Source organism: Podarcis bocagei, assembly GCF_964188305.1.
Source record: "Podarcis bocagei genome assembly, chromosome: 3".
NCBI lineage: Eukaryota > Metazoa > Chordata > Lepidosauria > Squamata > Lacertidae > Podarcis > Podarcis bocagei.
This window is the reverse complement of record NC_138127.1, coordinates 40,145,073-40,206,020: the sequence shown is the minus strand read 5'-3', so window position 1 is coordinate 40,206,020 and position 60,948 is coordinate 40,145,073. Positions and strand designations below refer to the sequence as shown.

Sequence of the window (60,948 nt, the reverse complement as noted above, 5' to 3'; positions counted from 1 at the left end):
GACAACAAACTGGCCTACAATAGTGATTCTGGATTAACTGAAGTGCCATAAATGAGCCCATTATTGTGTGTGCAAACTTGCATTTAAAACGTTTGCAATCACACTTTATCCTAATTTGTTGGCATCTGTCTGTCTCAGGAGACAATGGAGGAGTGCGCCTTTGGGGGGGGGGTGAAGTCAAGCGATTGCTTTTGGAGAGTTACAGCGCCTGCTATGGGAGAGACATGTTTTATTGCAGCTGCGGCACGTGAAGAAGTCCAGATGCACCATGGCGTTTCTTCTCTTCCAGCGGTCATTCCTCCTCCTCATGTCGCTGCTATGGATACACAACCTGATGGTCACTTTGGGGCTGCCAAGGCAGCAAAAACAATGCAGGTAGCAGCAGTTATCCTGTGTCAACAGCTACTGTAGCTTCACACTGGAATATTCCAGACATTTGGTTCATCCTCATAAAAATAGACAAACCAGTGTTACTGCTGCTGAAAGTACTGGTTGTAAAATGATGGGAACACAGGAAGCAGCTTCACACTGAGTCATACCCTTGGCTGATCTAGTTCAGTATTGCTTTACATTCACTGGCAATGGCTCTCCAAGGTTTCAGGCCAGGTTGTCTCCATCCCAGTCCTACCTGGAAACAGAGGAGAATGAACCTGGAACCTTATGCATGCAAAACAGTTGCCCTACCATTGAGCAATGGCACTTGGAGAGACTGGGAGGGATCATAATTAAAGGTACACAATCCTGATGTGCCTTCTAAGGAACTCACCCATGTGCACTTCTATCCTTGAGAGGCAAATCTGCTACCAATGTCAGGGCCGGCCCAATACATTTTGATTCCAAGGCGAACCACAAAATGGCATTGCCCTCCCTGTCAGGGAAGAAGGGGTGACTGAAGATATACATCAGGGAAGGAAAGGGGGAGTGGAATAATCTACATTGGGATTTGCTGCCCCTGTGTAGGCAGTTGCCTCATCTTGCCTCATGGCTGGGCCGGCACTGACCAACTTTTCTCCTTTTGTCTTGTCCACTTCAGTCTGTTTCCTTGGGGACTGTGTAAGTTGCTCATAATTTATTGTGGGACTTCAAAATGAAACCAATGCAGAAAAGGAACAGCAATATACTTGTCAGCCAGCTAAAAACTATGAGAAGCTTGCAAGCTGAATTTGCATGGCTTATCTTGCCAAGGTCATGCCATGCCTCTTCTCACAGCCAGTTAAGTGAGGTGCACTCAAGTGCTCTTCAGCTTTGGAAATCTAACCTGCCCCCAGTGGAGCAAACAACAAAAGTGCATTGCTTTTGCAAAAATAACAAGCTTTGAAATCTAGGCTGCAGGGGGGTAAATTAAAAGGAGCAGAATTGATGCCCTGGTTCTATGCATTTAGAATGTGCTGGCCTCTTTTTTCATACGCCATGCTAAAGATGTGTGATTTCCTACCCTGCCATAATACTATGATCACCATGTTCTGTAGCCAGTCAGTTTCACAGATGTGGAATGGCACTGAGTGGAGGTTGTGTATGCAACTGGAGACTTAAAGGGTAGACCATGGAACTGAGATGATGTATGGGAGAAGCTGTAAATAACACACACTTCACTAGGCAATGTGTCTCCATTTCGTGTGTCCTCTTCAGGAATGAGTCCCATAACTCATACCAATTAAGGGCCATTGTGGATAATGCTTTAATGCTTTATTGTTGTTTTGCTATTTTATTGAAGGCAGGATCCAGCCACAAATAAGTGCTTTTCAGGTCCATTATTTCCACAGGCAAGAGTAAACATGTGATGGGTGGACTGTATCTCTGAATGAAGGCAAGCAGCTAGCTCTGTTTTGGACTGCCAGTTCCTTGTGCATTGGATTAGCTGAAACCTCTTACTCTGTGAAGCATGTAAGTAAGATATATGATCCTCTCTGAGGACAACTTGAATGTATAGTACCCTTTGAAATTAACAAAAAGGTGTGAGTGTCCACCATCTCCTAGGATTGGGCCTGATGCCTGGAAAAGATGAGTCATCTTTCACAGACACAGAGGGTTAGGTTTTCAGGAGTTCAGCTTTCAGTCTGGCACTTCAATAAAGGACAGATTTTTTTTTAATGTGTGCTGAGAAACCAGGAGCTTTGACTTTAAAATGCAAGGGCAAAACCTCTTAAGGTTCAGGACCACATGAGTTACAACAGTTCTGCCAGGAATCATGGGACTGGAAAAAACGAGAAATTTCATTATATCGAATCCAAAATATTCCCCCTCCTCAATAATTCACACCTTGAAGTCAGCTGTCTAGAAATTTGCACCCTTACAACTTTCATAGATACTGCTGCGATCCATTGAAAACATGGCAACAGTACAGCTAGTATAATTATAACAGCACGGTTGTTGCTAAATTTGCATGGGATTAAGATGATTAGAAAACTGCAGGCACAACTGGACCTATGTGCCACTGATTTCAACGCAGACTGTGCAGTGTGATCCAAAGTATGTTTAAAAGTCAGTCCTCCTGAATTCGGCAGAACTTACTCTCTACTTCAGTGTTTCCAAACTTGGGTCTCCAGCTGTTTTGGGGCTACAGTTCCCATCATCCCTGACCACTGGTCTTGCTAGCTAGGGTGATGGGAGTTGTAGTCCAAAAACAGCTGGAGACCCAAGTTTGGGAAACACTGCTCTAGTTGATGTGTTAGGCTTGCATATGCCACAAGCAACACTTTTCATTAAAACCATAAGGGACTTTGAAGTGTTGGGGTGTATGTGTGCGAGGACTGGCAAAGAAAGATAAATCGTTAAGAGATACAAAGCAGTTTGAAATGTTTTATTCTACCAAACCATCTATTGTCATTGCTGACTCCATATCCTAAATAATGTCGGTTTAACCATGCCCTGTGTCTTACAAATTTCACTCCCAGAGGGGGACTTCTGTACCTTGTCCTCACAGGAGCAGAAGAATTCCTATACATCTACTGGATTGGATCCTAAGATTAACTTACTGAAGGGAGACCTTCCTAAGGAAAGTCTCTGCTACACCCCAGCAGCGCTCATCACCCCACCCACATTGTTCGAAGCCTTTTCAGGGGTTCAGGGGGCTCAGAACCTTTCCTTTGATGAACTTCCTTAAGTTAGCTTCTCTGAGGATCCAAGCCATTGTAACCTGTGGGGTCAGGATGTGATATCGATAACACCGGATTAAGATTCAAAGGTCTGAATGAGCTCTTTTGACTCTTGAACCATCTTTTATTTCAGCCATGGAACACTCAGCACCTGTGCGCAGGATTCCGTCAGCAAAGTAAACAGCTTATTGCTACTTTTCTCTGTCATTAATGGAATACTTGGATTCTTGAGATTCTTCTCTCCTCCTATATTATCTTGAACCTGCACTGGACAGTGGCAGTAATTAATCACACCTCCGCTGCATTTGAGCTTTCTCATAGTCATTTTACAAAACAAGCAATCAAGAAGAGGAAAGGAGTTCAAAGGCCAAACTCCTTCCACTAAGAAGTGTTTTGGAGTTTGTGGTAGGCTTATAGCATAAGGGGAGTGAAGAACTGACATGAAGCTGTCAGACATAAAATACCTTAAGTCGGTGGGAATTTGTGAGGGTGGGTGCACGTGAGCAAAGGAAAATAGGCAGATTGCATTTTGATTTTTGTGTGTGGAAGGGGAATGCTTATGGAAGTTCATTACTGATCCCCAAAGAAGAGATGGCACATTATTTATACATTTGTTTTACACCAGCAAAGTGCCCATCACTTTGTATGATGTATCAGGTATGGTGCAAAGGGGCCTATATATTAAAGGCTCCCTTGAGGGAGCACACACCCTGGGCTGGGGTCCTCTTCAGGGCCAGCCCCCCCCAATGTCCATCCAGTGCCAGCTCTAGCTACCACCAAAATGATGCTCAGAGAGGTGAGCAGGTGTTATTAACTTACATCTGTGGTGTTTAGATTTTAATTGCACATTAGAGCACTTTGGGGGCATTGCATAGTAATGGCAAGAGTAACAAATAATATTACAATTTATTTAGTCCATGAAATGTATGAGCTGCTTGATTGTAAAAAGAAAAAGCCACAAAGCAGTTTACAGAAGAACAGACGAAGGAATTATCAGTAAAAACAATTTTAAACAAGAATTATATGGGAGAAAACACTCAAGGGCAGACTGGAGGGGGAGCTAAATCTGATCATTGATTCTGGTGGCCCAGGTGAGGGGACAGAACAGATTTTGGGGTATGTGGGAGATTGGAGGACAAAGAAGAGAATGGAAAAGCCAGTTTCTCTGGAGTCTAGTGGATTTCCTAGAAGGAAAGGAGGAGGAAATGCATCATCAAAGGAGGAGGAGGAGGAGGAGGAGGAGGAGGAGGAGGAGGAGAAGAAGAAGAAGAAGAAGACGACGACAAAAGGGAGCATGTATTTGCATACAATTTGCACATGCTAATTTTTATAATAGATGCAAATTTTAGAAGTAATTACTGCAACTTAAATAGGGGATAAAATACATCTCAGCAGACTGTGGCTAGGTGACCTATGTGCCTGCTCAGTCTGCTGCCAAGGTGATGGGCAGCTGTGGTCTCCTTACCCAGGGTTCTTCATGTTTTGAACTGTAGTTGGGCTAGACAGCCCTTCAAACAGAATACTGCCCTCTGTAACGGAGGGCACCGGGGCAGCAATAGCATTTCCATTGCAAAAGTGGATGGACACCAATGATTGTCACCCAGTAACAATAAAAAAGACCGCAGCCTACAGGTACTGCAAAAAGTGAGTCCAAAAAGCAGCAGTATTTGTATTTATTATCTGAGCTATAGACTTCCTTTTAGGACAGACTTGCCCCTTCAAGGTCATGTGCAAAATTTCATTAAATAAACAAAGATAATACATTAAGTATTAATCATCCAGTTAAAAACTCCTTGCACTCCCTTTAACATTGAACAACAAGAGTTAAAACATCAACGATAGTTATTAATAGCAACAGCAATTAATAAAACCAGCTGTTTATTCCCCAAATGGTGTGTGTGTGTGTATGTGTGTGTGTAGAAGGGGTCATTCATATTTCTCAGGGTAGAAAGTGTTTGGCCACTTCTGAATAGGTCCTGTAGTATTATGATTTGATTAATGATAACAATATTCAAATTTCACAAGAGTCTTTTGATACCTGATATTATTTTAGTTCTAGAAATGATCCTAACATCCTGGCTGGTAGTGAAGTTCTCACAGTCCATATTGCAGATATTTGAGGAGCAATCCGTCAGACCATCACCACTGACAAAGCATAGTGTGAGTCAGTTCTGCTTGATGCCACCACAGGAAGCTCAAAGAAATTGAATTTATCTGTCTTTAGGATGAGTTAGAACCATTGGTACTGTCAGTTCAGATGCGCAGGTGATGGTTTCCAGTTCTATCCGTGAAGCGCTTGCACAAAGCTGTTTGGAGGGGCAGTAGGAAACAACAGATAAGTGAGCCAGATTCTCCCACTTATGCTGAATGCTTTTCAGACCTGTGGATGCCCAGCTGGAATCTTTGCATGAGGCCTTTGCCATATAAATACAAGGTTAGTTTTATTATTTGCATAGTAGGCAAGGAAACTCGTACTTTGTGGCAACTTGGGATATGGACTGCATGTTGTGACTATCTTGCAAGCGTAGTTTGAACCGATTTGTAGTATTTTCTCATGGCTACGGCAGGGGGTGGTGATGGTCTGCGCCAAATGCTCCTTTAGTACCTTTCAGCACTCTGCTTCCATGTGTGCTCCATGGTGACCAGCCATCAGTGAGCACAGAGGCCACTTGGAAGCTCTCCATGGGACCATTTTATTAGCTGAATCCTGCTTTGCTTGTGAAACCTGAGGGGATGAGAACACTGTGTTTAGAGATGCATCAACACATGAAGACCTCAGGCCTGGATAGGCATAAATCAGTTGCCTAATTTTAGCAAAGCTGGAACTGAGTAAAAAAACAAGCCCTTCTACACCAGAGTAGTGGTGACGCTGCCTTGAGCACTTGTTCTTTCTTTGGCCTCCAAATGGTCACTATGAGATCAGGTCAACTGGCAACTTCTCTGCTTCACACAATACCTATTTAGGTTGTTCTTTAATGTTGTGAAGTTGTGGGGCTAAAAAAGCTTGGCATATTGGGCATGTCAGAAGTTGTTGTCAGCTGAAAGGAATAAAAGTATTCCCTGGAGCCCATGCGCAGCATCCCTCAGAATTGTGCTAGCAGGGCTAGCATAAGATATTTTAATGTCGGAGGTGAAGGACAAGATGCCCTGCCCTATGCCTCACAAAAAAGCTAGTTGAACCAGCAGTTGAATCTTGCTCCAACACTGGTGGAGATTTCAGTTTCTCTCTGTTTCTCAGTTCCCCACTCTTAAGATTAGTTCTCCACATCAGTTTGCAATTTGAAAAAAAGGTTTCATGAAAATTATCCAATATTTTAGAACGGATTTCTCCAAACCACACTCACAGAATCATAGAATTGGAAGAGATTACGAGGGTCATCTTGCCCAACCCCGTGCAATGCAGGAATCTCCCCCCCCAAAGTGGGGCTTGAACCCACAACCCTGAGATTAGGAGTTTCATGCTCTACCAACTGAACTTTGCCCATTGAGCACATTTTTGGAAAGCATTTCATCCCTCACAGGAGGCATTTTGTTGTTGTGATTTTCCACTACTCCATGCATTTTTCACACACATAACTTGGATGGAGAACTGAAATGCAAAATTCAGAAAAGTGTGGATTTCAATGGATGGCTGCATTTGGGTTCTTGTATTGTTTCAGAAAGTGTGAGTAAGGTCGGTTCTTCCTTAAATGCAAACTGAATTGCATTTCTCCGCCATCCCTCAACCGAGGTGAATGGACAGTGCTCTCCAAGGCACTTGAGTGCAGCAGGCTAGGTTAGAGGTCCAGGGCAAGTTGTGTGGTACACACCGCTCTGTTTTTGAACACTGCCTGCTTCCCAGCATCTGCCACCTGAGGCAGCTGCCTAAGGGCAGGGTTGGCCCTGCCACCTACATCCGTACTCCTTTTTCAAAAAGGTCCACTCTCCACATTAAGAATCGCATTGTATCCCACTCCTAGGACTATACAATTTCAGCACGAAGCTGCCTGTCTCTGATGTGCTGATTTTCTGTGATAGACAGTAAGGTGCCTTTTGATTGGTCATATCAGGTAGAAATAATAGAAGTGTCTTTTTGCTTGGGGAACAGCCTGCTGCTGCCAGGTTCTGATTCCATCCATCTGCACAGTCTGAAAGGGCCTGCCCTATCACTAGACGAAGTGAGGCAGCTGCTTCAGACAGCTGGTTTTGGGCATCATGAAAAGGCAACAAATTCCTATTTAATGTATTGCTGTATTTTTCTTGCCAGTGAGAGATGCTTGCAGGATGCTCTGCCTCAACTGACAAAATAATGTGGCCAACCTTGGGTACTTAAACACCTTGACTGGGAGGTGGGATCATTTGGTGATCAACATTGGGCAGAAAAATGTCTTGGACTTCCCCTGCTGATCCACATTCCCATCATGTCAATCTGATTGTGTGAACTGACCTTTAATCTGCTACTGACATAACATGCTAGGCCTGGATCCTGATGAATGCCATATTGTGATGCCAAACAATGTAGGGTATTTTTTAAAGAGCTTTGATTATTGAAAAACAGAGAAAAAAATGAAATGGATAGATTTTCCCATCCCTACTGGAGCGTCACAGATTACTGTATACACTTATCTGGCAGTAAGACTTATTATCCTCGATAGGGAAAATACTTCTGAGTATACATACATAGGATTTTTCTGTTAATGTGCATCTTGGTCAGGAGAACATGGGAATTCATTTTAAACTGTGCAAACCTTTGAATGTTTAAGATCATGCAATAGCAACAGGCATAATTTTTTTTAAAAAAATTATTCTTCTCTGCTTTAGTAAACACATGCAACACCATTCTTCTTTGAATTTATATCTGAAGTGTAGAGTTTAATAAAATAAAATAAGTCACTTGCAATATATATGGCCCCTCCTCTCTGATAGTGGCACATTGGTTTAAAGGGAATAACAATATTTTTTGTTAATTGTGGGATTGTTTTGTTCATTTAAGGAAACAATCAGCAAGCTATCTATATATCTGGCTTAAAAAATATTGCAGTGACATCATATTTCCATTTATACGGAGATCACCTCATCAGCTCTAGATAATTATAAAGAAAAGTAATGTGAATGCTTCTCCAGTGGTCTATACTTAGCCAGGTCAACCATCATGTGTCTGCTCTGTAAATACTCAGTTTGACTTAGAAGTCATTATTTTAACTTTTCCTTCTGTACCGCAAAAATACCCTGAGTGTTTTGCCAGCACAGTGGGTCTAAGATAGTTTGCCCTTTAAGTCTCCATGAAATGCTTTGTTAATCAAGGAATCTGAATACCAAGACGGCGCAACGTGTTTCATGAAAAGTAAGTGAGGATTGAAAGGCTAAATATTGCTTTAATACTCCTGAACTAACAGTGAGTATCAAGTGATTTTTCTAAGCTGTTTGTCATCATGGCTGGGGAATGTGTTTTTGTCTCCAAACCTGCTTCCACCCCCACCCCACGCCAAGCTTGGTGCCTAAATTTATCTTTCCAACTTTTACTTTTAACTAGAGATCTTTTCAAGATTATCTGGTCATGTGAAATTAACGCAAGCATTCATTGCTTATGCCTCCTAAGCGACAGTGAGCGTGGATGTCAGTCACGTGCTTCCTTTCCTAGTAGCGAAGAAAACTAAGCAGAGGCTGTAATAAAAAAAGGAATGGGTTACTAAGAATATGTACAGAGAATAGCAACAATAATAACTCAAACCCATTTAGCTGTTTATTTTTGTGTCTGTGTTCAGATGCACAAATAAGGCTGCATATGTTGACACAAGTCAGGACTAAGGAACGCAATGTTTGGTTGGCAATCGTAATTTTGGGAGAATTGAAAAAGAACAGAAAATGAAAATGGGGCAAGACCTGTCCTCTATTGGGCACAGCTGCATGTGCAAGAGGGGGTTGCAGAAGCCTGCAGTAAGGACCAAGGACCCTAAAAAGACACACAGAGGGAAGAATTAAAAGCCAAGGCAAAACCACCTTTATAGTCCCTGTCTCTGTACATCTCCACCATTTGGTGGGCTTCTTTCTTACAAAAAGTTCCTGTATTACACCCTGTATAATTGTTTGTGCTTTATCATATGAAACATTCATTGCTGTTATCTATAGTGTCCCCAAAATAAGTGTATTTCAAAATACATTGGGCCAATAACATTTTATTTCTGTGCATCCTTGCAATGTCATCTCTCTCTCTCTCCCACCTCCCCTATTTTTCTGCCCTTTTCCTTGATAAGGCTTTAGTGTGTCTTCATGAGAACTCAAAAGGCTATTTTTATGGAGGGACTTATGGAGGTGTAAAGGAACTACCTTTCATCAATACTATATTTTTTGAAGAAACAAATATCTGCAGCTGTTCCTGCATAATCCAAAAAGCAGTTTTCTAACAGCCAATGTTTAAGGAGAAATTTTGTCGTGTGTAGTGATATATTCTAATGCAATACATCTGCATTATAAATATGAACCTGCTAGCATTTTGTTTCTACGATCAGGGAAGATCAACTGCGGTTTCACTGTGCTAAATGCCAGTTTAATATGGCACGTTGAAGCTGGTCCCCTTTCAGCTAGAATTTATAGACAAGGAAGGAACATTTCTGCCAATACCATGCTACTAACATTTGCAGATCTAGAGCCTGTTCCTGTTGGATGTTGAATCTCAAATATTTTCTTCTTAAATCAAATTTAAAGAAGAAATTTTAATACTGAGCATTAATAATTAACACATTTGTGTTTGTATGTATTTATGCTGAGTTCCATGCAAACAAATAAAATCACTTTACCAGTAAATGCTCTTTATCCATTTTGAATCAAATTAAAAATCCAATCACCTGGTGGCCTTTTCAAATCTGGGAAAATGTCAAATGTCATGCAAGGGTTCTTTTCAAGAAGGTGCCCGTATATGCAGATCTGCTCCGTATTTGTGGGGGAGGTCATGATTACAGGACTCAGTGAATCCCTCTTCCCTCTGCATCTTTTGTTCACTTTCTGATGATCTGTGTAGTGAACATTCATCCTGATTCATTTGCACTAAGTTTGCAAGGATGTGTGACTCTCTTGGCTATTTTTTTTAAAAAAGCATTTATTCTCATTTGCATGTGAGGAGTGTCTGAAACGCACTTGAAAATAGCAGTAGCCCAGATATGCTATTCCCCAGCACTTTGAACAATTCCTACTGTAGTTAATCTTCAGCTTCATTCTCTCTTTTTTAAAAAAATTATTATTCTTTCAGCACTTTGGCCTGCTTAAAGATTATAATTGTTGGGGGGAAATAGACCAAATAATATACATTCTACTGTGTGTGTATTTTGATGTCTCCTTATATATAATTTATACTTCAGCACAGTAGCTTGTAACATTCCCAAAGCTGAAAAAGTACCAACAATCATTTGGATGAACTTGCATTGAATTGTAAACCAAACCAGTTCAGTTTGTAAAGAGATGAGAGTGAATTGGAATCAGTTCCTTTTCGGACGTGAGACTAGAACAAGTTACTTTTTACTTTCCAAGCTCTGGTTTTGTGGCCATTGAAATAAAACCTGACACCAACGGGTGGGTTGAACAATAGGCCACTTTATTAAAATTGAACACAAGCAGAACCTGCAAGGGGAAGTTATCGGTGTGGGAGCTAAATAAAATTTTAAGCAAAAGCTTGCCTGGGTAGGGGAAGGCAATTCCACCTCCCCACACCTCCAGCCTCACCAAAGGTGAACAGAGCGGCCTTTCTGCATCACTTCTACTGGTGCCTAAAACTCTGAGTGGATGAGGCAGGTTCTGCTCAAATGTGGCCCTTATTCTGCGTCCAGGCTGTAAAACTTAAAGGTGCAGGGCTTGGGAGCCATCCATCACCCCTAAAGATGCCTAAGGGGATACACCATACAATAAAAGCATATGGCCTCCTGCAAAGAATCCTGGGAACCATAGTTTACCCCTCACAGAGCTATAATTCCCAGCACCCTTAACAAGCTCCAGTTCCCAGGATACTTTGGGGAAAGTCATGTGCTTGAAATGTATGTTGTGTAGGCAGCCTGAGTTGCAGAGTGGGAATATAGTATCTTTGTGACATTGACAGCTATCATATCAGGGCTGTGAACCTTTCCTCAGGGTTAATCTATCAGGGACTGCTTGCTGCTGGTAGGTGGGGCCAGACCCCAAAGCGCTCTTTCTTTTTCCCTTTCAATAACCTCACCCATTTCCTTGCCATCCACATAAAATTAGGCTGAGGGCCACAGGCTGCCCACTGTTGCATTGTCCCAATCAGTGTGTCAGTCAGAGCCATGGGTTCAGATTTAAATTGATGGCCGCCAGACACGGGGTGGAGAGAAGCAAGCACGATGCAGGTGTGTGCGCCAGCACATTGCTCATTTGTGTAAAACCACAGTTTGTTTTTTAGCCAAGTCAGAGACTACCTCATAGTATGCAACTCATATGCGTCTCAGTATGTGTCAGTGCCGTCTCCATTGCTTCTGACAAATTCCTCACACAAAATCTGCAGACTTTCATGTGATGTAAATGGAGAACTTGTTTCTCTTGTGCAACCCACAGGTTTCACCTTGTGCGTTAGCGAAGGGGGCTAAAAATGGTAGCTGGTCTAAAATCACATGCATCTTTTGCAGTTGAACACGAAGGTCAGGTGTTGATATTTGCCATTCTCTGCGGCACCACCCCTTCTCATTTGGGCAAGTGCATTGGTGAACTCTTGATCATTTTTATCAAACGATGTTTTAGGGTGCCAGTCACTTTCTATTTCCTGCAACAGGTTTGAATTCAGCGATTCCCAATTATGCAAAGCTGCATTCCTCTCAACAAAGAAATGATTTGCCACTCCACTAAAACACTTTGAGGTGTTGCATGAAGATTTCTCCAGGGTCTCCCTCTGCTCACATTCTTAAAGAAACCTGCAAGCCCCACTTCTTGCCCCATAGCCTTCTAACAACAGCTAAGGAAGACAAAAGGTAAGAGACCAAATCCTTTCCGTTCCCCTGTAACTTAGGGTTTCGCCTGCTCTTTTCTTGCTTGACTCAGTCTAGAGCCATCATTAGTGGGCAATAAAGACCATTCCACAAACCTGGAGTCATTTCCACATTATAACAATAAGTGTATGCAGAAGATGTCAACCTTCATATTTATATAGTATTTTTCACAGTGGTCAGAGTATTTGCATATATTATCTCAGTGATCCTTAGAACCCTGTAAAGTAGGCAGGTATTGCTTACTCCATATTACGTAGGCCATTTAGTGATTTCATGGGCAAGCTGATATTTGAACTGGGGACATCAAGCTAGCACATGCTCTTTCCACTGTGCTACTGCCATTTAAATGTTTTGCCTGTGAAATACATTGGTGGTGGGAAAATAAGCAGGTCATAGTTGCTAATGCAGATTTAAGCAGTGGCGCCATGTTGCCTAGTATATCTGGATGATAACAAGGGGCATCTTTATTAATTGTGCTGTATGGCAAATGAACACCATTTGGCTTCTGCTGTAAGCAGCTGTCTGTAATAGACATATGTGCATAAATGGAGAGTCTTGTGCGGGTGGCACTGTGGTCTAAACCACTGAGCCTCTTGGGCTTTCTGATCAGAAGGTCAGTGGTTCAAATCTGCGCGACAGGGTGAGCTCCCATTGGTCTGTTCCAGTTTGAAAGCACACCAGTGCAAGTAGATAAATAGGTACTGCTGCAGCGGGAAGCTAAATGGTGTTTCCGTGCACTCTGGCTTCCGTTACGGTGTTCCGTTGCACCAGAAGTGGTTTAGTCATGCTGACCACATGACCCAGAAAGCTGTGTGTGAACAAAGCTAGCTCCCTTGGCCTGAAAAGCGAAATGAGTGCTGCAACCCCATAATTGCCTTTGACTGGACTTAACTGTCCAGGGGTCCTATATGTAATTGTTTCAAAAGTGCCAGAAAAGGAATAACAGTAATCAAAATGCATTTCTACAAAACCAACCTTCCATTTTCTACAGAACTGTGGGAACTTGGGAGATACAGGAGTTTCAAAGCAATTTGTTGTTGTTGCTGCTGCTGCTGCTACATACATAAGATGTTTCAATAAAGAAAGTTGTCCCCACTGGCTGATACAGAAATACCTGCAATATCTTTTCAGCTTTAAAGCAAGCCTGATCTTAATTATGTCTTCTTACGCCTATGGTATTCTGAAAGAAGCACCGCTGAGTTCAATGGGGCTTAGTCCCAAGAAAGTATGTATAGGATTGCAGCTTAAAATCTTTAAGCACTGTCTGCCTTGACAGCCGATGCTCTTGTTGAGATGGATGTCATGGCCGGTGACAACTGGGAGCTGTTCTTGGAGGCTCTCTTGCCTTTTTAGGCTATGAGGGTCTCCGTGTGTTTAGGATAATGTGATTGACGGCTCCACTCCGGCCCCAATTAGCACCCTATAATTTATTAGCTTCTGCTTTCAGATTATGCGTTAACTTCACAAATATTTCAACCACGGAAACAGCAGCTATCAAGTGTCTCCTGCTTGATCCAACTTGTGGGGGCTGCAGTTAAATACAGAGAGTGCTCTGCGGCTCTGTCAGGAGAGAATAATCATTTGCATCTTTGCTGTCAGACTAGCAGCATCGCAGCAACAGGGGAAAAGGGAGGGGAGGCAGAGATCAAATTAAGGTTCAGATCATATTTTGGGGTCTCCGTTTGCAGGGGAGAGGTTGAACCTGTTGACTCGGCTAAGGGAGGCTTTTGTTTGTCTAACGGCTGCCGCTTGCATAAATATCGTCGCTTCAGTTGCACGCAAACAGCAACTGTGAGAATGACAGGAGTCACCACTAGTGCCATTCCATTGCCCCTGACTGCTGAAAAGGAAAGCAAACATAAAAATAAACTGCATTTGAAAAAGCTGAGGGTAGCATGTGCAGAAGAACATGGAGCCCAGACTCTGAAAAGGGGATAATAAAAACTGTGTAAAAGAGATATTCGTAGCCTCTGATTGCTTGTGTTGTCCTTATTAGATGGGATCCAGAGAAATGATGATGAAGGGCTGGCTCATGTGTGCATGCACATCAGTGGATATGTTTCACCACTCAATGGATTGCAGCTTAATGTGTGATCGGCCTCCATCAAAATAGTGTGCTTGATGTAATGCAAGGTGGTTCACCAGTGATGATTGCCACACCTATGCAGATCATTAGAAGATGAGCAGACATATATGGATTCACCCTAAGCAGTTTGTACTGGTGAGGTGTGAACACATCCAATCAGGAGGAATTTGCACTTAAGGCCATTCTGGCTAGATGCCCTGCTGTGTTGACCTCTGCAATTGCAAGCCATGTAGCACCAGAATAGGGAAACTGGCCCATTAGATGTTGCTTGACTACAACCCCCATTTGTCTCTGAACACTAGCTTTGCTGGCTTGGACTAATGGGATTTGGAGTCAAAGTCTAGAGGGTCACAGGTTCCCCATCTCAGATGTAGAATCCATATAAGGAGCTGGGAATCTTTGACCCTCCAGCTATTGCTGAACTACAACTCCCACCATCCCTAGCAAACATGGCCAGTAGCCAGGGAAGATGGGAGTTGTAGTTCAGCAACATCCAGGGGGCCAAATTTTCTCCACACCACCTAATGCATCCATAAAGACCTATTGCATTCTGACTATATTTCCTTTCCAAATATGCTTAAAGATGTCTTCAAATTAGATTACCTAGGTGAACACAGCCCACCAGATTTATGATAAAGCTAAAGCAGCAACATAAGAGCTAATGTAGGACATAGAAACCTGGTTATAATATTTGCTAATGTTTATTAGCAAATCTCTTCCAACTAGGAGCAGCTCTGCAGAGGGCTAGGCATGTTAGTCTCAACAAACAGTCTTGTGCATCTTAAGGACTAACAAATTTATTCTGGCATAACCTTTGATGGTCTGTAGTTGGGCATCATCTGCATCTTTTTAAAATAGAGATTGTCAGGATTGAACTTGGGACTGTTTGCATGGAAAGCATGTGCTCTATGGTCCCTCATCAATAGTATAGTGGCCAACCAACTCAACTCCAAATCAGGAAGCTTTGAATCTCATATCAACCCCAAACACCCTAGAATATCTCAGTCAAGCCCCTGTCACTCTGTTTCAGACCATCCTCTGTTTCAGACCATCCTCCGTCATCAAAATAGGAATAAGAGCAATGGCTTACCTTGCAGGGGTTAGGGCTGGTAACAATTGCAAGTGTATGAAATCCATAGTAGGACAATAACTTTATTAGGCCAACCAAAAGGTCACACATGGAGCCATAACTTTTCATCAGGTTAAATGGTCCAAATAACAAGGGGTGGGAAAGGAAGAAAGGTTAGCTGATAGTGAAGCCAAGGAGTTGAAGTGTCTGCTCACAGTCTCCCAGCATGGCACGTGGGAGGAGGGGGCAGACATTCACACGAGGCTCTCTGTGATGTGTTATTCAGGTTAATCCATGTAAAGGATTGTGAACATTTGGAAGTGTTCATCATCATTGCCTTAGAAAGCTCCCAAGTTTGGTGCTTGCTTGGGTCTTCAAAAGCAAGAGGTGCTGGCCTAGGAGCCTAGTAGGCCACTTTCTGGTGAACTGCATTCAGTGTAATAGGTCACATGCTGTGCATGCCTGCTTTAAACCCTTACCAGATATTAGCACAGATCCAAACAGAATTGCAAGGGGAAAGCAAGAGAGCAAGGCACATGGGCATAGCCAGGATTTTTTTTGGGGGGGGGGGCCCAGAACCTCAGTTTGCTATGTACAGTGGTTAAGAACTTAATTCGTTCTGGAGGTCCGTTCTTAACCTGAAACTGTTCTTAACCTGAGGCACCACTTTAGCTAATGGGGCCTCCCGCTGCCACCACGCCGCCGCTGTGTGATTTCCGTTCTCATTCTGAAGCAATGTTCTTAACCTGAGGTTAGCAGAGTCTGTAACCTGAAGTGTCTGTAACCTGAGGTACCATTGTATTTTTATTTATTGGGGGGGGCGGAGCTGCCCCTTTCTTCCCCTCCTGGCTACGTCCATGGCAAGGCAACTCCTCTGCCATGTAAGATGATGGCAGTGCAGACAAGGTTCCCCAGGAACAGGCAACTCTCACTCCTAGGGGATGATGTTTGTGCGCACAAGGATTGCTAGGAAACAGCTTCACCCTGCAGCAAAAGCTCATCTGAACAACCCTGTGGCAAAAAGAAATGAGGATCTGGTGCTAAAAGAGGTAGTTTAAACAGTTCCAGCAGCAGAGGGACCCAAATGCAAACTGAAGTAGTCATCTGTTATATTCTTTCAGCCGCATCAGTGCTAAGAAAGATTCTTGGGAAGCAAACTCTTGTTAAAATTCCACCTCCAAAAATAAAACAGGGACTGGGAGCTGCTTCCCTGCCTCAAATGGAGATTTCCTTCTGTCTGTCCCACCATATTTTCCCGAGAGAGAACACTGGATCTTCCAGTGCAATGCACTTAAACTCAAAGGTGGTGGTTTTTTGTTTTGTTTCAACAACACATATTTATAGTGAATACAGTGATGTATCGCACAGTGGCTGGGAACTAAGGAGCCCCTGATTCAAACCACAGCTCAACTAAGTGGCTTGAAGCAAGCCATCTTCCTCCCAGCCTCTCTCCTCCCTTCTGCAATATAGGGATGTTGATGTTAGTCAGGCACCTTCATTGTACTGTTTTTGGCAACTTTTAAAAACACTCTTGTTTAGATGTGTCAACCCAGACATGCAATTTTATTATGTATGTTTGGTTTTATCTATATTTTGATAATTTTATTATGTCTACTGTTTTTAAATTATGCTTTTATTGCTATTTTTTTTAATTAATAATTTAAATTAATATTTGTAAACTGGTTAGAAATGGGTTTTTAATTGTGAAGTATATAAAACTTTCTAAAGAATAATGCTAGCCTCCCCCCCCCCCCGGACTACTGCAACCATTACTGACTTGTTTTGAGCACTTGAAATGCACTATATAAATATTATTCATTCATTTGTTCGTTCATTCATTCATTCATTCATTCATTCATTCTTTTCAATTAAAAAGTTGGATGGAGAAATTTTGTCAAGGAAACCTGAGCCTCAGGCATTTTAACAACAGATTCAGAATATTTTGTGGCGTACCTCTCATTGTGCATATACCGCATGAGCACATAGCACAATTTTCATGCACAGTTGAGATGTCATGCTCTACACTCAAGCTGGCACACTTTCCCGTTACACTGAAGTGTAACCTAGAGGAATATTTGTGACATTTAAAGTGACTCTTAACTGACGTTAGCTAAGAAGGAGCATCAAACACTTATCTAGATAAAATGATTAGGCCATATATCATTTCCTACACTTGCAAAGCTCTAAATGGCCGTCCTCTCTCGATAAGCAGAATCCCCTGCCAAGTCTGCCTGAAACATTAGCAACCAGGGCTGCCCCCAATTTTGATAGGACTTGTTTCATGTCCATAAATCTGGCTGAATTATAGCCCTAAGGGAAAGCTAAAGATAAGATCCAAACTTTAGTGGCCTGGGGGGGAAACTTTTCCTGACCTTTCTGTATTGCTGGCAGTGCCCTCTGTTCTAATGAGAAGCCACCATATAGACGTGCTGCTATAAACACTGACCTTGGAACAGCTGCAGCATTTACAATTAGATGTAGAAAGATCTGAAGCAAACTGGAGCACAATCTTCCCCTCAGCTGTTGCTCCTTGCGAGAGAAGACAGGCGATGGGAGAGCAGAGTGGGAAGGCCATTCTCTGGGGGTGACTGGCAGGCTAAGAGGTCAAGCCATCCTCCATCCTCACAAGAGAATGCAAACGTGGGGAGAAAAGGAAGCCTCCTCCTGCCAAGTTCACTACCCCCTTTGATCCTAAGAGTAACACGCAATATGCAAAAGTAACTAGCCAGCCAGAATAGAGCTCAGCACCCCTGACTCTCTGGGATAGCCACACATGATGCAGACGGAAAGCAGGCTGGTGGAATAGGTTTGGCAGAATCTTGCCCACTGACAGTGCAGTCCAGCACATGTTTTCAGTGGGGACGCGGGTGGTGCTGTGGTGTGAACCACTGAGCCTCTTGGGCTTGCTGACTGGAAGGTCAGCGGTTTGAATCCCCGCAATGAAGTGAGCTCCCGTTGCTCTGTCCCAGGTCCTGCCAACCTGGCAGTTCAAAAGCACGCCAGTGCAAGTAGATAAATAGGTACTGCTGTGGCAGGAAGGTAAATGGTGTTTCCATGCACTCCTGTTTCTGTCACATTGTTCCATTGCACCAGAAGTGGTTTAGTCATGCTGGCCACATGACCCAGAAAGCTGTCTGTGGACAAACACTGGCTCCCTTGGCCTGAAAGTGAGATGAGCGCCACAACCCCGTAGTCGCCTTTGACTGGACTTAACTGTCCAGGGGTCCTTTACCTTTTACTCTTTAGTAAATTTGTTTAGTTTGTAGCCCAATCTCATTTCTTTCTAAATATGGTTAGGGCTTGGAAGCAGACAACAGCTGGAAATTTTTCATTGTCATCTACCATAGCGAGCTGCCCCAGAATTTATTTGTTTTACCGCTTGCCTGGGGTGAATATTTTGACCCACTCCAGCAAAACATATTGGCTGTGCAAATCTATGCATATTTACTTGAAGTTAAGTCCCACTGTGTACAGGGAGACCTAGTAGCAGGTAAGTGTGTATAGGATTGCAGCTTAAGTGATGGATATTGCCCCCCCCAAATCCTAATTTCACATACACACTGCTGGGGGGGCTCAGCTGGTGATGACCGACCAGGAAAGAGATCTTGGCGTTGTGGGAGACAGTCAAATGAAATGCTGACCCTGTGTGTCACAGCTGTGAAAAGGTTGAATTCCATGCTAAGGATCATTGGAAAAGGAATCAAAACTGCCAATATCGTAACTCCTTTTCCAAGTAAGTTTGGGAAAGATTTCTGCCTGAAACCCTGCAGAGCTGCTGCTAGTCAGTGTGCAGACAATATTGAGTGAGATGGACCAGTGGCCTGAAGTGGTATAAGGCAGTTCCCCATCTTTGGGGCATTTGAACTTAGAGGGGAGAAGATGAGTGAGAGAGGACATGATAGAGGTTTGCAAAACTACACATGATGTGGAGAGAGTGGTGCTTTTCTCCTCTGCAGGTATCTGGGGTCATCCAAGGAAACTGATCAGTTGAAAATTCAGAGCAGACACTTTAAATACTTCTTTTACACACTGTATAGTTAAATTGTGGAATTTGCTGCGACAGGGTCTGTCAAGCACCTCCACTTTAGCTGCCTTCAAATAAAACATGGAGGTTAAGCATATCACTGGCTACTGACCATAGTAGCTATAGGCAACATCTAGGATTGGAGACAGCATACCTGCATGACAGCAGAATAATGTTTCTGGACCACAGCAGGAGAACACTAATGCCCTCATGCCCTGCTCTTGGATTTTCTATGCTTGCCCACTATGCAAAAACAGGATGCTGGGCTAGATAAGCCTTTGATCTGATCCAGCCGGGCTCTTGTATTTTTAACATTGCCCACACCAACAAAACCCTTGTAAAACATTAACCTCGGGGATGTTTCTTCTCAGTTGAACATGGAGAATGTTGACTGTTGAACACATTCAGGTTCTGGGCACACCAAATCTCCAGTCTGTTTTGCTTGCAAAACTCATGCAATCAGATGGTGAAAGGAGACATCTTTAATTCAACTTTCCTACAAATAAACATCTCATATATGTCCCTTCAAAAAAGAAGAGAAGAGAGACCCAGTCACTGACCACTAGAAAGATACATACAGTGAGCATTCATATTAAATGGGGCCCTTTGTCTATCCAATTACTCCCCCACCCCAATTTTCTCCAGTTGTTACTTGTGGAGCCTTTTCTTTTCTTTTTTGAAGGGTCTCTTCTTTCAACATAAAACGTTCCTTGTATAAAAACCTTATATATACACATATGGATGGATGCATTATCCAATGCAATTGTTGTGCCAAACTCAGAGAAGTGCCACCTTAGTTGTCAAGTTTCTAGAATTCGAACAGTTGTCTCTTGAACAGCTGCATTTGTGTAAGCCGGGAGGGCAGGTGGCCTGTGCTAGTCACTTGCCACTCATCACCATGCTGAAGACTGAAAGGTCTCTCCATTTAAAAAAATGAAAAAAAATCCCAAACGTGCCTAGGAGTTTAGAATTCCTTTCTTTGTTTCTACAGTGGAAAGGACAACAATCCCATTTACAACGTCTGAATATCTTCTCATGCTGCTTTGAAAAAGGACTGTGGAGGTGTTTTTTTTTAAAAAATGTCAGTCAAAAAGAAAAGCCCATGCCATCGTGCCGGCAGCAAACACTTTTTGCTTCCTAAAGTCAGCAATTTCAACGTCCTTCTTTGTTTATCTTGATTCTTTAGAATGGCCTGGCCACTGTTCATGGATGAGGGTGCCAAACCCCATCATCACCCCATCATCATCTTAGGTCCTGTTGGTTGAAAGTTGAAGTCTAAGCAGCTTTTAACTCCCACTGAATTGCCTGTGTTCTTGTCCTTGAAATGTGACACGAGATACTGAAAGATGGAGGGGGACAAAGAAGATGGAGTTTTGGGGTGGTTGGGAACGCTTTAGAATCAGCAGTTCAGCTCAGGAGGGATCCACCACAGAAGGAATAACGGCGAGCTGTAAACCAAGATCAGAAGCTGTTACAAATCGACTCGATTCAGCTCTGTCACCACCAGTCCTACTTAGGCAGAGATCTGACTAGAGGGGAAGAAGAAAAGGTGGAAGGGCAGGTCTAAAACCAATAGAGGTCCTTGCTTTTATCCTGAGGCTGTAAACCTGAGAACAGAGAAAAGAGAGAGAGAAAGAGAAAGAGAAAATGGAAATAAAATAAAACAGAAAAGGGGGAGGGGTATAAATATATAAGGATGTGGCACGGGTGGGAAAAGACAACCACCACCATTTTCTTGAAAGGGTAGGCAACCTATCTAAAAGCATAGCAACGCACTCTCGAAATAAAAGGAAAACCCAAGTTCAAATGGATAGCTTCACAAGAGAATTTAGGGAATCCTGGTGGAAATCCGCTTTTGGCACTGTCCCTCACCTTTAGTTCCACATCTGTAAAAATGGGCACTTGGAATTGAATCAAACATTTTCTAAACAGAGAGGTGACTTGACTATAAACTAGGCATTAACAATGGGTTGCCATGATGAGCCCTCACAAACACAAAGAGCTCATCCTACAGGCTTATTAAGAGGATGGTGACAATTTAGAAAATTATACTACAGAGCTCAAGGACAGGAGCAACTCCATAAAAATACACATTAGGGGAGCAAAGGGGGAAGTGGGAAACATTTGGAGGGGGAGCACCTGGATCCATTGTTGCTACCCCTTGGAGTCATCCCTGCTTGGGGAATAAATGCAACAGAGACTCACAAGAGATGTGACCAGTTTTATTTACAACTAGGTCCCTACAGGGATAATTGGTTTCACCCTTAGTCTTTTGAATTGTAGAATCCAGAATTCTTTCCTTAGAGAGGGAAAGAAAGAGAGAGACAAACACAGAGAAAGAGAGAGAGAGATGTTACCTAAGTTTGCACACCCACTAAACTAAAAATTAAAATAGTAATATCTGTATTTCATGGAAAACACATAGTAGACATCTCCTCTAATAAGAAAACATATTCTCTATCAAGAATTTGTTAAAAACTGAAAGTTTCTTGAGGAAAGGTTATGTTCATTTTGTGAACATACTCCCTAAGATAGTTGTGGATAACTTGTGGACACTGAGGGCTGAATAATAAGTTGCATCAAGGAATACTTGAACTTGGGCTCTCCGGTGTGTTTCCTAATATCACAATCATATTACCTATTTTTCTCAGTTTGCCTGTATCCGTGGCTTCAAGTGAGCCCACCTATGATGTGTTGAAGCAGCTACAGAACTATCACCATTCAGCTACGGGGCAAGAGTGTTTGCATGGATACACTACACTTAATATCATTGTACGAAAGCTAGATTTTTTTTCTTGATAATTACAGCATTATTATTATTATTATTATTATTATTTACAGAAAGGCAAGAAAAGCACCTGTTAAGTTTAGAAATAAATAACTCAGTTTTATGTCTCACTCTGTTTCTGTTTGGTGCCTTACTTTGTTTTCATGTGTCGCCATTTAATTTTTTTTTATTATGGCTAAGGACCTCAAAAGCTGGAAGTGGCCCCTGCCTCTCTGGACCTCTGAGAAAGGCTGAGGGCAGGAATTGTATTCTATTACTGTTTATTCTGCTATTTGCATTTATTTGGGGTAGAGCAAGGGGACCTTACTGATGATGAACACACACACACACAGTATTCAGGATGTGAGAAAAGGGTGGGTGGACAGAAACAGAAAGCTACACCTGCCAGGCCTTACCTGTGTCCACATTGAGGCCTAAACTCTGTGCCATTTCCCCTGCAGGACTGGCGAAAGGTGCTGGCGTTGTCCACGCTGAAGTGGCAGGCTCACTCTTGCCCAGCTCGCATGGAGGGCTGACGGGCGTGGGCACTGAGGCGGGCGTGAGGCGGTGGGGGCGCACAGAAGCGGCGGGCACCAGGAGGGAGCCGTAGCGAGGGTCAAAGTGAGGGCCGTAGACCTCGTGCACAGCGGTGGGTCGAGGGTAGGCTGAGCTCTGTGTTCCAATGTAAGGGTGGTGGTGGTGGTGATGGTGGTGATGGGCAGGGTGCCAGGGCTCCGGGGGCCCCTGGTGGAGGTGACTGTGCAGCGAGCCTGGAGAGTAAGGGTCCGCTGTGGCAAAGGGCAGTTCGCTGTGGGCAGTGGCTGACAGTGGGCTGCCCAGAGACGCAGGCACTGAAGAGGGCTGGTACGTGCTGTTCCAGAAGGAAGGTGGGAAGCTGCGTTGGCTCATGGGGAATGATCCATCTGAACAAAGGAAGGTGGAGAAGGACATCAGAGCCGCATCAGAAAGGTGTGATGTCCATCCATTCCGTTAACCACAAGGACTCCTACTAATAATGCATGTGCTTTCTAGATAAGCATCCTTCCCTGTATCCTTTTTCCAAGGCAAATTGTTTCGCCAAAAGGGTCTTCAGATTAGCCCCTCTCCTGGACTTTCACCCTGGCCATCAACCTCTTTTTCTGATTCACATCAAGAATAGAAGGGTGCTCTCCCCAAAAAAGAGTCCCTTGAATTATAAAGGCCAATGCCATTTTTACCAGTGATGCTTTTAATAGGTCAGCTGTAACCATGACTAAGGGCTCATCCACACTCATCCTTTTGCTCCACACTTTCTAGGAACAGGTCCTCATTTTAAAGCTCTGTGTTCAAGTGCTCCCTCCTCCCACTACTTACCTTGGGGAAACCTGCTCTTTAATGCTGAATTGGGACAAACAGCAATTCAGGTTTTCTGTGGATTGCTGTTTGGTCCAATTCAGCGGGAAAGAACATGTTTTTGTGGGGAAAGCGCTGGGGAGGGACAAGAAGCTTTAAAGCATGGACCTGTGTCTAGAAACGTGGCACAAAAAGAAGTCTGGATGAGCTTCCAGATGACCTGATTAACCAGCATTCAACCTGATTTGTTTGTGGAGAGATTAGGCCACATCTGCTGCTTGATGAGCTGCCTTGACTTTTCTGTGGTGAGATTGGATGATGTTGCATCAAGCCACTGTTATCTCACAGAGTGCATTTCCCTGCCCATTTCCTTAGTGTAAAAAGTCAGATATTGTGGGGAAGTGGGTTTGTTTCACAAAAGCTCAGAATCAGCTTTAATTGCACAACCTGAATTTGCTGGTATGCGATTGAAAGTCTTAGAAGGAACCCTAATGTTGATTTTTACCCTTGCATCATGTAAAGCCTATGTCAAAATACAAAATAAGCATTAAAATCCACATTGGCTAGAATGTCCAACCAAGACCCTAGAAGCACGTTAAAAACTAACCAATTTATTATGGCAAAAGTTTGTGTGGATCTTAGTCCATGTTGTCAGGTACATGAAATGCAGTTCTATTTGGCAGATACACATAGGAGTAACGGGACGGGGAGAGTAAAGTTTGGCATTAAATTGCAGTGAAATGCAAGACGCAAGCTGACAATCTATTGATTTAAGTTAGTAATCATGTCCATTGATCTCAATGGGTCTACAGTGATTAGGACTGAGGATGGATACATCCCATTTTCTGTGGCAATTCATTCAGAACTGAAATGGAATGATCATAGCTTGCTTTTTATGTTCCATTGTTACTTAACTCCATCCTTTACATCCATGTATATATCTTTATTGAAACTGGCTGAATTGTAACATGAGTTTACTTTTGTATTCTGTCCGGCAATAAGAAGATTGGTTGAATAATATGACATGAGCACAGATGAGTTGTTTGGTGTCTGGTGTCAAAAGGAAATATATTCTGCACTTTCCTAACTAAGAAGTATTATTGGCATCTTTCAAAAAATAAAATAAAAATGTCTCTAGTCCTCCAGAAACTTAACTCCACCCTGGTGAATCTTTTTAGAGAGAGAGTGCACTGAACCCTTGATTCCAGAAGAGATCCACACCGTGAGCAACCCATGATTCTCCAGAGCTCATAAGCAATTTGATTCCCACGGAGCAACAGACAATCTCAGCTGTCAATGAACCTTGAGGCAGATAACAGAACCCTAACAACATCTGATCTCAAGAGATTATCCTTGGGATTATTCTCACAGAATCCCATAGTGATAAAATCTAAATTACATTCTACACACACTTTTTTTATGTGTTAAGTATACCATGGGGGGGGGGCGCATCTCATGCAGCCACCACAAGGATCCCATCAGGTTGCAGGATAACCGCTGGCTTTAACCAAGGACACCTTGAGAGCTAAGAGAGTAAGCGGGGGTTTAGATTTCTCATGATCAAGTCTCAACATGGAAGATCTGCATTCAGTGGCGTAGCGTGGGTTGTCAGCACCCGGGGCAAGGCAAGTAATTTGCGCCCCCTAACCCGTGGATTTGCGCCCCCTAACCCTAACCCCCAGATGTTGCGCCCGGTGCGGCCGGCCCCCCCTGCACCCCCCACGCTACGCCACTGTCTGCATTCACACTAAGGTCATGAGGGAGCTTGCAGATTTCTCTCAAATAATACTCTTGCAGCTTAATATGCTTCATTATAGGCATGGTTCTCATCTATTTTATTTTTAAACAGGGCGGGAAGACGCTTTGCGCCTGCAATCCTGCGCGCGCTTCCTCGGAAGCAAGCCCCGTGGAAATGTTTCTGAAGAAGCATGGCTAAGATCAGGCTGCAGCTCGAGACAACGGCATCCTGTGTGTATCCAAAACAACCCTTAGTGGCTTCTCGGGCGTTCAAATCGCGACCAAAGCAATCGCTGATCAAAGCAAGTGCTTTCCTACCAGGGCTACCCTGCAAAATATTCGAGTACGCGGGAAAGTCGCGGAACTTCTTTAAGAAAAAACGTACATCGGATCGTGTCCCTTAACTGCTGGCTTCAAGTCTGGGGCCGAGGTGACACGCTGCGTCCTGTAAGCCCCTGATTTTGGAGGGCTGCTGCGGTCCCACGGAAGCGCCCTTTAGAGTCACAGAGTCTGCCATGGACTCCTTTCTCTCTGTCAGCCCTTCAAGTCGCCAGGAGGCATTTGAGTGGGGATCGGGGCCGAGCGGAAAGGATTAAACTGTCTCTGGGATTGGGTTCCCAGGTGGTGCTGGACTACAACTCCCATCATCCCTTGGCCACCGGTCCTTCTAACTAGGGATGATGGGAGTTGTAGTCCAGCAACAGCATGGGACCCAAGCTGGACTTAATGGCGGTGGAGCTCTTCCTGTCTATCACTTCGCTAAACTTACTTCCCAAAGTGGGGAAAGCAGACCTGCTGCGTCCGCGGACCCGTCTGCTCATCCCGCTGACCGGGACCCCTTGCTGGATCTCTGCCCCGAAGTCTTGCCCTTGACCGCACCGCTGCTCCCCATAAGGCTAAGGTTCGAGATTTTGCAAGTTTTCCAAGGGCGATTTCTGCCCCAGTTTTTGCGCATTGCTGAAGGGCGATGCAGAAGCGCACTAAAGAAGCGAATTTGCACTTCCTATCTGGAAAACCCTCGAGGAAAGTGGGGTGGGAGCATGAGAGTCTCGGGATCGTGGGTTCGAGCTCCACGTTGGGCAAAAGAGTCATACATTGCAGGGGGTGAATTAGATGACCCTCGTGGCCCCTTCCAACTGTACAGCTCCTTCCTGATTCTAACTAGCCGGGGAAACAGAAGTTGGAACCCAGTGGAAGCATGTTTACTTCGAGAAAGTGATGTCTGCAAAGAATGGCTACTCGGAAGTAATTCAGTGAGGGTCGCTCCCAGGTATGGGGCTGCGGCCTGACTTTGGGACTTCTGCGAAAACATCTCTGGAATGGTGATGTCCGCGTTTAGACAAATATTGCTGAATTTCGAGATTTCTCCTTTTCAGTAGCTTGTTTCCTGGCTGCTGTGACTGTGCTTTGATATCCAAGTGTGTCATACATGGACGTAGCCAGGATTTTTGTTAGGGGGCAGGCTTTTGTTACGGGGGGCAGAACTTCAGGTTTGTATTGATTGGGGGGTAGCTGCCCCCCCCAGGCTACGCCCATGGTGTCATACTCCGTATTGATTTTTAGAGAGCATCACCCAGTGTATCCAGAAATACCCCAGCCATCTCTTTCTTCACTATTTCAGAATACAGGCACCATTTTTTTAAAAGAAAAGAAAAATAAAAAAGGTGATGGTAGTTGAGAATTAATTGCCAATTTTAAAGATTTGCCTCTTTCTAAAAAGAAAGCAATTAGTTATCACACTAATTAGTAATAACTAAGATAGCAATTAGTTATTACTGTTCATTACCCTGTCCGCTTATAAAAATGATTAAAAACCCAGCAAGAGCCATGAATCGAGAGTGAATGCGTGGTCTAAAATCCAACTTTTTCTCTCTCCCAGAAGTCGTTGCTTGGCATCATCCGGCCTAGCCAAAAAAGTGAAAAAAGGCGAGGGGAGGCCCCATTATCCATATTAAACCAAACACCTTGGAATCAAATGGAGAGGGAATGAGACCCCCAGTCTGTGACTCCGGCTTGTTAAGTACTTGAATTTAAGGGGGCTGTCCTAAGCGCACATTTTATGGGGTACATTTCATTGCTGAACAATTCCTTCAGAGTGAAAGTACACATAATTGTGCCGTTAGCCCGTGCAATTCTACACTTGCATTTACTCCAGAGTCTGCGAATTCGATGGGATTTCTCCTCCGGTAAGCTACGTGCCATAATTCCAGAGGATTCCAGACAGGAACACCCGTTGCTGCAAAAGCATTCCTACAACTATTTAAAATCACTTACTCACTATATTTTTGCTTCAGGGTCGCCTTATTTCTACAACGCCAGGAACCCGGACTTAAAAAGCATTAAGTAATATTTGGGGGGACAAAAAAAATATTTGCTCTCTCCAAGTAGCCTAACAGGTTTGGCGATGAGGCGGCTACATTTTGCATCCCACGTCCTTTTATTCAGAAGTAAATAGTATTGCATCCCATTGAGTTTCTTCTCAAAAGTGTTGTTTGGGGGCTTTTCCTTTTCCTTTATCGGGCAGATTGGATTTTTCGTTTCTTAGAGCCTTGGAAAGAAAACCCCGTTCTTAAATGTGCGATTAGCGCACCTGGAAAACCCCAGCCTCTCTCCCCACCCGGCCTCTCCCTCGCCTTCTGCGTTGCCGGATTCGTTTCCTTTCCCCATTGAATTAAGACGCTCTTCCCTATTTGCCTCCATGCGTTTTCCCGCGCCCTATGTCCCCTGCCCCATGTTGGCGGCCGTTACGGGGCCGGGGTGTCTGTTGGTCAAAGGGGACTGTCTCTTGCTGCGACTTGTCGCCTCCCGATCGCTCTTTAGAGAGAAGAATATTAATCCCGAAATTAACCAGTCCCATGCAAGATCCCTTTTTAAATAGGAAGTTGATTCTACGATCCTGTGATCTCTCTGCCTGGAAGTAAACCCCCATGGAGTTCAGAAGAGCTGCTTCCAGGGTGAAAATGGATAGTTTTGCAAGCGCTCTCTCTCTCTCTTTTAATTACACCAATGTTTAATTGGTTGTTTTTTTTAAATGCTTGGCGTCTCCTCCCCATGTTTTGAACTGTTCTTATTTTTATCTGTAAACCGTCTTGAGTCCCTGGTCAGGGGGAAATACGGGGTATAAATAAATATACTGTATTGTTATAATAATAAAATTCCTTTCAGTAGCACCTTAGAGACCAACTAAGTTTGTTATTGGTATGAGCTTTCGTGTGCATGCACACTTCTTCAGGAAAGCTCATACCAATAACAAACTTAGTTGGTCTCTAAGCTGCTACTGGAAGGATTTTTTAAATTTTGTTTCGACTACAGCAGACCAACACGGCTACCTACCGGTAACTAGTGTTATAATAATGTTACTGATCTGTATGTAAATTGTTAGAGAGCAACCCAGCCACGTGTCCTCCTGCAATAAGTCTTGTTTTCTCGTGTTCAGGTTGTTTTTTAAAAACCCAATAACCCCAAAATCACCATCTTTCTCCTGCCCCTGTTCCTTTAACAGCTGCTTGATATGCAGGAATTAACAAGCGCCGCTTTTCGCCGCCGAAAGAGAAACGGAATCCGCTGCTAATTGCTGCAGCTCAAGCGGCGGCTCACGGCGCTGGCGCGGCCCAAGCCTCCGGCATGCTGGTCTCGATCGCCCGGGCGCAGACGCCCCAGCTTGTTTCTCCCTTCCCCCAGTTGCGCTCCCCGAGGGGCTGCCGTGATTTTCTTGACAACGGCCTCTTGGGGGCCACAAAGGGCAGGGCAGTCCTCTGCCCTTCTCGGCCCGGCAGCTGCTCCAGGGAGACCTTGCTGGGCCATTTGTTTTGTCTTTCTGAAATTCCGGCAGCTGAGTTCCCCTCGTCAGGGATTTTTGGTTTGGCAGGAAAGGGGGTAAATTCATTTCTCTCCCCCCCCCCCCTGTGAAGAGTTTGACCCTGTAAATTCCAGAAAGTGGAACTTTAATAATAATAATAATAATAATAATAATAATAATAATAACGCAGACTTTGCAAATGTATAAAGAGGTAAGGTTAAAATTTTAAACTGGATTAAACTTGTGCTTTCAAAACTACACACTTTTTGATCCAATATGTGTGAGCAGAAATGTATCAGCTTGGAGAATTTAGTAAGAGAAACATCACCTTTCACAGACAGCTGCCTTGGATTGAGGCGAACTTTTGGTCCAGCTAGATCAGAATCGTCCACAATGATTGGGAGAGACTCTCAATTCAGACGAGGGACATTTGCAGCCCGACCTGGGGATTTGACCTTCTGCAGGCAAAACAGGTGCTCTACTAGCTACCATTGCATTGCCAGACAGGGTTTAGTTTGCAAGAAGGTTATTGAGATAAATGTGATGCTGGCAATCGGCACTTTTTTAAAAGAAAAAAGAAAATACTTAAAGGCAAATGGAAAGGTTAGATCTAGATTAAATTGAATAAGGCATGGACTGGCATGTCAAAGGTGACATGGCAACTTCAGAAAAAATTGCATGCAGGGAGAGAACCCATCCCAAAACAAATTCCAGTGTGGATGCACCCCATGCCTGTTTTTCTTTAAAAGTTCTACCTCTCCTATATTCTCTTCTATATAGAATAGAATTCTATAATAGAATTCCCTTTTATTCATATGCATAGAAGTTCATAGACCTACAGGACAATTCAAAACACACCATACACAACCCACCTTTTGCAGTAGAAAAGATTTAGGCTGTAATCCAGGAAGTAAACCTCACTGAACTCAGTGGGGCTTCCTTCTGAGTAGGGTTGCACTGTCAAACAGCACAGAACATGGGGCTCCTGTGCCTTTAAGAGATGTATAGTTGAGGGTACTCCAGCAGATATAGCTATAGGTACCTGGTCCTCCAACTTCCATTGACCCCCATGGGCAGGGAAGCAGCTGGTTTTGCCTCTTTGTATTTTTACCAACTACAGAAGTGCCCTGCAGGATCAAACACAGCCTTCTCGTTCAGCATCTCTCTTCACACAGTGGCTGACCAGATGCTTGCTATCAGGCCACAAGCAGAGCAAGAAGGCAAAGAGTCCCCCGTCCCCCCCCCAAATAGTTTCAGTGATATACTGTGTCTGTATATGGAGGCTTCATATAGGTTTCACACTTAACTGTTCTATTAAGATCAATAGGGTTTAGAAGAGCCTAATCTGACCTGGCCCACGTCCTTTACTCAGAGCATTCAATGCGTCTAGTGTTGGGAATCTGATAATAATGTTTTTGTGGCTCATTGCTTCCTTCCCCCACTGTTTTGGAAGCAAGGCACAAAAGATGAAATATATGCCCTCATTGCTTCCAATTAAAGTTTGTTTGTGGATTCTTGCAGGCTGTCATTTATTCATAAATAAGGCCCATTGAGTTGAATGCAACTTATGCGTCACTAACTCCCAAGTGAGCCTACAGGATTACAGCCTTGGTGAATACGATTATTCCTGGATTCATTTATCGGAGTAGCTACTACAGACCATTAAAGCTGTGATCCTATGTACCCTTATCCTGGGACTAAGTCACATAAGGCCAAATCATAGTCTTAGGCTGTGTTCACACTTCTGTTTACTATGCATCCAGTGTGTTCCCACTCCTAGTTTGGAAAGTGGTATACCCACAATGTTAGCCATATATATCCTGCCATTGCTTATGAAGTACATTGTTTTGATGCATCTCTTCCCCCCTCAAAAAGCCCCAGCTTTGATCCAGATTGGGAAAAAGAAGGACCTAGCTGTGTTTTAAGCTGGTACTGTGTACACAATCTTTATTGTCTTGGCTCCCTTCCTAATTTATAGGTGATTATAAACAGATATCCCTGGAGAAAATGTGTCAGCCATTATGTTTGCACACATGCGATATAATTCTGCCCCAGCCACTCCACACTTTCCCTGCTGCAGACATAGAACTCTGTGGGTTATGCTGAACACATCTATTCACAGGTGAGCAGCACACCTAGGTTGTACCAAATGCCCCTTGCTTCAAAGCATTAGATCCCATTCAAAGTCTGTATCCAGGTCACTGCTGCTCCCCTGAGCTGCCTGGCTTTCAACAACAGCTACCACACCTTATGGCTATAGTGGCACAACATCGTGTGCTAATTCTCCCTAGTTCCCTGCTGGGAAGGCACCAGTAGTTAAGCCAGATTCAAAGAGTTTCCTAGTGCAGGCGCAGACAGACCAGGCAGCAAGGGTCCTGCAGGGCCAAGAGGCTTATCAGCTCACCCCTCCAAGAGCTGGAGCTCCTCATGGCAGCCTTCGTGCTGGAGCTGCTGGGCGAGTAGCTGCTGGGCTGGCTGAGGGCTCGGCTGAAGTGCTCGTCCACCACAGCACTGATGTCCCCTTGGAAATAGGTGAACAAGACGCATCTGGAATTGATGACTTCAGCCTCCGGGGGGCGCTCTTTCTCCGGGCTGCACTCTTCCTCTTTGATGCTGGCAGAGGCAGTGTGGCTGGAGAAGGAGCTGCTGGCACTGCTGCCACTTGTGCTGGCGCTCTCCGCGGCTTCCTGCATCTTCGAGTAAAAGGCTAGTTTCTGTGGAAGAGAGCAAAAGGCAATCAAGGTCCGTGCACACATGTCTGCCCATCGGAAATGTGCCAGTGGCTCCCCTGCCAAACAGTTGCATTTCGAGGACAATGAGGCAGCAGAAAAGTTCTGCCCCTCAACCCCAGTATTTGTGTATAAATAAATGACATGCAACAATCCCCAGTCTTTTCTACAAACCCACCCATGTAGGAGCCCCTCTCTGTGCATCAGAAGGGAATGAGGTCTGGAGGAGGAAAGCATGCATACATTGGGCTGGTGGACTGATAGACATACATAACTTTTAAAAATGTGTGTAATGAAATTCAGAGCCAGTGTGGTGTAGTGCTTAGAGGGTTGGACTAGGACTTGAGAGACCAGGGCTCAAATCTCCACTCAGACATGAAGCTCCCTGAGCCAGTCACAGTCTCTTAGATGCTAAGCTATCTCACAGGGTTGTTGGGAGAAGAATACAGTGGTACCTCAGGTTAAGTACTTAATTCGTTCCAGATGTCCGTTCTTAACCTGAAACTGTTCTTAAACTGAAGCACCACTGTAGCTAATGAGGCCTCCTCCTGCTGCTGCGCCACCGGAGCACGATTTCTGTTCTCATCCTGAAGCAAAGTTCTTAACCCGAGGTACTATTTCTGGGTTAGCGGAGTCTGTAACCTGAAGTTTATGTAACCTGAGGTACCACTGTACTGAGAAAGAGAGAACCATGCACGCCATAACAAACAAAGAAATACAATTTAGCACTTTGATCAATGACTGGTGATATGATTTATTGTTATCCTAGACTGAAAGTATCTTTGGCTACAAAAACTCTCATTGCTATTGCTTTGCCAAAGGGCTGCTGGGCTATTTAAAAAAATAAAAAAGCTGGGGATGGGACAGGAAACCAACACTCTACACGTCTAAACTGTCTGCAGGTGTCTGACCTACTCTGGCTCTTTTATACGCTCAGGTGGAGGCCTGGTGAACAAGGGGTGGGTGAACACAACACTGAAAAGCACGGATTCCTGAGAAGGCAAGCTTTGCCTTTCATCAGTGGGCAGATTTGGGACACTGTGGTTTGCGCCTCAGTCAGGTTTTACAATCTCCCGACCCACAAACCTTTCAGGCAGGAGAAGCTTTGCTCCAACGGTTCTGGCTGAAGGAGCTGCTGGATCGCAGCAAGCTGCCCCGTCCCTTTCTCTGGAGGGAAAAAGCTCTCTCTTCCTACTCAAAGCGTACACTTTGGATCCAAGCAAACTGACCCAGTTCCCTGGGATTGGACGGCTGCGGCCAGCGGAGAGCAGCAAGAAGCAACGCGCTCCGGGTTTCTCTGTTTGGCTAGCGCGCTTCCCTCGCAGCACGCAGCGCCGGCGGAAAATTTGGCGACGTGCCTGGCTAGTCGAGGCCGACGCGCCGCTGAGAAGGGCCCTCGGAAAGAAGCCGCTCAGGCCGGACAGAAGCGAAGGCACCGCTCCTGCTCGCTCCGATCCGTATTTTGCAAGAGGAGCGGGGAAACAAAAGCGAGACCGGGGTGGAAATGGACCAGGCAACGGCCGACGTCCGCAGGCAGGAGAGAAGACGTCCGCGGCATCCCGCTTCCAAACTAGCCCGAGACAGCTGGAGCAGGCGGAGAATCCCATTCCTTCTTAAAGATAAGAGGTGACACCAAGTGTCCAAATTCAAGGGAAAACACCAGGAGGAATCGTAAAATAAAAACCAACCACCACAAACTACCTCGCGCATGAAAGCGCTGCGCTTTAACAATGTCTGAATGGGACACAATGCGGATCGAAATCCAGAAGATGTTCGTGTACTTTGGTTTCTTAAACAAAATAAAACTATGCCAACAGCAAAAAGCCCTGTTGATTCTAAGAGACCGGAATGGCAGGCCAGAGATCGCCCTGAACCTGGTTATTCGCGTGAAATTACTCTTAGTGAAGGATCCCTGGAGCGTCAACCTTTTCAAAACCAAATGAAGGAAAAGTAAAAACCCGAGAAACGGCGAGTCCCACGAAGTGGGCGCGAGGAAGATGTTGTTTTAAACATGTGGTCTACACTGGGAGGACTATTTTCTGAGCTTAGTGCTAGTAGGAGCAAGAGGCGGCGGGAAAGCAACTGCCAGGACTCGAACTCGGTTTGGGAAGAACAGCGCCCGCTTGGCACGGGGAGAGAGAGAGAGGCATTTCCGACGGGACCAGATTATTTTTCACTGGGTTCTTTTGAGAGAGAGAGAGAGAGAGAGAGAGAGAGAGAGAGAGAGAGAGAGAGAGAGAGATCTCTAAGGCCTGCTAAATGTTCTCCACGTTTGCTTTGCCGCGGTTAGCGCGTCTGCAGCTGCTGCTGCTGCTGTTGCCTCCGCCTCCGTCAAGGGCCATCAAAATGCAAAATGAATAATTGGATTCGGACACAGCGCAAAAGTCCTGGAGGGAGAGTAAGAAGACGTTGGAGGGGGCGAGAGGCAAAGCAGCCAGGCTCGCCGCTCTCTAGATTTCTGCGATTTAATTATGCTACGACGTGGCCATCTCAGGAGCAGAGCGGCTTTAAAAGGGCGATAGATGCATTCGCGGAGCCGTCAGTCAGTGGCTACTGGCCACAAGGGCTACTTGCACGGCCAGAGGTCTGTTGTGCCTGCGAATAATACGAGTCTTGGGGGGGGGGCAGCAGGAGGAGGCAGTGGCGTAGCGTGGGGGGTGCAGGGGGGGCGGCCGCACCGGGCACAACATCTGGGGGTTAGGGTTAGGGGGCGCAAATCCACGGGTTAGGGGGCGCAAATCCACGGGTTAGGGGGCGCAAATTACTTGCCTTGCCCCGGGTGCTGACAACCCACGCTACGCCACTGGGAGGAGGGAAGGACTCCTGCCCTCCTGGCATGCTTGGGGGCTTCCCAGAGGATCTGGTTGGGCACGGTGCGACATAGCGCGGTGGGCCTGATCCAGAAGGACTCTCCTTATGCTGGAGCGATTTGGGAGCGTAATCTGACCCACGCCTGCCTCAATCCCTGCGCTGACCGGCCTCCCACTCCAAGCAGCAGATATTGGAGGGAGGGACCGGCACCCAGAAAGCCCAGCAAATTATTTTTCATTCGCTCCATTTTCACCACCACGGAGGGCCCTGAGAGCGGCATCTCCCGCTCCTCACTCTGCCGAAAGACTGACAAACCAAACGGGACTCTTCCTCTGCTGAGTGACCTTCCCATTTCCTCGAGCTGCACCTCCTCGCCTGGAATGCACAATTGTAAGGTCCTCGGGGCAGGAAGCTTTCCTTCTCTTTGCTTCGTTACTGTGGCAAAGCATCAGGCGCATCGGTTTGGACAAGTCACTCCTGTCCGTCTCCCCAGACGGGTCATCAGAAATGTCCCATTTTTAATACAGTCTCGGGGAAAGAAAATTAGGTACCGCGATCTCCAAATCCTACTAATAATCAAGGTGCTTCAGAAGCCAGGTGCCGCCACAGCAGGGAGTCGGCATAGGGAACTGGGTCCTTTCTCAAGGGACCCTATTCTGACCGGCCTTGCAGAACTATCTGAGAAGGAGCCTGACAAATTAAGAATTACAAGCATTATTCTCCATACATCGGTGGGAAGAGGAAAGAATAGCGAGGGCTACGCTTGGGACGTTATCTCGGAAGGAAGGAAGCAACTCGTGGAACTATTACCTGACATTCATTCGTTTTATGGCGGAACCTGAATCGACGGGGCAGACGTTCCTAAGGATTTCAAAGTGAACTAAATTGACTTAGCCGCCGGCTGCGTCCTGCAGGGCCTAACTTCGCGTTATCAACCACATTTATTTGGAAGCAAACGGCTAGGATTGTTGGGCCTGTTCCGTTTAAGACGGTCATGAAATACAGAAAGAGTGTCGGACTCAATGTCGCCTGCTGTCTCTTCCTTTAATGCTGAGTTTCAGTTTTCCTTGCAAACTAAATTTCTATTCCGCCCGACACAATGAAACAATTTTGAATTTCTTTTGCTGTCCAAGACGGGCTTTAAATGGAAGGCAATATTTCCGCATTTTGTCAGTTTTTTCCCCACTTAATGATATCTTATTTTTATCTGAACTCTTCAAGAACCAGAATTTATTTCTAGCAAAACAAACAAAAAAACCCCAAAACAACAACAACAACCCACTCACATTTGTTAAAGAGGCACGTTAGCTACCGACGCAATACAATTCAGATTTCCTTGATTCAAGGAAGGTTGCTCTAGCGACGGAAATGAAAACGAATTGCTTCTCTTATTTGCAACAACGAACCGAGGGGCAAGTGAAGGCGCCGGTCTCGGATTTATCGTCGCGCCTTTTGCATGCAAACGAACAGGGCTGAAACATTTTGCTACTTCCGAGTCCAGAGTTCTGAACTTTCTTACAAAAAGCTGCAGAACGCGTCCCGCCTGCTTAGCTTAGGAAATTAACCGAAAAAAAGATAAAAGCTCACTGAAAATTGCAATGGCCAGAGAGAACGAAATTGCAGGAAGCGATTCTCACAGGTTTCTAAAAATAAAATAATCATTTGGGATAGTTTGCATTTATACAACGTATTCCGAGTCCAAAGCAATCCACGCTGTTAGCTTACGACATCCTCGCAAGGAAGGCCAGCGTTACTGCACATACGGCTGCGAAGAACGAGGTAAAAATGGAATTCCAAAAGCCACCTCTGGAATTAGTGGCTGAACTATTGTTCCAACTCCTGTTACAATCTCATTAACACTTCTAACCATTACAGTCGTTCTCCCATTCCTGAAAACAAGTTTAAATACCTTTGGTGTCCATGGGTAATATAGTTTTAATTCCAATTGGCGGGCAGGCTGAGCTCGCTGCGAAACATCCCCACCCGCCATCTCGAGAGCACTTCCTATTCCGAACATGAACACGTTTGCAAAGAAAACCAAAATAAAATCACCACAAGCCTGACTAAAACGGAACCATTTGCTAATTCAATTCCCCCAGAAGTCGAGGGGACCGCGGTCCATTTGCGTTTCAGCCCAAGAATTTTCTGACGGTAAGAGCTGTTCGACAGTGGAACGGGCTGCCACGAGAGGTGGTGGATTCTCCATCATTGGAAAGGCTTTAAGCAGAGGTTGGATGGCCACCTGTCATGTATGACCTAAACTGAGATTCCTGCACTGCAAGGGGTTGGACTAGATGACCCTGGCGCTCCATTGAGACTCTCAACTCTACAATTCTATTATTCATCCAGCGAATAGGAGTGGGGCGGGAAATGGAGCGATACAAGAAGTTGAGCCCCAGGATTCCATTCACCTCCCCCCCCCCCCTAGATTCCTCCGGCTGCTCTCATAAGTCACCCGCGACGCATTATTGTGCCAAGCTCGAGCTAGAATTATAGAACTGGAGGGGACCCCGAGGATCATCTAGTCCAGCCCCTGCAATGCAGAAATCTTTCGGCCAATGTGGGGCTCGAACTCACGAGCCTGAGATTAAGAGTCTCATGCTCTACCAACTGAGCCATGCCAGAGTATATGCCAGGCCAGTGGCACCTCCTCGACGGTGCCCGGGGCTTCCCCGCCTCCCCCACCCACCCACCCTCCGCCCCGGCGACTTACCTGGTGGTAAGGGCTATAGGCGGCTGCGAAGTACGGCTGGGGAGGACCATAGACTTGGTACATCACATCCAGGCAGCTCATGGCGAAAGGCAGCCGCGACTCCGGCAGCGGAGCGTCAATTCTGGCCCGGCGGCTGCATAGGGGTTTTTTCCGATCGGGCCGCCCGCCCCTCGAGCAAGGAAGGGGCGGGGAAGGAAGCTCGCGGGAGGAAGGGAGCCTGGCCCTGCCCCGCCGCCGTCAGCCAGCGCAGCGCCAGTCCACGCGCCCACGAGGAACAGGCGCGGCGGGCGCCAGCCGGGAAGCATTTAAACCGCACGCTCGGCGTCAGACGGGGGCGGGGCGGCCGCGGGCCAATGGGAAAGCGCCCAGCGCGCACGCGCGCCCCTCTGCCCGGTTGCTCTGTGACAGGCCTCCCTCGAGCCGCCGCCGCTGCCGGGACAGACGTCGCGCCTTTTCCTGTGCCGGAGAGGGGCGACGGTAGATCCCGCCCCTCCGTGCACGTGCTTTGCATTGTGTGTGCGGTGGGGGGAACCCAGGGGAGGCTGCAGGCAAGCAGGTAATATAGGCAGGAAGAAGCGCGATTGATGCCGCGGAGGAAAAACTGGTCCAAATGTTGTTTGTTTCTTCAGACCGAAAGGTCCACAGAGCGCATCAGGTGCAGTCAAAGCAGGCAGTCCCTAACGGGCAGTCTAAAAAAGTAATAAAAATAATAAACGCATATATAAAAGCAGACTGAGGAGGGAATGCGGCCAGGACGCAGGAATCGATTAATAGAACTCTGCAATTCTGATTCTTTAAGCTGCATGTACTAGAGCAGAGTATTTGAGAGAAAGCAACGAACACGAGCTGAATATCTGGAGGATTCCGTTCAGCGGCAAGATTTGCCTCCTGGGGGGAATATTGCTTCCTTCCACACCACATCTCTGCTGTGGCAGAGACTCATTCATTATATTTAGTCGTTTAGTCGTGTCCGAATCTTCGCGACCCCATGGACCAGAGCACGCCAGGTACTCCTGTCTTCCACTGCCTCCTGCAGTTTGGTCAAACTCATGCTGGTAGCTTCGAGAACACTGTCCAACCTTCTCGTCCTCTGTCGTCCCCTTCTCCTTGTGCCCAGGGCAGTGAATAGCTGCTACTTCTGCTTGCCATCTGCCCCAGGTGGGTGAGCGAGCAGCAACTTGCTGCTAGGAGTAGCAGCAGACACTGTGTGTGTGTGTGTGTGTGTGTGAGAGAGAGAGAGAGAGAGAGAGGTGTACAGGTAGCATCGGGGATGGATGCTCCTTGTTAGGGATGGAGGAGAAATTCAATACGGTATGCATTTAAAGCCAAATCTATCAGATTCACACTTTCTGAAACAGTATTTCTTTATTTAGAGCATTTGCACCCTGCTGTTCAGCCAAAAAGGCTCCCAAAGTGGCTTACATGCTATAGAAACAAGACAGTCCCTACCCACAGACCTACAATCTAACCCCCCCACCAAACCACAGCTATCCTGCACAATTTGCACTTATCCAAATTTTGCAATGCAGTTCTCCAGTCAAAAATTTATATGTTTACAAAAATTTATATGTTTACAAAAATTTATTTGTTTGCAAAAAATTATATGTTGTAAGTGTGCTTAAAATGAATATATTAGGGAAAATAACATACAAAATTGCATTGGATCAGTGAAAATTGCTTGCAAAAATGTGTACATGGGTCAAAACTGCATATGACCATGTGTTCAATAAGAGAAGTTCACACAAAAATGGTGATGTGATGAATTTTCATGAGGATTAAAAGAAACAAACTCACAGATTTCTGCAAAATGTGGAGAACGGAACTGGAAAAATGAGAAATGGAAAGAACCAAAATTGACAAAATTCTTCTATCCCTACTCCTTGCAACCAGTGACCCTTGTAGTGGCTGGCAAAGAATAGCAGCCATGACCACTGATTGCCCTGTCTCTGTAGGCAGCTGTGCTGGCAGCAGCAGCTGGTACTCTTAACAGGCATTGCCACTCACTTGCATGGCCATGACTGGTGATGGCAGCAGCTGCCACCACCTGCCATCTAACTAGGAGGAGGGGGAGGAAAAGGAACAGCTATTCACCTATGAACCCACTGGACTGCATTTTGCCAAGGATACCCCTGACTGACACTGCAGCCAGTGCTGGATTTATGTATAGGCTAAGTAGGCTGAAGCCTAGGGTCTCTTAATCTAGGGGGCCTCGCCAGCCCTCCTGCTCCCCAGTGGGCAGTCTCCCCTCTCCCAAAATTGTAAACCCAGGACTTCATGCAAGGGCAGGGCAACTCAGGGCCAGCAACTATTAGACTCGGCTGGCCAGTGGGGCCCAATTTGTTTTTTTTAAAAAATAGTATTTATTAAAGTTTTAAGTTTACAGAAAGACAAAAGAAAAAATACCAAATTAAACAATAACAAAACCAACACATCACAATAAAAAATAGAGACAATTAAAAACAAAAGAAAAAAGAAAAAAGAGAAAAAAGCAAATCGAACCTTCCCATAGCTTATCTTTCATTTGCTTGTTTCCCTGACCTCCTCACACCTCCCTTTTTTGTATTCTAAGTCAATTATCCATTTCAGCAAATCCTTTCCCTCTCTTCAAAATTTTTATCCTGAAAATTTATCTTGATCTTGATATAAATTTACTTTCCCTCTTTTCACCAATTAACAGTCTACAGTGGTGCCTCGCAAGACGAAATTAATTCGTTCCGCAATTCTCTTCGTCTTGCGGGTTTTTCGTCTTGCGATGCACGGTTTCCCATAGGAATGCATTGAAAATCAATTAATGCGTTCCTAGGGAAACCACCTTCAGACCAGGTCCGGGGACAGTCTGTCCCCGGACCTCTTCTGAAGGCTGGGGGGGGGGGACAAGGGCTTTTCTTACCACCCCCAGCATTTTAAAAAACCTTGGGACAGCGGAGGACTTCTCCGCTGTCCGGGCGATCTTAAAATGCTGGCGGGCGGCATTTTAAAATCGCCCCGGACAGCGGAGGACTTCTCCGCTGTCCGGGGCGATTTAAAAGCCCCTGGGAAGGCAGGCAGGGGGGAGCAAAGACTTTTGCCCCCTGCCCGCCTTCAGAAGGTGTTCCCACCCCCCCCCGCCCGGCTTCGCAGCAGCGCTACGAAGCCCGGCAGCTGGGGCAGCTGTTCCCGCCCCCCTCCCCCCTTCGGAACATCGTTCCGAAGTGGGGCGGCTGGGGCAGCTGTTCCCGCCCCACCTCCCCACTTCGGAACAGCGTTCCGAAGTGGGGCGGATGGGGCAGCTGTTCCCGCCCCACCTCCCCTCTTCGGAACATCGTTCCGAAGTGGGGCGGATGGGGCAGCTGTTCCCGCCCCACCTCCCCCCTTCGGAACATCGTTCCGAAGTGGGGCGGATGGGGCAGATGTTCCCGCCCCCCTCCCCCCTTCGGAACATCGTTCCGAAGTGGGGCGGCTGGGGCAGCTGTTCCCGCCCCACCTCCCCCCTTCGGAACATCGTTCCGAAGTGGGGCGGCTGGGGCAGCTGTTCCCGCCCCCCTCCCCCCTTCGGAACATCGTTCCGAAGTGGGGCGGATGGGGCAGCTGTTCCCGCCCCACCTCCCCCCTTCGGAACATCGTTCCGAAGTGGGGCGGATGGGGCAGCTGTTCCCGCCCCACCTCCCCCCTTCGGAACATCGTTCCGAAGTGGGGCGGATGGGGCAGCTGTTCCCGCCCCACCTCCCCCCTTCGGAACATCGTTCCGAAGTGGGGCGGATGGGGCAGCTGTTCCCGCCCCCCCTCCCCCCTTCGGAACATCGTTCCGAAGTGGGGCGGATGGGGCAGCTGTTCCCGCCCCACCTCCCCCCTTCGGAACATCGTTCCGAAGTGGGGCGGCTGGGGCAGCTGTTCCCGCCCCACCTCCCCACTTCGGAACATCGTTCCGAAGTGGGGCGGCTGGGGCAGCTGTTCCCGCCCCACCTCCCCCCTTCGGAACATCGTTCCGAAGTGGGGCGGATGGGGCAGCTGTTCCCGCCCCCCCTCCCCCCTTCGGAACATCGTTCCGAAGTGGCGCGGATGGGGCAGCTGTTCCCGCCCCCCCTCCCCACTTCGGAACATCGTTCCGAAGTGGGGCGGATGGGGCAGCTGTTCCCGCCCCACCTCCCCCCTTCGGAACATCGTTCCGAAGTGGGGCGGATGGGGCAGCTGTTCCCGCCCCCCCTCCCCCCTTCGGAACATCGTTCCGAAGTGGCGCGGCTGGGGCAGCTGTTCCCGCCCCCCTCCCCCCTTCGGAACATCGTTCCGAAGTGGGGCGGCTGGGGCAGCTGTTCCCGCCCCCCCCTTCGGAACATCGTTCCGAAGTGGGGCGGCTGGGGCAGCTGTTCCCGCCCCACCTCCCCACTTCGGAACAGCGTTCCGAAGTGGGGCGGATTGGGCAGCTGTTCCCGCCCCCCCTCCCCCCTTCGGAACATCGTTCCGAAGTGGGGCGGCTGGGGCAGCTGTTCCCGCCCCCCCTCCCCACTTCGGAACATCGTTCCGAAGTGGGGCGGATTGGGCAGCTGTTCCCGCCCCCCTCCCCCCTTCGGAACATCGTTCCGAAGTGGCGCGGCTGGGGCAGCTGTTCCCGCCCCACCTCCCCCCTTCGGAACATCGTTCCGAAGTGGGGCGGCTGGGGCAGATGTTCCCGCCCCCCGCTTCGGAACAGCGTTTTAAAATGCTGGGGGTCGGCAGCGAACACTCCCGACCCCCAGCATTTTAAAATCTCCCCGGGACAGAGACTTCTCTGCTGTCCCTTGGAGATTTTAAAATGCTGGGGGTCGGCAGCGAACGCTTTGCTCCCGCCCGCCAGCATTTTAAGATTGCCCGGGGCAGGCGGGGGGGAAGGCAGGCGGGGGGAGCAAAGACTTTTGCCCCCCGCCGGCCTTCAGAAGAGGTCCTCTTCTGAAGGCCGGCTGTGGGCGAAAGTCTTTGCTCCCGACCGCCAGCATTTCCCTATGGGCTTTCGTCTTGCGATGCAAGCCCATAGGGAAATTCGTCTTGCGAAGCGCCTCCAAAACAGAAAACCCTTTCGTCTTGCGGGTTTTCCGTCTTGCGAGGCATTCGTCTTGCGGGGTGCCACTGTATTTTTCTTAAATCTTTGATACATTTTTGCTAAAATCACCTAGATTCATTCCAACATCATTCTAACATTCATTAATTTTACAATGTTTCTGTAAATAGTCTTTAAATTTCTTCCAATCTTCCTCCACCGACTCTTCTCCCTGGTCTCGGATTCTGCCAGTCATTTCCGCCAGTTCCATATAGTCTATCACATTCATCTGCCATTCTTCCAGAGTGGATAGATCTTGTGTCTTCCAATACTTTGCAATAAGTATTCTTGCTGCTGTTGTGGCGTACATAAAGAAAGTTCTGTCCTTCTTTGGCACCAATTGGCCAACCATGCCCAGGAGAAAGGCCTCTGGTTTCTTCAGAAAGGTATATTTAAATACCTTTTTCATTTCGCTGTAGATCATCTCCCAGAAAGCCTTAATCCTTGGGCTTTTTAAGTCCAATTGTTCACAGGAAAAAGTCAGTGCTCTCCAGCAATGGCTCTGCGGCTTCACTCTGTGGAAAGAGCAGTCGATTCACAGCACCGTGCTGCTCACCCCACTTCGCTACGGATCCTGCGAACGGGTTTCCCCGTGAGTAGGGGAGGTGCTGAGGGTGCCCACCGAATCCCGCGTTCACAGGCTTCACCCGCCTGTGATTTCTGAAGGGTCTCCGCCTTCGCCGTGGCGGCCAGACCCGATTTCCACGGAGCAAATTCCTCTAAGTCAGAGGAATTCAGCCATTAGCCGATGGCGCCAACCCAGAAGTCCAGTGGGGCCCAATTTGAAGCAGTGGGGTGCAACTTGATTTTTTTTTTGGGGGGGGTAGGGTCCCAGTTCACAGCCAAAGTCTGCAAAATCTTATAGATATAAATAAAATCCATCTAGATTGCCCTGGTGCGGGGGCTCCCTTAGGAGCGGCCCGTGGGGCCCAATTTGGCCCAATTGCTCCAATTGCCTTAAGGTCAGTCCTGATGAGACTGTGCAGGGGTCCCTGGTATCACCATTCTGAGTATAGACTCAAGGACTTGTTATGGAAATAAAGGGGGGGGGCACTTATTGGAAATCAGCTTTGTCACCTCTTCCCCCCCAAACTCCCAGACAATGAGCCCAGCCACCTTTTATTCACAGTCACATAAGCACTACACTGCAGCATGGCCATAAACTTGTACGTTCAACCGCTGAAATATACACCCAGTATGTAGCAATGGAGATTTATCGTCTTTTTCCGAGTATAAGACTAGGTCTTTCCCCCTAAAAAAATAATGTCAAAAATAAGGGGGCATCTTTTATACCGATAGTGCCAAGGGTGGACTGGCGATTGGTTGTTGCTACAAAAATAGGGGGCGTCTTATAGATGGAAAAAATATGGCATGTTACTGCTTTATGAATGAATATTGTGTTTTATGAATGGACTCTGTATTTTGTGAATTACCTAAGAGCCACCAATAGGGAGCTGTAGAATCTGACAGCTAACCAATTGGGTACTACCAAAAGTGACCCCTATTGCTGAAAGCAGGTAACCAGAAGGAAATGCTTCAGCTCAGCCTTTGCACTGTTTACTGAACACCCCCTGCTGTGCAGATAATGGAGAAAACTCGTAAAGTGTATCCCTTCTGGCATCCTGGCCAACTCTATTACGCTGGTGTATACGCTGGTGCACCAGAAACACAGAACAGCAGCAAATAAAATCTGCTCATACATCAGCAACTGATAAGACTTGTCAACCAGTTCTTCCACAGTCTTCCTAAATTATAAAGCTCCAAAATACAGTCCAAAAGAGAGCAGGTCTGGGAAGAGTGAGGCATACAATGGGCACCACCAATAAAAAGGGCCTGCTCTGTGTAACTCCTGCCCTGTCATTTGATAGAGTGCCCACTTGCCCTCCTTCTTGACATGGAATGCTCTCTATTGGAGTCTCCAGGTCCAGTACAAAGACCATAAGAAGGGAGAGCAGGGACCTTGAAGTTCCCAACGGCTGTTAAGCAAGCAAGCAAGCAAGCAAGCAAGCAAGCAAGCACACAGGTCACGTTTGTCACAGTCAGGATGCCTATGTCCTGGCCAGGCCTGCACCCAATCTTGTTTTTGTACAATCTTGTTTGTCCTCAGTAACCAAAATTATATTATCAAGATATACAAGCAGAAAAGTTGTTTTCTTTCATTTGCAAAGAATCGTACAAAACAAAGTGGCACTAATAAAGAAAAGTTCCAGGGTGGCAACAGAAAGCAAACTAAAAATCAAGTTATAGGAAAACTGGTGCTATTAACAGTAATCCTTGTAAGTTGGTTAATTGGTTCGGCAACTTCCATGCACATGATGTGTGATGCTAATCCCGTCCCCCCGAGTCAAATGATATCTAATCAGAGGCAGCTACAGCAGAGCTATGAGATTCAGGTGAGGCTCAGATACCTTGTCAATCCCAGCAGGTATGTAAGAGGACGACCCGGCCTGCCCGAAGCTGCACAATGTGTTGATCTTACTCCTAATGGATGGGGTTTTCAGAGCACATTGCACAAATACTGCACTGGCTTCCTTTTGCTTTCTTCGGCACAATTAAAGGTGTCAGCTTTGACCTACGAAGTCTTTAAATAAATAAATAGGAGCCATTTGGATCTTTGCACAAAACAGAGAAGGCTTACTGGGTGACACAGAGATTGCATTTCTCACAGACACAGATTGCCAGAATGCAATATTACCCCAGCCATGTTCCTCTGTCCTGCAGCCACATCAGCTATGTTGACAGAATGCAATGTAAACTGAGTATGCCATTTCTAAAACACCCAGGATTTCCTCCATGCTAGGGGAATCCTCCTCGGTTAGCTGACAAATGAGGCAAAGACAAAGCAGCCTCAGAAGGGGCAGCTATTTAACTTCTGCTTGTGACTTTCTTGGGCTTAGACTGCAGAAGCATTAAAATACCCTCAAGCATCTGTAAGAGAAACACATTTGCTCATAGAAATTTTGAGTAATCGAAATGCACTTGCCAGAAGCCATAAGCAACAGCATGTGTGCATCAGTGTCATCACAGCTCAGCCCAACACATTTTTATTTACAATAATGGAATTCCTACTGAGTTCAGTGGGTTTACTCCCAAGTAAATGTGCAAAGGACTGCAGCTTAATGGGTAAGATTTTGAAGCAAATTAGTCATTGAGATAAAGTGGCAAAACATCCTGACCCACCGCTGGGTAATTATCTGAAACATTTTTAACCAAGGAAAGAGAATCAATTAACAGAATCAGCTGGCAACAAATTCCATAACTAAGGAGAAATGAGAGAAACAGCATGAACATGTGAAGCAGAAAGAAATACAATCTTAACCAGAGAATGGATGCACACGAGGAAAATAAAGTAACATCTTGCATGGAGAATACAATGTGAAAGGTAAGTAACCAATGGAATTAGTTGAAAAAATGCAAGATAGATACTGCAGACTTGTACAGCGCAATGCTTTACATGTCTACTCAGAAGTAAGTCCCATTAATATGAGAATAAGGAAGACCAGGCCTATGTTATCAGCAGCATCAAGTAGGAAAGCTTTCCTAGGTTGAATGTTTGAATGCTCCCACCTTCAATCAAAGCAAAACAATAGCAGTTGAAGGCTTTGATTCCTAAGATCCCTAGAACTGAGTGCAACTCCAAGCCGTGACTGTGTAACTGAGCCACCATAGACATATCTAACACACAGATGGAGATTTCATGTCACCTGGGCAATGGCAATGGCAATGGCAATGGCAATGGCAAGAGTGAGAAAGCGAAGTAGCTTTCTTTGTTTGCCTCTCACTTTCCTGTGGTTGCACAGGTTGGACCCACAGGTCCAATGAATGGGAAGGAAGGAAGGAAATAAAGGAAGAGGAAGTAAATGATTGCAAGGAGGAGAGTCACTGAGAGCATCTTTCCAAAGTCTCCCTCCCAAAACCTGGAGTCAGCACTGAGAACCAGGTTCAAATCCCCAGTGTGCGAGCAACACTCACTGGGTGACCTTAGACCAGTCACTATCCCTTCACCTTACCAATCTCACAGGGTTATAATAATAAAACAAAGGGTGGAAGAGAACCTGGAGCTCCTTGAGGGAGAAGTGGGCCATACAACCTAACAACCAACCAACCAACCAACCAACCAATAATACCAATCGCTTGGCTACTGACTCACTTCCAGTGGTGGAGACACAGTCACATGGTCTTCCTTCCAGCATGTAGTACCACGTATGACATGAGAACTACATGCAGACATCCCGATTTAGCTTGCTTCTTTGAAAAGAGAAAGAGAATATGCAGACCAGGCCTTCAGAGGTGTAAGAGTGAAGCCCTCACATTCCTTGTTCCTTGAGTTGCTAGGGAGAAGAAAGAGAGGTGAATCTCAATCCTCCATCACAAAGGAAGGGAACTGGCAGCTGGGTGGTTGAATGAACAGGGCTTATGGCTATTCCCTATTATTAACTGAGACCACTACATGGCTTGAAATTGAATACACATTTAAGGTGCCATGGAGAAGAATGTTGAGGGCTTTAATATCCCTGCAGTATTCTAGATAATTAATTTATTCAGTTTTTCAATGGGAGAAAAAAGGTGTGAAATTAAATCTGCTCTTTGCACCAAGTGATTATGTGCTTTTAATAGGAACTATGCATTGAATAGTTAACCGGTTCATATTAATCCACACAGATAATATTTATTACAAGCACATATGCTACAATACATCTGTTCTGTACTTCAATATAAAACTGCTTGAAAGTCTGCTGCGGTTCTTATTTATGGGGTGTGTGTGTTGGCTGAGAGACTGAAATATGGCATCTGCTCCACGTCAGTCACTTTTCTCATCCAGTCCCAAGATGAGTGCTCCCTATAAGTGAGATGTAAGCATCACCAGTTCCATTTTTGTTGATTGCCGTAAATGAGGTGGTCTTGGAGGAGAAAGTGAGGAAATATATTTTAAAAGTATGATAAACTGTTCCGCAGCCAGTTTACAGCAGGGTTCTCTCCCCGCCCCCATCCTGTGCCACACTCACATATAGTTGAAGTCAAACTTGTGTCTTTAATGACAAAGCCTTTGTGCTCCCTCTCTAAGTTTATCAGTGAGAAAAGGATCTTTTTAATTTGTTGGGTGCTTCATAAGCAGACAGAGACACCTGAATTATAAAGATTCCCTAACCTTGATGAGCATACTATTAAGTCAGGGATGGGGGAAGTCTTTTAAGCCCAAAGGGCAGGTTCTTTCATAGGGAGCCTTCTCAGGTGTTGGTTTCAGGTTGTGCTGTCTGTTCTAGAGAAGGTTGCTAGCTGTGGAAGCATTTTCCTGTTCTTTCCTCTTCCCACTGCTCTTTGTGAATCTCTGGCTCCCGCATACACAGAGACACATGCATGTCTTTCAGTATTTCCCCAGCCTGTTTCCAGGATGCTTTTGCCAAGCCATACTTCAGCCTCTCGCCTTCCCGCTCCTTGCAAACACCACACGGTCCACACATTCCTGCGGGCCAGTAGCAAGCTTTCACGTTTCTTTCAACAAGAAGCATAGATTACTGTCGCAGGAAGCAAGTCTGATGTCACAGCTGAAACTCTGATTTCCCTCTTTGTATAGGGGAGAGAAAAACATGTCCTGTAAACACATTATAATGGTGCTCCAACATCACTGGGAATGATGTCCAACAGCATACAGTAGATTCCACATTAAAATGATTCTTCTCCCCCACCCACATCTCCAACATTCGGTGCTACTTTTGTTTCTGTCCTACGACATTCTTAGAAATAAGCAAATTCAGACAGTTCTGTGCTCTGCTTACAGCTGGGTGCTATCTTTTGTGTTCACTCTGTGCAGCAGTCAGGGTGGGTGGGATGCAGTCAAGCACCAGCTGAGCACTCCCACCCATGGGCGTAGCCAGGATTTTTGTTTGGGGAGGGTAGGCCTTTTGTTGGGGGATGGCAGAACAGAAGCGATTGGTAAATTAGTTAAGTATTTCTATTGTTTTACTAGATCTGTCTCTCCCCCCCCCCCGGCTACTCCCCTGCTCCCACCCACCCAAAACGTCAGCACATAATTTAACGGTTGCTTCACTTGGGCTGGAATGGACTGCAGTGAAAATGGCCCCCATACAAGCAGGCTTAGCATAACATTCCCACAGCCTCCACAGCAGTTAGGGATACAGATGGAGCAATAACGACAGGTGGGCATCAGTGTTCAGATGGGTGACAGTCTTGCAGACTGGAAAATAGACACACCTCAATAATATTCCAGGACACAATATATTGAGGAGTCTGGTGGGTCAGAGATGCCACAGAATCTTTCAAAGTTTGCTGAACAGACAGTGTTGCCTAACATGGCAGAAGTGCTTCAGCAATAATGAAGTGTAACAGCAGCAACAGCAGCAGCAATAGCAGTGCCTTGATAACAGTGGTTTGCTGTATGTATGAGAGGCTCCAGTGTACATATGATGCTCACCAGTTTTCTTCATTGAAGAAAGTGTGGAAGCCCATTTACTCTGTTGCTCCATGTGTGCTTCAGGGCTCTGGATTTGGTTCAAGCCCGGGAAAAACACACACACACTACGGCAAATAAAATATTGATAGGCTAATGACAGCATAAAGTGGAGAGTCAAAATGTGAAGCATTTGACTTCTGGTTGAGGTCCAGAAATAGCTTTCTGACGCAAAAATCTAAAAGGAAAACTTTAGGAGAAAGAAGAATGTTCTAGTTTCACAAAGGAGTAGCCAAATAAGAGTTGGTAATTGATAAATTTGGAGGCACAAACATACATTAAAAAAAGGAAAATCCATGAACCATTAGGCTTAACAGACTATCCATACTGTGAAAAAGTATCATCTTCATACACTGAGGATGTAAGGGAATGTTAAGGATGCATTCCTTGAATTTTCAGACGTTATTAGTGAAATAACACAGCAAGGTGAATTACACTGAGATATTTTTCTAACCATTCCAGCAATCTTGGTCCAAGTTGTCATAGGCCTGGATAAGTCATGAACTTTCGACCGAAGCTCAGATTGCTGGGAGACACATCCTCCTTGTTAGTTTCGGATGACAGTTCAGTGCACTAGAGAGATCCACTTGTGTATAAAGAGGAGGAGAGACGGAGGAAGATTTAGCACTGCATTTTCACAGGGGCAAGAAATTCCATCCATCTCAAATGTGTTTTGGCATGCAGCCCAGCTCCTTGTCAAGCACATGACCATCGCTTTGCCTCCTATTTCTGGCCTGGATTTAGATCTTGGTGGCTGAGTGAGCCACGTTAGAGGTTAAAATTAGGCAGCCCAAACTGCAACACCACACACTTCTCTCCAACAAAGGGAAGGCCCTTTGGAAAACCCAGAAAAAGGACAAGGGGCTTTGAGACTGAATGTCAGCCCTGTGTGCAGTTTCTCTATTTGCTCAGCAGTGTAAGAAACACTACCTGGGTTCCCTTTTGTTTTGATGTCTAGTTTTTAAAAACTCACTATTCAATTTATATCCTGCCGTGCTTCCCAAAGGAGCCCAAGGCAATGAAGACTGTGGCAAGGGTGACTAACTTTCAGGGGAGATGACAGGAACAGCAGAAGCCGCCTTACACAAAGTCACTTAGCCAGTCTAGTTTAGCTCAGTGTTGTCTGCACCATCAGCCCAGACCATTGGTCATGATGGCTGCGACTGATGGGAGTTGGAGTCCAAAACCCTTGGAGAATTCAAATTGGGAAAGAGCCAGTCTGCATTGGCTAACATAAATTTCAGAAAATACTAACAGCGGCTCCAATCATTCAACTCCATTAGGCAGCACTTAAGCCATCTATTTATTTCAACTAGCAAAGATCTATGCACAAGCACATTTTATATGCATGTTGTTGTTTACAGCTTTGATTATTTTCCATGTGAAATCCTTATTATTAAGCCATTGTGGAAATCTGTGCAGCGATTAATAAAAATCTACATTTTAGTGATGATTTGCCCATTATCACACCCATCTTCCCTGCGTGGAATCCTTGACAAAACCAAATGAGCTCATTCAGTTTGACATGACCATGCATCTTTGACTGTATGTTAGAGACACAAATGTCATCTATATACAGCAGCTACTCATGTATCTCTTTTGGCTGACATTATTGATGTTTCTTATAACTGGTCCTGAGTGTTGGCTAATAGCTATTGCTATGGCTCTGGAAACAAATCACAGAGCATTGCAGCGAGAGCCGGCTTTACCACTAGGCAGCTGCAGGCTTTGTAGAGTACAGAACCTTTGCTGCAGCAAGAGATGATTTTCCTTTCCAGTGTATTTCTCTTGCTCTGGAACAGCAGGTGAAGGTAAAAGTGAAGCTCTGTTGATGCGAAGGGGCAGTGAAACTGGCAAATCAATCTTGGGATGAGCATTTATCTGCATCTCCTCCTCCTCCTTCAAAATCTAATCTGTTCTGAGTTGCCCTGAGTTCTTTCTGATTGGATGTGTGCTCTGGATCCCAATTCACTCTGTATAAAATGAATGTTTCCTATTCACTCTAATGGAGATTCCAAGAATGGCCATAATTCTGCAGCTTTGACCTATGCTGATGAAATTTACAGGCATATGAGTACCTCTAGAGTGTACTAAACAAAACCACAGTGGCAGTAACAGAGAGCAGGCATGGCACCCAGTGATCCGAAAAGGCTGTGTGTGACATCATTTCCCCTTACCTCATGAGAATTATTTAACACATGCTACTCAAGTGCAATGGAGCACACCAGGTACAACAAAATGACGCTTGATTCCCCCTTTCTGCCCATACATCTTAGCATATTTCATTACTCTAGTCAAAAGGTGCAGAAGTCACAAGATAAATTTAAATTCTGTAAAAGAGGATCAGAGTCAGTTCCACATACCATTTAGCATCCAAATAAGTCAGACATAAAAAGAAGGAAAAACTATGGCTGCGTTTATAGAAGAAATCTGCACTGGTGGGAAAGCCCTGCAGGATTGCCAAGAAAAGAGCATAGTGTCTCCTTTTGTAGTCAATGTATTTTAACTCTGATGATGTTATATTTTCAGAAGAAAAAAGAGAGTCTTTTTATCTCCCTAGTTCAAGACTATGCTGGGACTGAGCCTGGTCACTCTGCAATTGGAGGCATAGAGGAGAGCTAACTATTCTTTGCTTTGGAACTTGATGTCTGCTGTAGTTGGACGGATGGTTGCCAGAGCAGAAAACCTAAGAAGGCACCCCAGATGTAGCAAGTGTTTGTTTTCGGTTGATGGTCCTACTGAGGTTTCACATTCATACAAAGAGTCATGCTGTATGAGAGCAAAGGCTCCTCTGGTACAGCATGCAGCTCTCACAGGGCCAGATGCCCGTGGAAGGCCAGAAGCACGACAAGGGTGCAATAACATTTTGCCACTTGTGCTCCCCAAACAAGTGTTATTCGGGGGCATATCGCCTTGGGTACTGGATGCAGTGCACAGCCACCATAGCTAGTAGTCATCGATAGCCTTTTCTTCCATGCGTTTCTTTAAAGCCCTTTCAAAGCCACCTGAATATGTGGCCTTTGCTACATCTTGTAGCAAATTCAATCACCGATGCACTCTGTGAAGAAGTACATCCTTTTCTCTGCCCCAAATCTTCCAAATTCCCATTTCAGTGGATGACTCGGAGTTCTGGTATTACGAGGGAGAAAAGCTTCTCTCTATCCACATTCTCCTGAGGCACTGTAGACATCCAAATGTCTTGAAAGACAATGTAATGCGCCTCCAGGGGTGAAATCAAACTGCTGGAGAATCACAGAGTCTGCTGTGGCTGCAGGGATTGGCAACTCACCACTGCTTCCTCCTGTGTTGTTTTTGCTGCATTAGCAGCACCAAAGTGACTTCCCTGGGGCACAAGCCTGGGCAGTGTCCATGGAAGTCCTGGGCTGCCCATATAATAAGACCCGCCTCTCAGCCTTGCTAATGTGTTCCAAGGGAAAGCAAAGCAGTACGTTTGGCACCTTGAATAATTATATACACCTCTGTCATACCTCTCAAAGCACACCAAACTCCACTTATGAGTCACTGCAGCAGGAGCTCAAAAGACAATCCCCTCCCAGCAGCTGAGATTGAACAAAAGCATCCCCTGGCATACACAACAGCACCATACTTTCCCTGATGAATGTTTGTCCTTTAAAAACCAGGAAGGTGATTTTGAGAGGAATCATAGCCTATGGTGGATGGGTGAACATCTCTCTCTCACCTGTCATTCCTTTGCTCTTGTTTGTAGTCTCATGCATTTACTTTCTGTTAGTTAGGAGAGTTAAATAGGTCTCTTGGGAATATTGAATTTGGCCTTGAACTTGCATGCTGAGGACAATGTTTCATTCTGACACGTGCAGGGATTTTTACACCTTTGTGGAAGCTGCCATTGTAGAGAATCAGGGGGAAAGTACACTTAGGGTGGGGATAGAATCAGAATAGGAAAGAAGAATGTGGGAGCTTGTTTTGGGGAGTTAGAGCTGTGTCCGGAGTTCATTATATAGGACCATCTATCCATCCATCCTTCTCTTCATATACATTTCACAGCAATGTTCGAAAATGCAAGGCAAAGAATTAATGGTCATAGCTATCATCTTCCAGCAACTTTATAATAAGAAATGTAGAAGCTAAGAAGAGAGAAAGCATTCTAAAATGACTTTGGATTCGGTCCACATTTTCTCCTGCCAACCAAATGTGTCTCACTTTCACCAGCCGTTCAAAGGATTTCTAGGAAACTATGTTCCAGTTTTTCCTCTTGTTGCCATAAAGAAATTTGCCTTATTTTTTCTGTCTGTCTCATGTAAACATCAATGTCTAAAAGATGTGCTACTTATAAAAAAAACCAAATGGTTGCCCCCAAAATGTATTTTTTTTAAAAAAAAATTTTTTATTGGTTTTTCAACTTTTATAAAGACAAAACACACACAAAAATAACAGAAGACAAAAACATGTATAAATTCAGAAAATCTTAATTTCCTAACCCTGTTCCCTGACTTCCCCCCACCCCCCCTCGTGCATCCCAATTCCCAAAATTGTGTCAGCAAATTGGTATTTCTCCTCTTAACCATCTTATTCATCTTATTACCTCTTTTATAAAGAAATATAGATTTTCCTAAGTTGGACTCAAGTTCTCTTCCATCGATTTCTCATTTTGTCTTAGTTAAAAGTCATATTAACCAAACCTAAAGGTCTTGAGTGTTTTTAAGATTCTCTTCTTCCCTCCCTCCCATCCCCGGTTTTTGTCCCTTCCCAATACAAATCCAAAATAACAGTTCTTAGCCTGGGTTCCTCACGTCCGAGGCTTTCATGTCTCTTTCAGTCCCTCTCCGCCGGTCTTGTTGGTAGTCCTTTGTGTCAGTCGTCAAGTCTGGAAAAAGTTCTTTCACCATCAATTCTCTTCCCACAAGGAGATTTGAAAATAACTGCTGGAAAATTTCCACAAATCCTGCATCTTCAGAGTCAAAGTCAGAATGAAGGCCCCAATCATATTTCTTTGTTTTAAATTCCTGTATTCCATAAACTCCCGGGACCTCCTCCTTCATCTTCTGCATCTTTCGCAGACTTGTGGTGAATGTGTTCCAATAATCTCCTTGTCTGTATTCCACGGATGTCGGCTTTTGGTTATTACTTCCCAGCTTTACTTTCTCTTTTTCTTGTTTAGTCTCTTGGGCCTCTTTAGATGTCATTTCCCATTCAGCTGTGGATTCTTTCTCATTCAAGTCCTCAATACAAACAGCAGAGTTGCCTGTTCCAGAAGTCAAGGTCAAAAGTTGTTTATTCATTGCCAAACTCTGCTCTTGTAGGATTCCCACCAGTTGAAACATCCTTTCGATTTCCGCTAGTAACTTTCCATCCACAGCCATTGTAGCCATTGTAGTTTCACAGAGTTCCCCCTAGGGGGATCTGGTTACTTATTAGTCTTTTCTCCAACAATCCTTTAACTTATTATTGTTACTTTGTTTCCAACAATTTTAGTTCAATTGTAACTCATCATAGTCCAGAGGGATCTTAAATAGCAACTTTTCCACTCTAAACTGCCCGTTTGACAGCTTTGACAGCTGTCAAACTCCGCAGCTCTTACACAGGCACAGAAACAGGACACTCCCGGGCCCGGGAGGAGGGTTGTTTAAAGCAAAAAGAAGGCTTCCAAAGCTCCACTCTCCACCTCAAAATTTGCTTTAGCAAAATCTTGGAAGTTAGTGTCCTTTTTAACTCACCCCTCCAAGGGTAGGCTCTCCAGCTTAGCTCTTATGTCGTTGCTTAGATGGTCTGCAGGGGGGGGGGTGCGGACTTCCTTTTAGCACACCCCCCGGTCGTCTCCAATTCAGGATAGTATTTTTAGAATCCAATTCCGTCTCACTCACGGGTTTTTCTTTCAGTCCAAATTTCAAGGAAGAAAGTCAGCGCTCTCCGGTCATGGCTCGCGGCTTCACTCCACCGAGGTAGCGATCGACTCTCAGTGCCACGCCACCCTCCGTATCCTCTCCGCAGCCTTTAAAAAGGCTCTTCGTGGATCGGGGGCGCTTAAGGCACCCGCCGAGTCTTCAGTCCGCAGGCTTCCGCGCCTGCGGTTTTTAAGGGTCCCCGCGTCGCCGGCGCGGCAAAGACCCGTCCTCGGTTGAGCCGATTCCCTCCGCAGCTCGGAGGGAATCCGCCATTTCCAGGTCGCGCCAACCCGGAAGTCCCCAAAATGTAGCTGCACTAACCCTATTGCATGTAACAAGAGACATGGGGTTCAGCCATACTGTTATATAACATGGATAATAAGCTTCCAGCATCTCCATCAATTCTCCTCTCTGTCCATTTGAGGTTCTCTTCCAAATTGCTGCCTCCCAACACTTTCCCTTCCTTTAATTCAGATGTCTCATACCAGGGTGCTCTGAAAAGGAGAAGGCATGAAAAAATCCAGACTGAGGGAGGGGAAAGTCTGGGAATGCAGTGATTTTGAGAAGATCGAATGAGTAGAAATCCAGTCAAACCTACTGGATGTAAGGTGGGGACTATAGCACTGTGAGATCACTGCAGATGGTGACAGCAGCCACGAAATTAAAAGACGTCTGCTTCTTGGGAGAAAAGCAATGACAAACCTAGACAGCATCTTTAAAAGCAGAGACATCACCTTGCAAACAAAGGTCCGTATAGTTAAAGCTATGGTTTTCCCAGTAGTGATGTATGGAGGTGAGAGCTGGACCATAAAGAAGGCTGACTGCCGAAGAATTGATGCTTTTGAATTATGGTGCTGGAGGAGACTCTTGAGAGTCCCATGGACTGCAAGAAGATCAAACCTATCCATTCTGAAGGAAATCAGCTCTGAGTGCTCACTGAAAGGACAGATTGTGAAGCTGAGGCTCCAATACTTTGGCCACCTCATGAGAAGAGAAGACTCCCTGGAAAAGACCCTGATGTTGGGAAAGATGGAGGGCACAAGGAGAAGGGGACGACAGAGGACGAGATGGTTGGATAGTGTTCTCGAGGCTACCAGCATGAGTTTGACCAAACTGCAGGAGGCAGTGGAAGACAGAAGTGCCTGGCATGCTCTGGTCCATGGGGTCACAAAGAGTCAGACACGACTAAATGACTAAACAACAACAACAACATAGCACTGTGACAGAGTATTTGCTTTCTATGCAAAATGCCCCAGGTTCAACCCCTAGCATCTCCAGTCAAAGAGCTTCTGCCTGCCAGTGCTGACTAGATGGGCCAATGGTCTGACTCAGTATATGAGGCAGCTACCTATGTTTCTATCTGATTGTACTACCTCAGCGGTGGCAGGAACGATAGTGCTGATTTCTTCAGCTTCTCGTAATAGCTGCCATTTTATTTTCCCAGAATGCATGTGGTCTTGTCCCCATCCTCCCCCCTGCTGATGAGTCCTACAAAGGCAACCCTTAGACCAGTGTTTCCCAACCGGTGTTCCCCGGCACACGAGTGTGCCGTGAGACACCGGCTGGTGTGCCGCGAGATGCCTGGAGGGAGGCGGGCGAGTCGGGCGGCGAGAGGCGGGGCGGGGGCGGCGAGGAGAGGCCGCGCCTCCTGCTGCTGCCTGGCGCTCCTCCTCGCAGCCGGCAGCGCTGCCTGGGCGCCTCCGCGCGACTCTGTCTCGCTGGGTTTGGTCTCCCAGCAGAGACGGGTCACACGTGCCCCTCCCTCCCTCCCTCAGCCTGCGCGGAGGCGGATTGAGCGCAGCTGAGAGGAGCTGCCGAGGGAAAAAACGTTCACTTTTGTGCGTCCCTCCCGGCGTGACGCTGCGCGCTGACGTCACGGGGCGGGGCTTTAATGGTGGTGTGCCGCGAGATTTTTTTTTAGTACACAGGTGTGCCGTTGCCCAAAAACGTTTGGGAAACACTGCCTTAGACTAAGGAGGCAGAGGCTGACAGTCCAATCCATCCCCTGGCTGCAGTAAGGAAGGAGGCAGCCAGATGAGAGCTGGCTGTGGGCTAGATGGTCTTAAAGGACCAGCTACCACTGGTGCTCATGGATAATTCATTGTCTGAAACAACAAAGAATCTTTTTATAGAAAAAGAGGCGCCAGAACTCACCATGAATCTGATTCTCTTATAATGGCAATGGTGCCATTCTGAGAGTTGCCGGAACTGATTTCCGGTGAGTTCTGGCTGAAAAGAAGCCCTGCTTATAACATTTTTTGCGGCATGAACGTTCACAGACTGGAGTCCATTCTAGTCCATGATTCTTGCCATTGTTTTTGCTGACACAAGCTTACCTGGTTACACCCTCTGGTCATCTGAGACATACATTTCAGTGCAGTGCTCATGGTAAGAAAATGTCTGCCATGGCCTGCTGGACTGCCAGATATACTGACGAGGAATGCCTCAGGTGACAGGTAAGCAATTGGCATTATTCAGACCAGGCCACATAAACAAACAAAATTAGGCAGGGCCTTGCGCACAGTAGCCACGTGAGCTCCCTGTTAACTGTCCCCATTGTATATTACCTCAACATGTTTTGCTCACTGCTTTAGGTTTCATCTTGTCGTAAAGTTAAAGGGTGGCTCTTTAATGACCTCTTTCCACCTGCTTTTTGAGCATAAACAGAACACATGTAATTTCACACAGCTTAATTCGAGCGATAAGCTAAATCGCCTCTGCTTACAACTAGTACTTAGCGCTCGGCTTTTCACTGGGAAAGCGAAAGCAGATGTGATGCTACTAAAAGAATAAAGTGAGATGCTGTCAGTGTGTGCCATTTGTCTCACTGAAGTGCTGCTACTGGTGCCTCAGCTGTTTTGATCTGGATGAAGACCAGAAAATAATCAAGGAGCACAGGATCTTAATTCAGCATGGCTTTTCTCTGGCAGAATTATAATGCTATTGATAATTAAGTGCGGGTGAAATTAAAATCCAGGCTGCAGTCCTATGCATGCTTACCAAGCAGTAACTCCCATCAAACTCAGTGAGGTTTACTTCTGAGTAGATCCGTATCACTGTTAAGCACAGGAAACAGTTTTCAATATCTGCATTTCTCTTGTGGTTCCCATTAGAGTAGCATGGGTAAGAATCATAGTGAAATCCACTTCTGGGGAATATGCTAATTCTCATATGCTGATGTTTAATCCCTCTCCACATGATTCATCACTGAAAATGTATGGGGAAAAGAACACAACCTACTTTTAAAATTGACACAGAGCAGTCTTGCCAGTTTGGGGTCTCCCAGATGTTTGGGGACTGCAGCTCCCAGAAGCACCAGCTTATCTTCCTTCATATAAAAGTCTTCAAGGCCCACTGATTAATTTTGTTTGCCTCCCTGTCATACACCTGTATGGTCACTATGAAGGAACTGTCACTTGGAGACTTTGTAGGAAACTGATGACAAACATGAAGTTGTCCAAGGATGGGTGGGGGAAAAGCAAGAATGATGGGACTCTCTATTTTTATGTTATTCCATGCCCCCCACAGCACCCCATTATGTTATGTCATACTGCCACAGCAGTCATTTTGTGTCCACACTTTATCAAAATTCAAAATGTGCTCACTGGTCCAAAAAGGTTAGCAAACCCTGTTCTAGAGTCCTACCATATGGTACATTGCTACCTGGTAGGTTTTAAGTAGATCAGTCTCTGGTCAGCACTTGGAGGGGAGACCCTGCCTGGGAACCATATGTAGGCCTCCTTGGGTTTCATGATGGAAGAAAGGCAAAATATACATGCAGGACAATCAGACAATCAATCAATCAATCAATCAATCAATCAATCAATCAATCAATCAATGTTCAGACTATAATGATTACTCAGTCAATTGGTGACCCATTTTTAGTCATCCTTAACTGATGGATCTAAACAATTGATTGACCAAAGCTTGTAGCCTTTTGTAAATCCTCCCCTGGCATAACTCCACCAATTAAATGGAATGTCAAAACACTGGATTTTGGAGCTGATGAGAACACAACTTCCTTCTGGGCCTGCCTCCCTGGCCTGACTGGCAAAAAGGAGGCACCTTCAGATGTTTATGAAGCAGCTCGTAGATCAGCTTGCAGAGGAGGGATATTGCACCACAGTTCAGCTGGGAGAAACATGTTTCAAAGATCTGAGGCGGGTGTTTGGGGAGGTCAAGGGTAGAGAGCCTTTGGAGTCTACTGGGAATTGCTTTCTTTAGCCTGGTCGTGTTAACGCCCTACTTGTATGGGCTGAGTCTAGAGAAGGGATTAATTGCCAGCTTAAAAATTGATCTCTTAACTTTGCCTTTAAAAAAAGAACACAATAAAAGGAGCCTTCTTTAAAAATAGACAGCTGTTGGTGAGGCAATCGGACTGAGGAGAGAGTGAGTATATGGAACAGAGTGGCATTTGCGGAGACACAGGACTTCTTTCATAGCGTCGAGCCGGTGGTGGTGACAGAGCCATCTGTCCCGTCTTTTTGCCCTTCCCTGTCTGCCATCAATTTCCTACAAAGTCTCCAAGTGACAGCTCCCTCATAGTGACCATACTTGGAAACAAGGTGTATGACAGGGAGGCAAACAAGATTAATCAATGGACCTTGAAGTCTTTTGCAGAAAGGAAGAAAGATAGTGAAACTGGCACTGGGGGAACCATTAGGGCAAGGAGGAGGTGGCAGCGGGACCCCCCCCCCCAAGTGCTGATTCCAGCATTAAGGATTACTTTGGTATTTTGGTATTGAGGGATACTTTTTGCATGTGTGCCACAAACCACAAACAAACCTATGCATCTGCAGCAGCAGCTGGTGGAAAAGGAGGAGAGGTGAGTGGGCTGCCGTTGACAAGGAAGGTTGCAATTTGACGAAAGTGAGCTTGGGACACATCCATTCTGCATGTACCCAGAGTCCCCCAAAGCATACTAGGAACTACACATTAAACACATGCACCCACGAACACACAAATAAATGCATGAAGTGCCTGGATAGCCCAGTTGGTTAGAGTGTGGTGCTGATAACCCCAAGGTTGCAGGTTCGATCCCTGTATGGGACAGCTGCATAGGTCTGCATTGCAGGGGGTTGGACTAGATGATCCTCAGGGTCCCGTCCAACTCTACAATTCTATGATTCTGTATCCCTGTCCAAGATGTCTACAGGAAACATGCTTCCATAAGGAATCCCTCCCTTAGGGAACTTGCTACCACAATGTGTGGAAATGGCCACTAGGTGATGGCTATTAAATGAGCGGTAAGAAACATGTGGTCTCCGAGGTGTGTTGGACTTCAGCTCCCATCAGTGTCAGGCAGAACAGGGAATGGCGAGAGATTATGGGACCCATAGAACCAGCAATATCCAGAGGACTGTGTTTTCTTTAAAAACTGAGTGCCAGATTCTGGCAACACTCAGTCCCATTTACAGGCTTCCAGTGTTGTGGCAGATGAAGCATTGGTCTGTTTCAGCAGGACTTTTCTTGTTTTCTTACATCCACTTCATAAAATGTATTCTCTTGATGTGTTGCTTAGCAGCCACTCTGCTTGAAAGAAACCAAATAACCACATTTAAAGCTATTTTTATGCAGTTTATGTAAATATATATATAAAATACAACAATAAGCAAGATCCACTCAATGGTAAGCACTTGGAAATCCAATTCATTTCAGCAGAAGGATCTGAGCATGTGCTCCTTTTGAAATCAAAAGAACCTAAGAATGATTAATTTAAGCTTGGCCATACCCTAAAAATTTACAGTGAAATTCGAGTAGGCGGGCCATTTCATTGGAGTAGGCTGAAGTACAAGGTACAGATCACATGGATAGAGTCTCTCTGTGTATGTGCTTGTGCAGCCTCTGTTCAGAAGATCAGATGACTGCGCAAACTATCTGGTGATGGATGCCTGTGGTAGGGACAGTTGACATGATCCTGGCATTCCCTCCACATGGTCACATTGGTAATCTACATAGGGATGATAACTTTATGCTGAATTGATATATGGACTATGATTTCTCTCCCACCCTCTGCAATATCAGGCAGGCAGGCAGGCAGGCAGACAAACACACCAACAGGATAGACTTCATTTTCATGGCAAAAAAACCAACCAAAAAACCATTGGGAGAAATAGGTACTGGACAATTTATGACAATTTGATCACATGCTAGTGCTCTCGGAAAAGGCATGGTGGTTGGCAGTAGCTTGTAGAAATTCCACAGATGCCTTATGGGCATATGACATCTTAGTAACTTTAAATTCAGACTAGGGGATCAGAATCACACTTCACTATACAAGCTCTTACCTTAGGTCAATGAAGCATGACTAGTATAAATAAAATTATTTCTTAAATTGGTTCTGATGGGATGTTTTGTTGGGTTTTATTAACAAACTTTGCACTGAAGATCAGTCCATGAAACAATGTCTTCCAAATGGTCACTCTTCTGCCTGACCA

At 45.7% G+C, this 60,948-nt stretch overlaps 1 protein-coding gene across 5 annotated transcripts; it reads right to left on the bottom strand.

The window, feature by feature from the left end:
• Positions 1–19,704: 19,704 nt before the first annotated feature.
• VGLL2 (vestigial like family member 2) lies at positions 19,705–37,407 on the bottom strand. 5 transcript variants are annotated; one of them, XR_014006059.1, is made up of 5 exons: positions 37,129–37,407; positions 31,280–31,589; positions 22,424–22,930; positions 21,446–21,539; positions 19,705–20,847 (listed from the first exon to the last, which is right to left on the bottom strand). XR_014006059.1 is itself a non-coding variant. In XM_081186782.1 (5 exons), the coding sequence occupies exons 1-4, from the start codon at positions 37,207–37,209 to the stop codon at positions 21,505–21,507; spliced, it is 933 nt and encodes a 310-aa protein (XP_081042908.1). In that variant the 5' UTR covers positions 37,210–37,407; the 3' UTR covers positions 19,705–20,847; positions 21,503–21,504. The 5 variants fall into 5 exon arrangements, 4 of the variants coding, with proteins under 4 accessions (XP_081042908.1, XP_081042909.1, XP_081042906.1 ...); XM_081186782.1 differs by having other exon boundaries at positions 21,503–21,539; XM_081186783.1 differs by having other exon boundaries at positions 19,705–20,688; positions 21,503–21,539.
• Between the last annotated feature and the right edge of the window lie 23,541 nt (positions 37,408–60,948).

What these genes read in the sequence shown, in the direction of transcription:
- VGLL2 (XM_081186780.1), bottom strand. Translation starts at nt 37,209, where the DNA reads ATGAGCTGCCTGGATGTGATGTACCAAGTCTATGGTCCTCCCCAGCCG. An exon ending in GAGCTCCAGCTCTTGGAGGG is followed by an intron (nt 22,931 to 31,279) that starts GTGAGCTGATAA and finishes TCCTTTGTTCAG; the next exon opens with ATGGATCATTCCCCATGAGC. An exon ending in AGGCCTCAATGTGGACACAG is followed by an intron (nt 20,848 to 22,423) that starts GTAAGGCCTGGC and finishes CTCTGTTCTCAG; the next exon opens with GTTTACAGCCTCAGGATAAA.